The sequence below is a fragment of the Dasypus novemcinctus genome, chromosome 28 (genome assembly GCF_030445035.2).
Source record: "Dasypus novemcinctus isolate mDasNov1 chromosome 28, mDasNov1.1.hap2, whole genome shotgun sequence".
NCBI classification, from domain to species: Eukaryota; Metazoa; Chordata; class Mammalia; order Cingulata; family Dasypodidae; genus Dasypus; species Dasypus novemcinctus.
In genome coordinates, this window is record NC_080700.1 from 44,047,052 (window position 1) to 44,118,322 (window position 71,271).

A 71,271-nucleotide genomic window follows, 5' to 3' on the forward strand; every position below is an offset into this window, starting at 1 on the left:
AAAGAAGACACAGCAAATAGACTTCCTTTCTCTGAGCCCGAGTCTGTATCCCTCGGTGTTTCCATTTACATCAGACTCAGCGAGGGGCACAGACTCTACCCGAGTTACCCCTCATGACAAGTCACCCCTCGCTGATGCAGCCAAATAAAGCCCGAAAAACATCTCATCAAGGAATCTAACCAAGGGGTATCACACCCAGAGGAATCGCTGAGTTTACAAACGTAATCTTTCTCTTTTGGGGATTCATAAAATAATTACAGACTGCCACAATGACCATCATTCAGAGCCCTTCACCTTTACCAAGAGCGTGATAATGCACATCTCGGGCCGACAGTCCGCCTGTTGATACGGTGCTGGTGACGCTGAGGCTGGAACATGAAGAATGAGCAGACCTGTGAACACGCCCTGGGGCTTGTGCTTGGATTTGAAACTTGATGTCAGTGTTAATTGAGAAAATTCCCACGGTGGCTGCTGGGGGTGGGGAGTGGGAAGAAGAGATGTGATGTGGGGCATTTTCAGGACTTGGAGTTGTCCTGGGTGATGCTGCAGGGACAGTTGCTGAACAGTGTATGTCCTGCCGTGGCCCACTGGGTGGACCGGGGGAGAGTGTAGACTATAATGTGGACCATTGACCATGTGGTGCAGCAGTGCTCAGAGATGTGAACACCGAGTGCAGTGAGTGTCCCATGATGTTGGAGGAGGTTGTTGTCGTGGGAGGAGTGGGGTGAGAGGGGTGGGGGTATATGGGGACCTCTTATTTTTTTAATGTAACATTAAAAAAAATAAAGACAAAAAAAAACACAAAAAAAATGCGCTATGACCAGGGGAACCATGAGAAGTCATTTAAAATTTAAATTGTCAATATACATGAACAGAGATCGCTACCACCTGGACTCACTGACAATTTCAGGAGACACGTGCCTAAGCAAGGTGCTGATGGGGATGGAGTCGGGCGAGAAGGCAGCGCCCGTGGACTCCCTGCTTGACGCTCCCGCTGGCCTCTCGCCACCAGCCCCCGGCCGATGCCGCTAGCCTGCGACTTGTCCTGGGGGCCCAGTGGAGCCTGGGGTGCTACGTCCCCTTAGCTGGCGCCGTCTGCCCGGCCGCTAACGGAGGTCGAGTCTGCCAAACGCTTCGCTTTAGGCCCAGTGCTGCCTGGTGGCAGGACGGGCTTCCTCAGGGAGCACGTGTCCCTCCACGGTGCTCGCGACACAAGAACGGCTTCTCCTTCCCTGGAAGCAGCTGGCCTCCTGCACAGGTGACAACCGGAACCTTCCAGCCACATCGGGGCTGTGTTCTCTTGGCCTGCAAGAGGAGGTTGACCTGGCAGGAGCTAGAAGAGGCCCCAAGTTTCGAGATCTGATGGTGGGGCTGCCACTGGCAGGTGTGGTGGATGGCGTCACGTATCCCAGCAAAGACGTTCGTACTCTTAGTCCACGTGCCCCTGGGGCTGAGCTCGTTTGCAAGTCGGGCCCTTGGAAACTGTGTATCAGTTAAGGTGTGGGCATCATTCTTGAACAGGGTTTTTGACGATCCTGTTCAGGGAAGAGCCAACGGGGTTAGGATGGGCTTTAAGCCACATCACTGGAAGCTGGTAGAGAGAAGCCACAGGGAGAAGAGCCCGAAGCAGAAGCCAGTGAAAGCTGGAGGAGCAGACTCGAGGAGGAGGGGAGGCAGCTGCTTGGCGGGAGATGGCGCGAGCCCAGGAGCCCAAGGAGAGCTGCCAGCCCGGGACACCGCCGAGCCAGCCCCGGGCACCGCAGCGCCAGCCCCAGGCACCGCAGCGCCAGCCCCGGGCACCGCGCACTCAGGGAAAGCACTGCCTTCCCAGGGCCGGGACCTTGCACTTCCAGCCTCAGCTCCGTGAGCCAATCAACCCTTCTTGGATAAGCCAGTCCACTGTGTGGTATTTGTCGTAAGACAGTGGGGGTCGTGGTTAGCCCAAGTGTGTGGAGAGCTTCTCGGACTTTCCTTCCCAAGAAAGTTCAGCTGCTCAGAATGGGAGAGAGTGCAGTTGTGAATGTCATCAGATAGTTATCAGGAAGACTGATGGAGCCAGCAAGGTAAAAAATGCTGTCCAGAGATCTTGGGAGACTAGAAGAATATTCCGTCACATTTTTTGTGATGTATGTATCTTCAAAAAAATACGATTTACAAAAATGATGGCGGTGGGGGCTGGGGAGTGGGTTATATGGGAACCTCATGTTTTTTTTTAACGTAATGTTCAGGGTGCTCTATTAACTTTAATTTTTTAAAAATGTGTTAAATAAAAAAAGGTTTTAAAGTCAAACAATTTGACCGCAAATTGTAATCAGAATTTTAAGACCATTAAAACAAAATTTAACGTAGAAAATAAAGTCAAGAGAAAGACTGTAGCATAAAGGTAAGAAAATCTCCCAGGAAGTGGAACAAAAGGACAAAGAAATAGAAAACAAGAGGAAAAAACAAAACAAGTAAAGGATCAGTCCACGAGGTCCGAGTTTCTACTAGATGGAGTTCTAGAGGAGGAAGGGGAGAGGGGAAGGGGGTATTTATCAAAGAAGTAAGTTAGGTAAAAACTCCGGACCTGACACGAGTCGTTGAGACGGAAAGGGTCTGCCACGTGCCCAGCACAGGATGAATGAAAAATCATCCTCACCGAGGCACGTCGTCGGGTATTTTCAAAGCCTAGAGGTAAAGAGAAGACCCTAAAACTTTCATTGTGGAAAAAAACCCTCGGTCACATACAAAGAATGAGAATGGCAGTGGCCTTTTCAATAGTCACATTGGAAGCTAGAAAATCAAGGAGCAACTCTTCAAATTCTGAAGGGAAACCATTTCTGTCCTAGGATTCTATATGCAGGCTCTCTCCAGGGCATAGCCTGAAGATATTATAAAGACAGTTCAGACACGTAAGATTCCAAAATTCTTATTCCTCACGTGCCCTTTCTTAAGAAATGTAATCAAAACTATGAAATAAACAAAGAAATTATTTGGGATTCAGGAAACAGGATTCAACACAGGAGAGAGTCAAAGGGAATTCCCAGGTTTGTGTTGAAAGGAAGACACAGTTTGTGGAGCAGACCTAAAAAAAGCAGTCCAGGTTAGACCAGTAGCTGGAAGGCTTCTGAACGGTTGTTTCCAAGGGGAAGAGAAACAACAGATACATTACCTGAAGCCTTTGTCTATACTGACAGGAACTTTGTAGCTTTGTTTGGAGAAATTTGGTGAAGAATAAGTGATAGATACATGGAAAACTATGCAAACAAAAAGAATGCACTTGTTACCTCTAGAAAAATAATATGTTGTCTTACAGATAAAATCTCATCATACTATATTATATGGCTCAGCCTTGAACCACATTTACATGGTTGTTAATAATGTAAAAATTATTGGGCCAAAAATTGTGTGATACAATTATACAAAGAGGCTGGAGGCTGAGGAAGTAGTGGGGGTGGGGGAAGGAGATGTTGGCATGAAAGCTGGATTCCGATCTCGTGTGATAGGAAGTCAATAGACGATGGTTACAACTGTTAAAAAATTTTGAAAAGCCACATAAGGATGTCATTTAAAAATATGGAGGTAAATCACAGAAGAAAGGTGGAGAGTTGCCTCTGGGTTGGGACTCAGTGGGGAGGAAACGAGCATCAGGAGACTTATATTTTTCATTACAAAATTTGTGGTGCCACTTGACTAAAAATCCCTTGCTTTTCTTGCTTTGATAAATATACAAATTTAAACATGTTAGAAGAGAACGCCAAGAAGTCGTGCCGTCGCAGAAGCCGTGTTCCAATACCGCAGCGCAGGCTGGACTCGCGCGGCCCAGAAGTGCTGCCACCAGGGCACAGTGGCCAGGTCAGGCTCGCGGGGAAGTTGCAGGTAAGGCCACATGCAAGGCCGGGACCCCTTCCTCCCCCGGCGCCCTTTGACTTCCTGTGTCCCCTTAGTTCTTCCCCCACAGCTGTGGCATCGCTGGACGAGCGTGCGAGGGGACCCGCGGCCCAAGGTGGCGACGCGGGGCGGGGGTCATCAGCACAATAATCTAGGGCGATTCTCTGGATAATTTTGAGTAATCGATGCTAAAACAAAAGCCGCTCTATTTTTCCGGCAGGGACGGTCGTTCTGGATTGAGCCACTTGTCACGCTTGCCAGCCCTCCCAGAGCCTGGGGACGGCGCCAACGTCCGGCCCCGGCCTCGGTGCAGCGCTGGGCAGGATGGACCGGCCCTGGCGCGGGTCTCAGGACTCCTGGCGAGGCTCGACAGCGTCCACGTTCTGTCTGCCCGATGGCGCGGAGCCCGGGTGAACTTCTTGGAGACGCGCTTGTCCCCGCCGCGCCCGCTGTGTGCCCTGCGCTGGCGCTGCCGGCCGTCGGGGCGCTGGGCGGTGGACGGCAGGGCTGCCCACCAGCTGCCCCCTCCTCGGGCTTCCTTGTTCGTGTTCGCAGGGGGTGGCGGCCCTGGAGGGGCACCTTCTCCCGTGGCTCGGCCTGCCCCTCATCCGGCCTTACCAGGGGCCCTGTGTCCCCGAAACCGGCCGGTGTCTACTCGGGGACTGGGCGGCCATGCCTTTTGTCTGGGCGCTTCTGCCCAGTAATGTAGCCGCACCGGACGAGACGAGTCGGCTGAGAGCCTCTGCGGTGCCCCCCGAGGAGGAACTTGCTGGTTCTCCACCCAGGTCAAAACAAAGACGGACGGCTGATGTGTCCAGGGGCTCCTTCTCACCTCCAGTCCCTAGAAACACGGGGCGGGGGCCCTGGGCCCTGCGCTCGCGATGCCACCGCCCGCCCCGAGCCAGGGTGCGGTCGGCCTGGACTCCGCCCTTGGCTCTTTGAAAACCCCTCGGTGACTGTGCTGTGGGATTTCACAGCAAGCGTGGGAGTTCTTCACGGAGTGGGCGTGAGAGCAGGCGTGGCGCTCGCCGCGCTCTCCATGAGTGGCTCCGCGTGCTGGCACGGGCCCTCGAGGCAAGCGTGTGCCACAGGCGTCACCGGCCCCATGCAGATGCGAGGTGACCGAGGCACGGCCGGCTCGGGTGGCTCGCCCAACCTGAGAACTGGCAAGGCCTGATTCGAACTCAGGTTCCAAGTCACCGCCCAAACTCTTACCACTACTGCCCGCTCGAGGAAGCAGGTAGGCCAGTCTGTTTCTAGGAGGTTTGTGACCAGTGGCCAGACAGTTTAGGGGCTGGACTTGGGGAGTTTTTTCTCTGTACGATGAGATGTTTAGAAAAGAGAAAGCCTGGGGCCCTTTTCTGCTCCAGTTTTCCATGATTTCCAGCTTCCGAGAAGGAGCTAGTCGCCTGCTTAGGTAGGTGATTTTCTTGGGACCAAGAATTATTTCCCCATACACCTTCATTCACTCATCTCAAGATTTACTAGGGGTCTGTTGCCAAAAATCCACTCTCCAGTATCATCATCAGTGCCTTGGCTCTCAGTCAGTTTTTAAAACTGTGTCACACATCACAGTTTGGCTAAGCAGACTGTAGGAAAAATCACCTGCTCTCTTCCTCCTAATTCTCACCCAAATAGTTTCATCAAATATGCACTTCAGGATTATGGAATGCTATCAGAATGCAAATCTAAATTACAGCGCTCTTCTTCACTTGCCCTTTCTATTAAAACCAACCCTTTTGAACAAGATATTCTTTCTAGCAAAAGAGTCCCATCTCAGCATCCCAGTAAGTTCTTGTGACCTTTTTTAAGTGCCAGTTACCTCCTCAGATCACAATTTCTAATATACTTGGCTTATTTTCTTTTTTGTTTTGTTTTGTTGGTTTTTTGCTCTTTGGATTATTTATTTATTGTGTTTTTTAAATAACAAATCAGTTTCATTGACACATATTATTAAACCATACAATCCATCCAAAGTGTATAGTCAATGGTATTTCTTATAATCACATAGTTGTGCATTCATCACTTCAGTCATTATTAGAGCACTTTTATTATTTCAATAATAATAATAAACGAAAAGCTCTTCTTGGCTTATTTCTAAACTCTAGGCTGTGAGTACCTCCTGCTCGGGTCATGAAGAGGGGATGGGCTTCTCCCCTAGATGAGGAGGCTGAGCGCACCCAAACAGACCCACAGACTTGTAGAGATTTCCCAGAGCCAAGGAATCTACGCTCTCTCCGGATTTCTTCCTTACTTTTTCATTCTCATAGTGTCCTTGGTAAAGCTTTGGCCGAATCATTCTGCGTCTCTGGAAGACAGCCGCGAAAGTCGTGAACGAGGCCCGTGAGGAAAAGCCCTTGGGAACCCGTGAACCGCTTCCACACCGGGATTATTATTCAGTAAAGAAAAGCGAGCTTGTTACTTCACAGGCATGCTTTAGCAAAGCCTCATCTAAGAAAGTAGAGTGCAGACCCACTTTTTCTATTCACCCCCGGGATGGCTCCCTCATCCGTCTGCTCGTTGTCTGCTCGTCTTCTTCAGGAGACACTGGGAGCAGAACCCAGGACCTCCCATGTGGGAGGCGAGTACCCAACTGCTTGAGCCACTTCTGCTCCCTGCTGGTTGTGGCATCTGTTCATTGCAGTGTCTACTTGTAGCGGTGCAGCATCTGCTGGTTGTGACATCTGCTGGTTGCGGCATCTGCTGGTTGTGGCGTCTGCTATTTGTACATCTGCTGGTTGCAGTGGCTGCTTGTTGCTGTGTCTTACTGGTTGCATCTGCTGTTTGCAGTGTCTGCTAGTTGTGGTGTCTGCTGGTTGTAGCATCTGCTGATTTTAGCACCTGCTGGTTGTGGTATGTGCTGATTGTAGTATCTACTGGTTGCTGTGTCTGCTGGTTGCAGTATCTGCTTGTTGCAGTGTCTTGCTGGTTGCAGCATCTGCTGGTTGTGGCATCTGCTGGTTGTAGTATCCGATGGCTGTGGCGTCTGCTGTTTGTAGCATCTGCTGGTTGCAGTGGCTGCTTGTTGCTGTGTCTTGCTGGTTGCATCTGCTGTTTGCAGTGTCTGCTAGTTGTGGTGTCTGCTGGTTGTGGCGTCTGCTGGTTGCGCTGGTTGCAATGACTGCTGGTTGTGGTGTCTTGCTGGTTGCAGCATCTGCTAGTTGCGGCGTCTGCTCATCTTCTTTAGGAGGCACCAGGAACTGAACTCAGGACCTTCCACGTGGGAGAAGAGCACTCAGTTGCTTGAGCCACATCTGCTCCCTGGAGCGCCACTTTCAATGAACGAATAAGAATGTTCTGTAATTTACAAAGTAAAAACTTCAAGTATTTACACTACAAGGTTTTTTCCTGTTACAAGAGGTGCTTCAAATTTTTGTCTTGTTTCTTAGAATTGGCCACACAAGATGCTCTCTTTCCCCCAAGCTGGACCTTGGTGTGTTTTCTTAAGTAAATATCTTCCTCCAAAATCATGTTTCTATCCCAATTTTGTACAACTCACAATTCCCCACCCACCGCGGGTCCCTCCAGTGGGTTTTGGAGGTGGAGGGACCAGGTTTGGATAGTAACTCCTCCACTCACGAGGGTGTGACCATGGCAAGTCATTATAATAATATCCTTATTGTAAGGAATGAGTTGTCATCTGTCAAGTGAATATGAAATAATGCCTTTGCTGGGTGCTCATTGGGAAGATTGGATTCTGGGTTTAACCCGGCTTATTAACTGCTCAAAACTTACCAGCTCCTCTGAGATGAGATGAGCTAGAGCAAGCGCCCTCCGCAGTGCTGAGCACAGGGTCTTCCCTGGAGCACAGCTTTGCTGGTGTTCTTAAAACCCACCCTCTAGGGCCACGGTTGGCCACGTGGCTGCTGATGGTCGGGAGAGGGAAGAAGAGAGATGGTGTGGGGGCATTTTCAGGACTTGGAGTTGTCCTGGGTGGTGCTGCAGGGACGGATGCGGGACATTGTGTGTCCTGCCATGGCCCACTGGGTGGACCGAGGGAGAGTGTGGACTGCGATGTGGACCACTGCCCATGTGGTGCAGCAGTGCTCCAGAATGTACTCGCCAGGCGCAGTGGATGTGCCGCGATGACGGAAGAGGTTGTTGATGTGGGAGGGGTGGGGTGAGGGGGTGGGGGGTATTTGGGGACCTCATATTTTTTAATGTAACATTTAAAAGAATATAAAGAAGAAAAAAAACCACTCTCTAAAACCTAGTGTTTCTCAGGTTTAAGAAACACCTGGGCAGGTGGTAAACATGCAAATTCCTGGGCCCCCACCTCCCAGGATTCTGACTGAGTAAGGGAAATCCCCATGTTTGCTCCATGGTCCGCACTATGGAACATTCTGCCTCAGGAAAACTCCCCCCAAAATCTGGTACTAGATGAAATCAGGTGTTTCTACAGCTCCCTCCACTGGTGGGTGGAGGAGTGGGGGGAGTCTAGTTTGGGAGTCCTGCTAAGTACCAGTGGAAGCTGTGTCCCGAGGGGCAAAGACTCGAATGGGGTGGGCAACCCAAAGAGCAGGACCCAAAGGGCAGGACCCAAAGGGCAGGACCCGGGCAAGCTGGGTGGTGAGGAGTATGACAACGAGAAGAGAGGCAGCGCGTCCTGTGAAGTGGGTGCCGTGCTTGCCCCAGGGGCGTATCAGGTGACTGTGTAATTAAAAGACGACACAAAGGGGACCCTGTAAATGTCAGGCGTCCCTAACTCGCGACAGGAGAAGGCACAAAGTGGGAAGAAGTGAGCTTCCCCTGCCCGGGGAGGCCGCTGGCTAGGCCGCTGGCTTCTGCCAGTAACCCAAGTGCCATTTTGAAGCTGTCTTTTAAAATGGGAGGAGGATTCTCCAAGGTAAAAAAATAAAGAAGCTGAACTTTGTAAGATGGACCTGTCCAAAAGTCAGTTCTCCCAGAAGGCTGTTGGTAGAATTAAGAAGAGAAAAAAAAAACTAACGGAATTACAGAACCAACACAAAAAGCCCATTGTCTCAGCCGAAGGATTCCATGACTCAGCAGTGTCCTTTCTCCTCTGGGTGGAATTATCTAATCACCAGGTTTCGGGAGAGCTGCTCTGCGCGTTCAGAATGGAAACTCGCCAGGGGCCAGGCCTGGCGAGGGGGGAGGGGCAGGCTCTGTGAATTAGCCGGAGCCCCCTCCTGCCTCTGCAGCGGTCGTGGTAAGAGTAAGCTGGCTTAATTAGAGAGGGTGACATAGAATGACGTCACTGGTGATAGCAGTGAGGTTCTAAGTATTTAGGTGTTGTGGGTTAAGCAGTACAGACTGGGAGGAAGGGCAGTTTATAGGTTTTACCATCTTTGTTCTGACAGGCCTACAGCTCGCAGGTCCACCTGCACCTGACGCTGGTTATTCCAGGAGCTCGGAGCTCTCGCCACGGGCTTTAGTTCAACCATCTAAATGTTTGTGCGTCACTGTGGTGGCAGGGGACAGTTGTTTTAAGAGGTAGGTGCAGCTCATTGGAAAATTGCCTAATGACCCCAAAACAGGGGACTTGTTACAAATCCTGAACCCAAGCTCATATTTCAGAACTAAAGGCTCAATCCCAGAGACAAAGTGTCTTCTCTGCTTATTACGCCCAGAATCCTTCTAGAGGTGTGTGTATGTGCATGCAGTGCACGTGCACGTGTGCATGCAGTGCGTATGTGTGCGTGCATGCAGTGCGTGTGTGTGCATGCGGGTGTGCATGTGTGTGCGTGCAGTGCATGTGTGTGCATGCATGTGTGCGCGTGCAGTGCGTGTGTGTGCATGCAGTGTGTGCACATGCAGTGCATGTGTGTGCATGCAGTGCGTTTGTGTGTGTGCATGCAGTGTGTGTGTGCGTGCGCACACCTGTGTGCTTGCAGAGGGGGGATGGGATCTGGAAGGTCGTTCCCGTGGGACGCGGGACGATGGGTCCATGTTGTTCTGTTTTAACCTCACAAGTTCCAGGAATCAATATTCAACAGCCAGGACTTTGCACTGACTGTAGAACCAGATGAGTCATCGAGGATAAGAACTCAGAAACGCGTCCAAGTTTCGGGACCCCTGAGAATCTCCTTCTGCTCCTGCCGTGGAGATGGAGCAGGAGAGACTCACATTTCCTCCCCCCGTCCCCCCTCGCGGGGGGCACCACGCGTCTGCTTCCTTCCCCCAGGGCAGGGTCTGCCCTCTTCGTCGTTCCTGATGCTGGACAGACCCGCAGGCCAGCTCCCGCCTGTCCACTTGGAGCTGGGGGGCGCCAGGGGCGGCCTGGTGGGAGGCAGCCTGCTCTCAGGTGCCAGTTCTGCTGTCCATCAGCTGGACGAGCTGACCTCTGGGTCCTCCGAGGACCTGTGCATCGGCAGATCCTTCCAGACTCGGTGGAGGTCATGGGAGTGCCGCGGCCAGGGGGTGAGTGGGGCACAAGGGAGCCCTGCTGCTGGCCACGACTTCCCCAGCTGCCGGCTGGACATTCGATCCCAAATCCAACATGCTCTGAGGCTGTTGCGCCAGGGCGGCGCTGAGCTGACCACAGACGCCCGGAAGCCAGGTCTTGGCTCCCCATCCAGTCCAGCAAAGAGGAGTGTCCCCGGGCCTCATTGTTCAAATGCGCCCCCACTTGGATGTCATCCTCTCCCCCCTCCCACGCAGCCACTTCCCAAGCTGAGGACCTTGTACCCTACCCAAACCCACCTCCCTGCTGACCCCCCGTCCCGTCACCAGGACCACCGTTCTTCAGGTCCCTCACGTCCCTGACTTCGTGTCGTGACCCCCCTGCCCTGCTCGCCCCCGTGGGCCTGTGATAACCCCGGGTGCCCAGCCCCAGGACCCCGCCTTCGGCTGTGCCTCTTCATGCTGCCCTAGCCGGCTGCAGGCCAGCCTCAGCCCGGGGACGGCCTGAGCTGCCTCCTCGGAGCAGGAGAACCGTGTCAGGTAGTCCTTTCGCCACACCCCTTACCTGCTCAGAGCCACCCACGGGCTCTCCCAGGTCCACGGGCCAAAGCCACACCTCCACCACCTCATCTCTAACTGCTCCTCGAGTTGGGTGCCCGCAGCACCCAGCACGGCCCTTCCTCCCTTGTCCCCCACTCTCGTCCTCGTCATTCTCCGAGGTTTGTCGCCAACCTGATTCTCTTCCCTGAATCCTTCCTTCCCAGCCTGCAGCCTTGGGCACACCCCAGTCATGTTTTTTATTCTGTAGGAATTAAAAGTTCCCTCTCGGGGAAGTGGATGTGACTCAACTGATTGAGCTCCCGCCTACCACATGGGGGGGGGGTCCTGGGTTCGGTTTCTGGTTCCTCCAAAAGAAGAGGGCGCGCTGGCCCAGCGGGCAGGGGTGGTGAGCTGACACAACAAGATGATGCAAGACAAAAACACAATGAGAGATACAACACAGCAGGGAACGGAGGTGGCTCAAGTGATTGGGCACCTCCCTCCCATATCGGAGGTCCTGGGTTCGGTTCCTGATACCTCCCAAAGAAACAAGGAAGACAAACAGACATAGCGTATGCAAACCACGAGGGGGTGGGGGGAGAAAATAAATAAAACATACGCTCTCCCGTCCCCTCCTCGGCATTCTTCTCTGAATCACCGAAGCAGCCTCGACCTCCCCCGGTGCCCCAAGGAGCTCGCCTCTCAGCCGCCCGCCCCCCGCTTGGCCAGCCTCTGGATAACATCCCAAGCGAGCCTTCCAGCCGCCCACCTCGGCACCACCTCTGCTTCCAGCCGTCGAGGGGCGGCCGCCGACCCGTGGGCAGCCCCCAGGCCTCCTCCCATTTGCATATGAAGAGCTTCTGCGCCCAGATGTCCAAATGACCTCACCCAGCCAGGGCCAGGCCCTCACCTCCTGGCTCCTGTTAACAAGCACGAGAACCCCCCAGGCCCTCTCCCCCCATGGCTCAAGGGTCCGCAATGCCCAGGCTGGGATCAGCCCTCCTCGGGGCCCCGGGCTCAGGGGTCGTCACCCAGCTGTGAGCACGAGCCTGGGGGACGTCACGGGCACCAAGCAAGCCAGGCGCAGAGGGGCAGACACGGCACGAATCTCACCTACGGGGCAACTGAAGTGTGCAAACGCCTCGAGACAGAAAAGGGGTTGAGGGCACTGCGGGCGCGGTGGGGAGTGGGGAGCTGTTTAATGGGTGTGGCGTTTCTGCCTGCCCAGGACTGGCACCGCACACACGGAGAGCTGACACAGCAAGATGATGCAACAAAAAGAGACACAGATTCCCAGTTCCGCTAGATAATGCCAAGTGGACACAGAAGATAACACAGCAAAGATAACACAGAGAGCAGATAATGGAGGGGGGACGGGGAGAGAAATAAAAAAAGATCTTTAAAAATAAAAAAAAAAGAAAGCACCTTTAGGCCCTTTTAGTCTCAACATCCTCCCACAGCGCGCTCTGCCTTCTCTGCCCGTGGGGAGCCGCTGCCCGCCAGGCCGAGCCACCAGGAGAGCTCCAGGCAGACGACGAGCCGCCGGGGCCCTGGCTGTGGGCGCTCTCTGCCGCTGGCCCCCATCTGTTTTAGGAAGCGTTCTCTCAATTCTCAGCTCTCGCTCTGCACCCCTCCCGCAGGATGGTGGACAGACACTCACGGAGCACGGCGTGGCCAAGGCTACCAGCTGTGACGCTCTTGTTCGCTTAGGCGGATGGAGACGTGTCCTTGTTCTAAGGCAATGTTGGGGGACTTGAGAGCAAGCACGGGTGGAGGAAGGAGAAACGTGCTTCCGAATGAGAACTACTAAATGGGTGAAAGGGCATAGAAAATTGGTCATGCAAAATTGGTGAGTAGAACTAGAAATGGAAGAGGAATAAGAAAAATCCTGTGAATCGTCTTATAAATACGTTACCCCAAATGGGCAATGGTGATAGTTTTCCCCAAGTCTTCATCATGCGCTTGGGCCAGTGGGACTGGGTGTGACGTGATGGAGCACAGAGATGAGAGCCGAAAGAACAGGGGATTGCGACCCCTTCCTCTAAAGCTCCTAATCTAGTGGAGAGACAGATGGTGGCTTGTTCGTGGCTGTGCAGATGACAAAGGCTCCTTGTTAAGCAGGATGCATGCATGTTTAATACATGTAGAAATGAGGAATGGATATGCTGGGGACAGGAAAGGGGCTCTAGTGCTTTGGATTTGCCTAAAATCCTGCTTTCTGTTCTGTCGCTTGCCTTGTGACAAAACACATCTGTCATTTCCTTGGGTAAGTGACACTGCCCCAAATGACCTCAGTCTCCTACCTATAATTTCAGGGGTGAAGAGTAGATGCGAACTAAGCATGTCTGAGCTCTGAAGTTCTGAGATCCACACTGATATTCTCCACGGACCCCTTGTCAGTCTCTCTGGCCTCTTCCCTGGTGTCCACCTCTGGACAAAGCTCGGAATTATTCACTCCCTGACATCACGACGAACTATGACACTTCCACTTGAGAGTGGATGTCTCCGTAGAGCCAATGCGGCGTGCCTTGCAATGCACATTTTCTTCCTTTTGGGTCTTATTTGTAGCCTTTGCTTACAGCTTATTCATTCACTCAACAAGTTCTGGTTGAAGTGTCCACCATGTGCCAGTTTCCCAGTTAGATTCCAAGTAAAGTTCCAGGAGCCTGAAGATTTATAAGAAGCTCTCACTGTATTCAAGAAGCCTGCTGTTTAGTGGAGTGTATGGATGTGGAAACAAATATTCCAGAATAGTGCAGTAATTGATTACACCTAATGGGAGGACAGAAAATAGAGACGAGTAAGAATGGGCCTTATGAGGGATAGCAAGAGATTTTTATAAAGGTGACATTGAAGGAGAATTCTGAAAGGGGAGCAAGAATTTGCAGGTGAAAGGCAATGGAATGCGACTGAGAGAAGAGGGACTGCTCCAAGGAGTCAAGTAACATGGGTGGTATGTTCAGGGCGGGTGGAAGGTAAGGCAGGGACAAGCAGCAGATGAGGCTGGAGAGATGAGAGAAGGCTGGAGCGTGTGAGGACTTTGGGGGCCCCGTTTAGGAGTTCAGATTTCATCGTTAGGGCAATGGGAGACCACCAGGGAATCTAGAGAAGACTTGAATTTTGGCAGATAAATCTGGCAACAGCGTTGAAATTGATTGATGAGGGAAGAGGTTGTAGGTGGGGGCCTCCTTTGGAGGTCCCCTCAGTGCTCTGAGCAGGAGACAGGAAGAGGAAGTGGGAGCGCAGTAAAGGAGCAGAGGGGGCTGCTGAGCAGCTCAAGTCAAGGGAGCCTGGTAACTGATAATTATGTGGATTAAAGGCGAGGTAAGAAGAATGAAGATGACTTTGGGGTTCTCACTTGTACAGCCAAATGGAGAGAAAAAGGAAAGCAGGAGCAGACGTTAACCAAAAGTACATCTCAACGGCTTGCTTCTTATCTGAAGCACCCCGTACACCCCAAGTCTTTGTTTCTCCAGAGTGTTTCCATCCTCTTCCTCTTACCTGGATGCACCCCCCTCCCTGGCTTGTTTTGGGGTCTTGGTGGTGGCCTCAGACTTGTTTCTGCGTCTCTGCTGAGCCCTTTGGAAGAGAAGCTTCATTGGAACTTTCTCATGGACATCAGCCTTGGATGTCCTGGATTGCAAGGCCTCCAGGTACTGCCCAGGCCTGTCCTGCTCTCTCTGTGTCCCCCAGAATCCCAGCCTAAGGTCCCTGCTTGTCTGACTTGATATGCAGGGGAAGAAAAGAAGGAAATTGGATTTGACATGCTAGATTTGAAGTGCCTGTAGGGCAGCTGTGCAGAGGTTTCCAATGGGCAGGCAAAAAAGAGTTCAGATGAGAAGGGAGGACTGGAAGGGTGGAAACCAACAGCATACAAGAGCAGGAAGAAACAAGAGAAGAAAGAGTGACGACTGGTATCTGAGCTGCCATATGAGGTAGGCAGGAATAAAAGCTAGTGAAGGAGGTTAAGGAAAGACCATCACAGAGGTCAGAGTGAACCAGGAGGACCTGGTATGCCAGAAGCCAGAGGAGAAAAGTTCAGGAGGAGGCAAGGAGCAACAGTGCAAAGCTGTTTCACAGTAGTAACTTTATTTATTCAGCAAGCAGTTGTTTTACCTCCACGATGTGACAAGCACTATGCCAGGAACAAGTATGTTTTAGTTTCTTGGCTACTAAAACAAATACCATACAATGGGTTGGTTTAACAACAGGAATTTATTGGCTCATGGTTTTGAGGCTGGGAGCAGTCCAAACCTGAGCCATCAGCAAGCAAGTGTTTTCTCCTCAAAAAGTGTGGCGTTCTGGGGTTGGCAGACAGCCACCCTTGGGTCCTTGGCTTTTTTTTTGGTCACAAGGTAATGCACATGGCAGTGTCCTCTCCTTTCTCTTTTAGGTTCCACTGGCTTCCAGCTTCTGGCTCCTTTTCCATGATTTTCTCTCTGTGACTTTCTTTATAAGACCTCCAGATCTAAGACTAAGACCCTTTCTGACTCAGTTGTCCACACTTTAACTAAAAATAACATCTTCAAAAAGCCCTTTCCACAAAGGGTTCACATCCGCAAGATGGATTAAGATTAAGAACATGTTTTTCTGCGGTGCACAGTTCAATTTAACACAGAGATATTTGGAAATAAATAAGACTCAGTTCTTTCTTTCAGTGATCTTGCAGTTTTGTAAAAGCAGTAGGCATGATAGACAAATGGAATAAATTCCAGATACAAAGGGAACTCAAAAAGCATGATCAAATATATTGAACAGGTGAAGCAGATTATTAAAGCTATAGAAAGGAGATCGTTTTTAAGGCCAGGCAGAAAATAAGAATAAATATTCTCCAGGTGGTTAGAGAAAGTAGAGGGAGCTTCCATAGAGCTTCAGTACATGTATGGCAGGGGGTGAAGTATAAAGTGAGGGCACACAGAGAAGAATTGGAAGAGCATTCAGGGTCCAGCCTAGTGAGGGCTTTGTGGTTTGGAGCAACATGGCTGTGGTCAGTGTATTAGTTTTCTGTGGCTACTGTAACAAATCACCACACTTGGTGACTTAAAACAATAGAAATTTATTCTCTCACGGTTTTGAAGACCAGAAGTCTGAAGTCAGTATCACTGGGTTGAAATCAAGGTGCGGGTTGCCCCCGCTCCTTCTAAGGCTGGGGAGAATCCACTCCTTGCATCTTCCAACAGGCTACCGGCATTGCTTGGTTTGTGGCCACATCCCTCCATCTCCTCCTCTGTGGCCACATGGCCTTCTCTTTTATACACCTAATCTTCTATTTCTTGGTTATAAGGATACTTGTGATTGCATTCATGGCCAACCCAGATAATCCAAGATAAACTTCCCATCTCAACACCTTTAACTTAATCACATTTGCAAAGCCCTTGGTAGCATTTAGAGGTTTTAGGGATTAGGCCTGATATCTTTGGGGCCATTATTCAGTCTACTACAGTCAGGAAAATAAAATGGCAGGTTTGGCATTTTGGTATATCTTTTGGGAAGTAGAGAAAAAATGGATTGGAAAGACCTGCATAGAGTCAAGGATATTTCTTTGGAGATTACTGGAGAAGAATAGGTATGAGATTGTGAAGACCTGAACTAAGTGTGGCAGTTGCAGCTGCAATGGACTTAAGATCTGAGTGGAGGTGACTTGGTGGCCCTTGGTGTCTTGGTGTCAGTGTTCTTAGCAGGTTTCTGGAGAGGGGCCCACCTTCGAGGCTTCACAGCAAATGGAGATTTCACTTACCTCAACCATCCGTTGGAACTAAGCTTTCAAAGGGCTAGGCTGGGCCTGTCGACCTGTCCACCACCTGAGACTGACCCCATGCTTTGTCTTCAGTGACATGGGATGGGGTTCAGGAAAGGAGAAGGAGATGGAGAAACAGACTCTCTGCCTTTGAACATTCTTAAAAACATCAGCTATATGTTGAAATTCTTAATGTTACTGGAAATTGAGAACCATTGATATGTATTTACTAAGAATCCTTTAGACTTTTCATTTTGTGTCTTAGAAACAAATACCGTCTAATCTATTTCTTTAGAAATAGACCTCTAAGTGATTTAGATATCAAACAAAATTACTCCTATGGGAAAATGGGGAGGAAATCTTTAAGTCTTGCTTCTTTCTATAGTCAAGGTAACAAACGCATCGAGGGCCCTTCCACCCATCAGTAATTCAACCCCAGGCAATGCAACTGGCCAGGATACCTCCCCTCAAGGTCTCATGGTGTCCCTGAACTCCTACAGAGGGTGGAAACTTGAAGTAGGAATACTGGCCCTCTGGACTCCAGGGGGTCTAAGCACTGACCTCTGGACACTGACCAGGACATGCCATTGGCACCTAAAATTGGTAGAATTATATCTCAGTCACTTCCTCTCCATCCCGGCCTCCCACTTGCCTTGGGGTAAACATTCCTTCTCCCACCCACCTGTCCAAGCCCTCTGTTTTACTTTCCTTGGCTGCTCAAGCAAGTACCCTGCAGTGGGTCAGCGTCAGCAGTGGGAATGGACTGGCTCCCGGTGTGGGGAGGAGGAGAAATCCAGGTCAGTCATCGCGAAGGCGAGTCTGTCCTCCTGAAGACGGGCCGTCTGGGGCTGGCCACTGGTGACCTGGTCCTCGGCTCCCCTCCCCATGGTGGCCTCCAGCCTCCCCTTGTCTTCTGGGCTTCATCGTATCCAGCTTCTGACTTTCTCTGTGGCTTTCCGTCCCTCCGTCTGAGTTTTATTCCACTAATAAAGGACTTCGGTGGTACGTTAAGACCCCTCGTGACCGGGCTGGGCCACGCCTTCCCTGAAGGGGCCTCGTCGGGAGTCCTGCCCTCTCCGGCTCACGCCACAGGAACGGACTGAGGTTAGGAACATGCTGTCGTGAGGGGCCACGGCTCCAGCCACCACACCCGCCTCCCTCCATGCCCCTCACCAGGAAAAACACACAAATCGCTTCCTGCACGACCGTCCTCAGGTTAGGTGGATTCTGAGGCCAACAGGATGCGTACACGTTCTAAGTAGTTGCTGCGCTCTTCTTATTTGTCGGGCAGTGCACTCGGGGCTGGGTATATATTGGTTGACAGACTTGAAGCATAAGAAACATGCCTTTGATTTCCAGTGTGTATGTGCTTGCACCGATGAGCGTATAAATGCATTTCCATGTGCATGACTATGCCAGGCACAGGAGATTTTCTTTTTTGTACGCAGGCTTTTATTTGCACATGAGCTGTTATTCATTAAAAAGACAGATCTAGAAAAAAGAAACTGTCCTTATTTCTCCCTGTAGCTCTTTGCTTAGCAACCAGAGTGCCTGACTAATGTCTCTGCTTTCAGAATCACTGTTCTTTTTGAAGGTACAGAGGGGCACACACCCTGCCAACAAATCAGGAAGGGAGCTTTGCTGCAATATCACTTTTAAGATGTTGTAATTACTATTACAGAGATGTAAAACTATGAGGTAATTTTTAAGGTGTCTCTCTGCCATAAGTAAATGCACCCATACACATAGACACGTTAAAATCAATTGTCAGTCTCTCTCTGGATAGTGGGAACTAGTGATTGCCTCACCCGACATCCTAGATGATGTAGCTGCAGCCAGATGCACTGTTGTGAGCAGACTCACAGGCACCTGTTAGCATGTAGACCCACAGGCACCTGTTGGCATGTAGACCCACAGGTACCTGTGAACATATAGACTCACGGGCACCTGTTAGCATGTAGACCCACAGGCACCTGTGAACATATAGACTCACGGGCACCTGTTAGCCTGTAGATCCACTTGTACCTGTTAGCATGTAGACCCACGGGCACTTGTTAGCATGTAGACCCACAGGCACCTGTGAACTGTAGACCCACAGAACCTGTGACATATAGACTCACGGGCACCTGTTAGCATGTAGACCCACAGGTACCTGTTGGCATTTGACTCACAGTCACCTGTTGACATGTAGACCCACAGGCACCTGTTGACATGTAGACCCATATGCACCTATTAGCATGTAGACCCACGGGCACCTGTTAGCATAACCCACGGACACCTGTTGGCATGTGGACCCACAGGAACCTTTTGGCATGTAGACCCATGGGCCCCTTGTGAACACAGACGCACAGGTCTTGGTGGGCGTCGCACACTGCCTATCAGCCCCACATCTCTCCGTGTGCACACACCCACTTGGCATCCGTGCAGGATCTGACCACCCCAGCCGTGTGCCAGCCCAGAGCGGAAGGCAAGGCTCATTTTCTAAAACCGTCTTTATGGCCTCAGCTCCAGGAGGAGGGGAAGGCATAAATTAGAAAGTGCTGTGCGAGCCTGTGGCTGCAGGGGGCCACCGGGGAGGGAGCGGAGCAGGCCGGGAAGAGGGCAGCTCCAGGGTCATCCACCCGGGGGGAGATGAGCGGGGAGCCCAGGGGCTGCGTGGCCAGCCGTGCCATGTGGCACCCCCTCCACAAGCAGAGGCCAGCCCAGCGCAGGGGCACGAGGCGGCGCCGGCCTTCTCTCCCCCAGAGGACTAGGGGGGTCAAAGGGTGAGGAGACGTGACTCAGAGCCGGGCCTGCCTGGTACGTGGGGCCAAGGGTCGGGGCAGCCCCTGGCCCTGATTGGACGGCCTAGGACAGGCCAGCCACCGTCACCATCACCACCGGGCAGGAGCCTCAGGCCAGCAGCGGCCCCGCCGCGCTCCCAGCAACGTCCCGGGAAGAGCAGACCTTCTGGAAGCAGGAGGCACAGATGCTCAGCTTTCCCTGCAGGAATGATTAGAGATTACCAACGTTTGTAAGGGAGAGGAAAACGATGGAGGGTTTTATAGATCGGCGCCCAGATCGCCGTGCCTCCGGAGGTGCTCCTTCATTTTCTGGCTATGGGTGTTTTTTGTTTTTATTTGTGTTTTGTTTTTATCCCCCCACCCCCTTGCGGCTTGCTAGCTGTCTGCTCTCTGTATCTATTTGCTGTGTGTTCTCTTGTGTGTCTGTATTTATTTTTATTTACTTGCCCTCCCTTGTGACTTGCTTTTGCCTGCTCTCTGTGTTCATTCCCTGCATGCTCTTCTGTATTTTTACTTGTCTCCTTTTCTGCTGTGCCACCTTGCTGAGTCGGCTCTCCATGGCGTGCGGGTGAGCCCTCCTTCACAAGGAGCCCCGGGACGTGAACCCAGGGCCTCCCACATGGCAGACGGGAGCCCACCTGATGGAGCCACAGCCGCCTCCCCTGGCTGTGGGTTTTTTGTTTTGTTTTGTTTTGTTTTGTTGAGATTTATTTTTTATTTATTTCTCTCCCCTTCCCCTACCCGCCCCCCCTCCAGTTGTCTGCTCTCTGTGTCCATTTGCTGTGTGTTCTTCTGTGGCCGCTTCTATCCTTATCAGCAGCACCGGGAATCTGTGTTTCTTTTTGCTGTGTCATCTTGCTGTGTCAGCTCTCTGTGTGTGCGGTGCCACTCCTGGGCAGGCTGCACTTTCTTTCGCGCCTGGTGGCTCTCCTAACGGGGCGCACTCCTTGCGCATGGGGCTCCCCTGCGCGGGGACACCCCTGTGTGTCACGGCACTCCTTGTGCGCATCAGCACTGCACGTGGGCCAGCTCCACACGGGTCAAGGAGGCCCTGGGTTTGAACCGTGGACCACCCATGTGGTAGGTGGACGCCCTATCCTTTGGGCCAAGTCTGCTTCCCTGGCTATGGGTTTTTAAATGAAATTTGGCTGTGATATGCCCAAGACACATCAAGTCAGTGTCAGCTTTGCTGCTGTCCCCTGAGGAATCCCAGGAAGTCTCAAGGCTGGACTGGACTGGGCCTTTCCACCCCCAGTGGGGTGCCTGAAACGTGTCCTGAGAATACTCTATTTTAGGGGTTGCAAACTTTTCCTGCAAAGGCCAGATAATGACGCTTTTCAGCTTCCAGGGCCATATGGCGTCTGGTGCAGCTACTGAGCTCTGCCGCCGTGGCTCAGAAGTGGCCACCCAGCCCAGCAAGGAACGAGAGAGGCCATGTTCCAACAGAACTTGAGAGATGCTAAAATTTAAATTTCATATGGTTTTCATGTGTCACTGACTATTCTTCCTTTGACTTCCTCTGTCAAACTTTCTTACTGATAGATATTCCAAAAACCAAACACTGGCCAGACTTGGCTGGGGGGCCCCAGTTTGCAACCCCACCTTATTCTATCAGTGGGAGGAATTTCATGGTGATGAGCTGAATGTGGGTGAATGGCTTCAGGTACGTGGCAGGGCGATGCCCCTCCACCGGCACGTTTGAATTCTCCTTTCTTCTCCTTCTTCTCCTGTCTTCCCTCCTCCCTTTGCTTTATGCTCACCTCCAGAATCCACCTTCCAGGCTCAGCCTCTGCCAGATTCCACCGGATGCCGGCCTGGCTGGAGGGTTCCGGTGTTCTCGGGCTTCTCAGCAGTCTTCTGCACACTCCTGTCACCTTTCCCCTCTGTTACCTCATTGTCCCCTTAGTCACTGGTGAGCTCTTGGCACATCATGAGCCTCTATCTGCAAATCGCCCACTGGTTAGGCAGTCTCCTGACAGTTGATATCCTTTTGAGTAGGGGAATTAAGCTGGGGAGGTCAGACCCATGGACGCCATGGAAATGATGACTGCAGATACTGAGCCGAGCAAAGCACCCTGGGTGGCCTCTTGTTTGCTTGATATCGTGTCACAGGCTCGATCCAGCTACACTCCAGCGGACAGGGTTGGGACCTGTCCAGTTATGGAGGTGCTCGTGACTCGACAGCACCCAGGAGTGCCGGGGAGGAGGGGAACGTCAGGATTTTATAACGTCCTCTGCCCAGTAGCCTTGTCCTCCCTGGATGAGCCTTAGTCCAGCAAAGGGAGCCACCGTCCACCCCGCTGTGCAAACCAGATCTCTAACTGGGAGTTGTATGTGACTGCACGCCCGGTCACCCCGTCCTGTTAGTGTTCCAGCCTTCACGTCTTCAAAACCCGCCCACTTCTCTCCACCTCCACCTTCTTCACCTCCTCGTCCGTCTCAGCGAACCACTTCCCCTTGCTTACACTGTTGCAGCTGCTGCTGAGCCAGTTCCCCACATCGACTCTCCAACCTACTTTTCATTGCAGGGAAAGGGGAGGCTGGAGAAGAGGTCTTGGAAAGGGAGAAAGGAGATGGAACCTTTGTTGGGGAGAGAGGAAATTTAGGCTACAGAGGATTTAGAGGAAGTAGCAGGAAGCGGATTTGGCTCAATGATAGAGAGTCCATCTACCACATGGGAGGTCCATGGTTCAAACCCAGGGCCTCCTGACCCATGTGGTGAGCTGGCCCACGTGCAGTGCTGATGCGCCCAAGGAGTGCCGTGCCACGCAGGGGTGTCCCCACATGGGGGAGCCCCATGCGCAAAGGGTGTACCCCTTAAGGAGAGCCGCCCAGCGCGAAAAAAGTGCAGCCAGCCCAGGAGTGGCGCCGCCCACACAGAGAGCTGACGCAGCAAGATGACGCAGCAAAAAGAGACACAGATACCTGGTGCCGCTGACAAGAATAGAAGCAGACACACAAGAACACACAGCGAATGGACACAGAGAGCAGACAACAGGGGCGGGGGGGGGGGGGGGGAAGGGGAGCGAAATAAATATTAAAAAATAAAAATAAAAAATAAAGGAAGTAGCCTCCTTTTCTCTTGTGTGAGTGTGTGTGTGTCTTCTTTGTCTATGAGCATGTCTTCTCTGTCTTTTGAGGTAGGTTGCAAGGAGAAGAAAAACGAGAAGGGGCCCGATTACCTGTTACGTTATTCCATTTCATTTTCCCCACCCCCTTTATGCAGTTACTTAGGACCATCATCCCTTTTTCCAAATGAAGAACTTTAGACTTAGAGAGCTCAGTACCTGGCTCAGCGTCATGTCCGAGAACAGAAAAAGGGGCAGAAGCCAAATTTAAAATGAGGTCCTACGCTCAGACCTCCCCTGCTTTAGTCCACGGCCACGTCCAGCGGGTGGGGGCTCCGGTCTGACCCAAACCTCCTCCGCGCAGCCTTTGGGCTTCTATCCAGGGCCCCCCCGAACGTCATGGAAACCGGGTGTTGCGGAGAACGCGCTTCTCTGTGATCTTCGAGGCTCAGGACGACCCTCTTCCCGCTGCTCCCCACTCGGGCTTCCGCTTCAGATGGCGCCAAGTCCAGAGACAACCGGAGCGCAGTGCGGTGACCTGGGCAGGATGGCGGGAGCCGGGGGCCCCCGGCCCGTGAAGCACCGCGCGCCTTCCTGTTCAGTGAAGGAAGACTTCAGATTTCACTCATTAGAGAACATCTGTTTCCTTATCTCCAACTTGTGACTCAGTCTCAAAATATGTTATTCTGTTCGCTTATTGGAGTAAATACCACATCTGCTGATGGAACGTGGACCGGTGTTTTGAAAGGTCACTTGGGCTGTGTGGCCCTCCGCAGATGGGAGCCGGCCCCTTGGCCGGTTCAGTCCCCAGAGAGGGTTTTGCGACTATTTTGAGACAGAGTATTCTCCCTGCAGTGGGACAGAGAAATCCCTGCGACCTCATGTGCCCTGAGGAAGTAAAGCAGATTGGGCTCTACAGCTCGGCTTCTGGCCTCCAGAATTCCAGCAGGAAACGCTGGGACGTTTTCTCTATCAGTGCTGGGTGGCCTTGCTGGGGCTGTTATCATCACAGTGACAGCCAAGCCGCTCCCCCCGTTCCCCCCCACACAGCGGAGAACACTTTGAACTGTGCTGGTGGCCCGTCTGCTCACTCAGCTGGGGGTCCCTCCTGCTGGAACCAGGCCAGGTTCTCTGATAAGGGAGACGGACCTGCCTTCCCTGCTGCAACAAACACAGCGCTGTGTGGCCGGGCCGGAGGGAACGCAAGGCGGCCGAAAACAGGCTTGATCTCTGCTCTGCTGGGAGGAGCACAAGCCACCGCTTTCTGCAGGGGAGAAACACTTCGTGTCCTGAGCAGCGCCTTCCCCGCTCTTCATCTTTTCCTTTCTTCCCCCAGATCTTGGTGATGCCTCAGTAGATGCCGAGCTGGGGATGAAGGAGCGGAGCGCCCGTGACAGCCACGGTGTGCAGAGCTGGCCGCCTGGTGAGGCCAGGCCCGCGGTGGCCGCTCCCTCTGTGGCTTGGCTGGGGTTGGTGGCCACGTACTGTCTCTTTTTTTTTTTACAACTTGTGCCGGTCTCCAGAGAGCTCCGGAGAGCTTTAGAACTTGCGTTCTTTTCAAAAGCAGGATCAACGTCTCCATCACAGCAAGCGGGTGCCTGTGCCAGCTGCCGAAGCAGTGATGGCCTTGAGATATGAACGCTCCAGATGGACACCAGTGGGTAGAGGTAACGACACTGATTCCTGGACGGGGCAGTGTGAACTGTTAAGATGCTAAATGGTCAGGTCAGATGGCAAAGTCTCCTTTATGCATTTTACTGTAATACTCAGAAGTGAATTGTTCCCTGAAACAGTAAAAAGATCATTTATTTAGCCTGCTTTGGCTTCCTCTATGACTTTACTCTTTGTGCTTTATCACCACTTTGTCCATTCCCAGAACTGTGGGTGCCTTTTCCCCTCTTTTAGTTTATATTTTCTTGGCTGATTCATCTATGGTACTCATTGTGTCCTTTTCCTTTTTTTTAAGTCTTTATAACAGAAAGTTTTATTGTTAATTACTTCCCTGAATAGTTTCAGAAGGCTTCTTAAAAGGGAACAAATCTAGAGAAGACCCTTCCTTATTTTCCTTTTTCACAAAGGTAGACTTGATGCCTGGAGCCCCAGCAGCTATCGTGGACCTTGCAGTGACTTTGAGAGAGGAAGCCACGTGCTGAGGATGATAGAAAAGAAAGAGAAATGCCTGAGGACTGCTTCGAACCACCCTGAGCCCGGGCTGCCTCCTCCAGAATTCTTACATGGTAGAATATGTCCTTGTGTGTTTAAGCTTCTATATCTCAGGTTTCCTACTTTCTACAGCCATATCTAACCCTAACAGATGGTAAAAATGAACATTTTTCTAGAAAAGCGTGTGGTAGAGAGTTCTAGCCTGCATTGGACAGACAATTTCTAAGGTACAGGCTGGGCAAATCCCCCAAACCCCAAGGAGGAAATGGAATAACGAGTTTACCCCTGCTCATCTTGTTACTGGATTTTATCTAGGCTCTTGGCCACGCTGCAGAAGTGAATTTCAAGAGCACACCAGGTGAGTTAGGCCAGTAATTTATTCAGGTAGGGAGGGAAGAGAAATGGGAGAAAATAACAGAGCAGGGATCCCAGGTAGGGAGGAAAGGGCTGAAAAGTGAAAAGAGGGCTGATTTACAGATTACAGTTCCCCATTATAAATTATAAATGCCCAGGTTTGCTTGCATGGCCACGTGGCGGAGGAAAAATAGTGAGAGCAGCACACAGAGGGCAGGGACGGGTCCAGAGGCAGGAGAGCTCAGCGCCAGAGCTTGTCCAGGCCCCGCCTGGCTTTTTAAAGTGTTCATTATTCCACCCCTCTGCCAATGGCAGGGGAGGCACTCCAGCTGTTGGCTGTTTTGGTTGATTACCCACCCATCAATCCCCCATGAGGGCCCAATGATAAAGCCCTAGGGAACATCCGGGGCTTCTCCTCATCTCCAGAAGAAGCCTTTGTTCTGGGTAGCAGGATCCTGGGGGTGGGGGTCCTCCAGCAGCCCTCTTGGGGGTTACTGAGGTCCACGTGGACTCTCTGCCAGGTTCCAGAACCATCTACTGATTTCCTGTCTCACTAGCCGGCTTCAATCTCACTTACCTCTTCCTGGAAGTGTCACCGTTGTTCTGCTGGCAGTTAGCTGAGGTGGCACAGGGTCCTAGATGAATTAAAGGATGTGTCCCTTCCCCTGCCCCTTCTACTTGCTGAAAGAATATCTAAAATAATGGATGGACCGTCCAAGCTCATCGATTGGAAGACTAAATAGTGTTAAGATGTAAATGCTACCCAAAGGGATTTACAAATTCAGTGCAATCCCAGTCAAAATCTCAGCAGCATTCTTTGCAGAAATAGAGAAGCCAATCAAAGGGTAAGGGGCCCTGAATAGCCAAAGCCATATTGAAAAAAGAACAAAGTTGGAGGTTTTACACATTCTGATTTTTAAAACTTATTACAAAGATACTGTGGTCAAAACAGCATAGTTAGTGCAAGGCAGATATTCAAATCAACAGAATTGAATTGAAAGTTAAAAAATAAACCTTCAGATCTATGGTCATTTGGCTTTTGACAAGGGTGCCAAGTCCACTCAGTTGGGACAGAGTAGTAGATGCCAAAATGTAAGAGAATTGAAGCGAGATCTCCATCTCACACTTCACATAAAAATGAACTCGGTAGGGATCAAAGAACTAAATGTAAGAACTCAAACTACGAAAACCCTAGAAGAAAACATAAGAAAGCATCCACAGGACACTGTACTAGGCAAGGGCCTTAGGCTTTGCACCAACAGCCCAAACAAGAGAAAAAGTAGAGAAATGGGATCTCTACTTCTGTGAAAATTAAAAATTTTCTGTGAAAATTAAAAACTTCTGTGCATCAAAGTCTTCATCATGAAAGTAAAGGGAACACCTATGAAATGGGAGGAAATATTCTGAAAACAAAAATATGATAAGGGTTTAACACACAGAATTTATAAAGAAATCCTAATCTCTTATACAAATGGCCAAAAGCACATGAAGAGATGTTCAACATCATTAGCCATTAGGGAAATGCAAATCAAAACCACAATGAGATAGCTTTCACACCCACCAGAATGACAACTATTAACAAAACAGAAAAAAGAGGAGTGTTGGAGAGGATGCGGAGATATAGAAACACTCATTCATCGTTGGTGGGCATGTGAGATGGTGCAGCCATTGTGGAAGATAGTTTGGTGGTTCCTCAGAAAGTTAAGTATAGAATTAACATATGACCTGGCAATCACACACCTAGGTGTATATCCCAAAGAATTGAAAGCAGGAACTTGAACAGATATTTGCACGCTGATGTTCATGGCAGCATTATTCACAATTGCCAAAAGATGGGAGCAACCCAAGTGTCCATAAACAGATGAAAAGATAAACAAAATGTGATAGCTATGTGCAAGGGCATCTTATGAAGGTGTGAAAAGGAATGGCAGTCTTGCACATGCAGTGACGTGGCTGAACCTTGAAGACATCATGCTGAGTGGAATAAGCCAGACACAAATGGACAAGTAACATATGTTCTCAATGATATGAAAAAATTAGAGGAAGCGAATTCAGAATCAGAAACTAGAATATAGGTTTCCAGGGGCTAAATCAGGGGTAGGGAATGGGGAGCTAGTGATTAACTGGAACAGAATTTCTGTTTGGGATGATGGAAAAGTGTTAGCAATGAATTGTAATGATGGTACCAAAACATCGTGAATGTAATTAACAATACTGAATTAGATGTCTGAATGTATTTTAAGGGGAAATTTAAGTTTACATATATGTTACTAAAATAAAAATTAAAAAAAGAAAAGATACCAACTAAAGCGATAATGCCAATGAAATGCAACACATGATCCTGAACTGGATCTTATAATGGAGAAGAAAGGACTTAAAATGATATTATTGGATCATGTGAAAAAATTGGAGTACAGACTGTAAACTTTATATCAATGTTAAAGTTCTTGAACTTGATAACTGTTCTTCAAGTGGTTACATAAGTGAATATCCTTGTTCTTAGGACATATACATGGTGGTATTACATGTTTAAGGATGAAGATGTATACAATCTCCTCTAAAATGTTTAAAAGATAGATAGATAGATAGATAGATAGATAGATAGATAGATAGATAGATTGAATGATACAGCAAATGTGGGAAAATGTTGAAATTGGTGGATCTGAGCACCTGGGAGGGGGATGTGGTAGGTGGGGTTCTCTTTATGGATTTCATATTATTTTTGCAACTACCCTGTACATTTGAAATCATTTCAAAGTGAAAAATAAAAAAGACACAAAACTTAGAAAAACAGCAACAGTGGAGGCAGGTTTTATTTTTGTTTCAGAGGGCCAGTGGTATCAAGCTTGGTATTTGTGCCCATCTGTGTTGGTCAAAAGCTGGCTGCCGCAGGTGCAGGCAGCACATCTGTTTTCAGGTAGGAAGGGGTGGAGGCAGGTGAGCAAGAACGGGATCAGGGCAAACGTTAGCTTTGCCACTGTGCACCAGAGGCCACGAGCTTGGGGCTGTGTGCTGACTCCGGCAGCGTGCGGCAGCCCCAGCGCAAGCACTGGAAAGGCTGGCAAATCACCTCCAGCTGAATGCCAGTGAAGGACAGTGGGCACAAAGGGGTTGAAGCTATCCATCAAGAATGACTGAAGAAACGGGCCATGCGGTCCGAGCTGGTGCAGAAGGGAGAGGGAGACAGTGGGGGCTGGGGGCCAGGGAGAAAACAGCAGCCAGAAGTGACATACAAGCAGTGAATGAGGATGCGGCTGGGGAAGAGGCCTCTGGAGTTGTGCGGTTGGAGGTGAAGTTTCACATGACAACAAGGTCGATCGTGGATGGGTGGCTGTGGTCTATAGTGGAAGGGTGGCAGGAAAAGTCATTTGAGATGAGAAGATGGAGAATCTGAGTGACCAGGCTTGGGTGGTCATTCACACAAACGGGGACACCAGCGAGGATTGTGAGGGATGATGGGGGGGGTTGAGAATGGGGTCGAGGGAGAGGGTGACGATGGCCGTGAGTCTGGTCCCGATGTTCTGGGTGGACGGCGGGGGCTGAAGGTTGGGAGGTGGTGGTGGTGGGTCGACCAGAAGATCCACAGAAAACAGCAGGAGGTGGCTCCACAGCCTCAGCCTCAAGGAGCAGGAAAAACCGTGGAAGTGACGGGAAGACAGAGGTGAGTCTCCCAGTGAGCTCCCTGGACACGGGGTTCACAGTAAATCCCCGCCGTCCCTGTCCTGGTGGGGGCAGGACCGGGGGCTGGCCAAGTGGAAAGGCCAGTGCAGCTCTGTGGAGAGGGGGCATGCAGTGTCTCAGAATGTAGCCATGGATAGGACTCTTGGGACGCAGGTTGGGGGTCATTTTCATTTCTGAAGGCCTGGTGGTTCCTTTTCCAAGGGGCAGCCCTGCGCCTTCTCCTTGTGGCCCTGCCTCCCAGCTCTGTCAGCAATTGTATTCTAACGCGATAGAGTACACTGAAGAAGATTGTAGAGTCTCTGGTTTAAATTTCCCTTGTGTTCCCACATTTTCTCAGTGTTTGGTTAAAACAATGAGGAGAGATAGGCTCACTGAGGGGCAAACTGCAAAAGAAGAAACCAGTCAACCCCGCCCCGCTTTGCTAAGAGACTCTCGGCTGAAAATCCCACGTCTCTAGACTCTGTAAATCAAAACCAATCGTACTTCTCATCTCTGGGCCTCAGAAAAGCGTGTTTGACGTTAACGGGCTTGTTGCGGCTCCTTGGGTGATGGCACCCGGTTTATAACTCACCCTTTAGGTGGCGTGTGCTGGACGTCACTCTAGAAAGTGACCTGCCTGGTCGGTCAGCAGCGCACCCTAATATTGTCCTTTTCCTGAGCAGCGTTACCCCTTCCTGTGGGATGGGCTGCTCCAAGGAGACCAAAGTAGTGGGAATGGGAAAATGTCCAAAGGTGCTGGATTCGAGAGCAAGATGAGATCTGGACGGCAGGTGCGGGGCTAAGGATTCTCCAGGTGGGCTGTAGCTGGGGTGTTGGAATTGTTAGCCATTGCCTCCCAGGGTTTTGTTTGTTCTTTCTTTCGGGAAGAATGACAGCAGGACACCCAGACAGGGTGGGGGGGGTGGCAGAGACTCCCCTCAGGCTGTCGCTGATTGATCTGCACCTGCCGGAGGAGGGGACGGGGAGATGGGGGGATGCCACTTCTAGGCTTTGAGCACCTTCTCCTCTAAACAGCTCCCTAAAAGGTGGGGTCAAAGCAGCGGTTTCCAGGAACCGAGGGCCAGCGCTGGATGTCAGGATGTGGGGGTGAGCTGTCCCCCAAGGTTTATACCTGGAGGTAGTTCATACAAGGCAGAGCATATCAGGACAGTGTAGGAACCCGTTTGGAGGATCAGGGGCAGCAAACTAGCGACTGGGCACCTCCCTCAGGCTCTAACTGAGTCGGCCCTTTCCACACAACACTTCGGCCCCTCCTCTCTCCACCCACACGCGAATTGTCTCACCTGAGGTCAGTTGCTTTGCAGGCAGAGAGCACCAAACACTACTAAAGAGCCCTAACCTGGTGCTAAAGTTGTGTGCGCTCAAAAGACAATGGAAAAGTCTTTAAGTAATAATTATTTAGCCCAAGATACACACACAAAAAGTGGAGTTTGAAAGCATATGCATGAATGATTGCATTTTCACAATTGTACAACCATTTAAAATATTAATAGTAAAGTGACATGTACCAGCAGAATTCAAGGGTCCTTCCTATTTGGGTTGCTTGAGACTGGCCCCTGAGTAACTGAGCTTGCAGCACATCAAGAATTTTAATGTCACTGTTGTTTTGTCACATTGAGAAACTGCAATGGATATGTGCTCTTTTTTACTCGCATATGCCATTTGTGATGGTTTGAACTGTATGGACCCCAGAAAGTCATGTTTATAAAGTCCATCCATTTGTTTGGGTGTAAATCTGTTGTAAGTAGGGCCTTCTGATTAGGTTACTTCAGTGAGGCATGGCCCAGGGTGGGTCTCAGTCCTGCTAGGGGAGTCCCTAGGAAGAGAATGAAATTCAGATGGAGAGAGAAAGAAAGAAGGCCACGGAAGCCTGAAGCTGAAGCAGAGGCTGCCACGTGCCCTGCCATGTGGCAGGGGGCCAGGACACCAGCAACTGGTCTTCAGGGAGCAGCATCACCCGTGAGGCCTTGACTCTGACACCCTCGTGGCCCTGGCGCTGCGAGCTTGTGAGCTCACAAATCCCCGCTGCAAAAGCCAAAGCGTTTCTGGTGTTTTGCTTTCAGCAGCCCAGCAGACTAAAACACCACTGTTTAAAAGCATGGCTGATGTGCTGCTGTTGCCAGATTAGTTTATCTGTTTGTTATCAATAACAAAATACTAAAATTGTATCTTGGGAAGTTTGGAAAATAGAGGAAAAAATCATTCACAACTTTAGTACCCTATTACAACTTTATAGATGATTTTTCTTTTTTTCTTTAAGATTTATTTTATTTATCCTCACTTCCCCCTCCCATCTCCCCCATTTTCTGCTCTCTGTGTCCATTCTCTGTGTGCTCTTCTGTGTCTGCCTCTATTCTCATTAGGCAGCTCTGGGAACTGATCCTGGGACCTTCTGGAGTGGGAGAGAGGCAATTACTCTCTTGAGCCTTCTCAACTCCCTGATGTTCTGCTGCGTCTTCCTATTTTCTCTCCTCTGTGTCTCTTGTTGCGTCATCTTGCTGTGCCAGCTCTCTGTGTCAGCTGGCACTCCTGCACAGGGCAGCTTTCCCGTGCTGGGCGGCATTCCCACATGGGGCAGCACTACTGCACAGGGCAACATTCCCGTGTGGGCCGGCACTCTGTATGGGCCAGCTCACTGTGTGGGCAAGTGTGCCCTCACCAAGAGGCCCTGGGCATCAAACCCTGGACCTCCTATATGGTAGACGGGAACCCAATTGGTTGAGCCACATCTGTTTCCCTGATTTTTCATTTTTTTAAATTTGGTGTTCAAATGTCCGAATGTGAACAGGGTCCCAGTAGGTCCTTTAACATTCAAGTCCATTTGATCCTCAAATTGACTTGCTTTAGAGCAATGCAAATCTGTTATTCATTATTCTCTTGGGGAAAGTGTCACTTACAGCTATTTTTGCTCATTGAACAGTTGGTTGTCAGTGAACCTCACAGTTTTCGACACGTTTATAATTTCCTCATCTCGGTTTCCTCGTTTCTTTAAATGTGCAGTCTCCTTAACGGGAGTCAGCCCCGGCCATCTCAGAGAGCCTGGTTCTGAACCCACAGGCCGAAACGGGGCAGGCGCTAGGTTTCAAGACGTACAGACCCGAACAAGAGGCTGTGAAGACTCTTACGACCCTCTCGTTTGCGTTCTGGTACTTTCTGGGTGAAGAAGGCAACTACTCAGTCTCATTCGTCTTTAAACAAAAGCAGTGCGCCAACGGTCCACCATATTGGCCTCAGGTTGCTGGAGCTTAGCATACCCCTCTTCTGGCAACAGGCTCCTGGAGGTTTCACTCCTAATCCTAAGCCACAAGGCCAGCCTGGAAGATACCTTAGCCCACGGCAGCCACCCTGCTGGGGGCAGGGAGGGAGGGCGGAGAGAGGGCTAGGGGCAGTGCAGCCGCCGGCAGCTTTCGGTTGTGTGAAGCTAATATTGGATGACACTAGGGAAGCAGGTTCAATCCTGGCCATGCCGGGTGGGGCTGGCCTGGCCAATGGTGATTTGTCCATATCGCCTTTATATTTGTTTGAGTATAGAGTCAACCCTTAAAAAGGTGTGACGGTTCCCTCTTCCTTTCTTCTTCTCTTCTCCAGCCCCTCTTCAACCGTTTATCCTACCTGGGACGCTGAGCAGTTAAAGAGCTAAATTGAATGGCTGACTCTTCAGACAGGAGGGCCAACTGGAAGTGAAGAGGCTTCAGGGCTGTGACATTAACTAAATTAATTTGGGAGACACACTGTAGATGATTAAATCCTCAGCAACTCCTATAATTTTAATCGAAATGATCAATTATATGTTCTACCTTCATCCTTAGCTTTCAGAAGCTGCTCAAGCTGCGTGAAGGTCATCAGCTAAGCTAGGAACGAGTCCCTTTAAAAAGCTGCCCGGCCTTGTCAGAGCCCTTCTGTGCACCCTGAGAATATTCCCACGTGCCCTGGGGGACGCTGGCAGTCCTGGGGGGGGGGCCCATAGTGATCATTTGCCCCCTGGATTTATGGCGGTCTTTCACACAATTTTGGTCAAAAAGAATCACTCCAGTTTTGTTTCTGACTGCTGAAGCAAAGGGCAGATACTTCCAGCCCAGCCAGACGCTGGAAGTTCGAAGTTTTGGTTTAAACCAGGGTCATTCGTTGAAGAAAAATCCTAGGAAGTGCCGGCTGTCGCTGGGAGAGGGCGAGGCCCGAAGGGGTGGAGAAGCTCTGGCTCTGGAAGCCTCCACCAGGAGGAGAGCAGGAGACGTGGAATGTGCTGCAGAAAGGGGGACAGCAAGCCCCTGTCCAGGGCTGCAGGGAACTCTTCCACCTTCACTGACATCGGCGTTGTGCCCTAAAGAGAGGAACTCCCCCGAGAAGAGGCGGGAATTCTAGCAGCAGGAACAGCTCTGACCGGGCGCCCTCCAGGAGCGGGCCCGGGGTGTGACAAGTCTGTGTCCAGCTGTGTGAGGAAGCAGAGCTGGAGAGCGCAGGGCGGCCAGGCGCGCATGACCCGTCCTTGCTAATGGGCCACTTGCTATGGCTCCCAGGCAATAAAAGCAAATAAATGACCTTGGGGACTGGACAATAAATTATTGGCCGGCGCTGCGCGGTTCCACAACTTTGTAGCATTGATGCAGAAAATCCTATTTCATTCTCCCGCGTCTAGCAGCTATTTCCCTACCCTGACTACTCCTAAACATTAAACAGTCAAAAGAAAAGAGGAAGAAAAACACAATGCTGGGTGATCAAGAAGGCAAATGCATTCACAAAGAGATCTTAACTGAACTAGGAGCCAGGAGGTAGAGGGAGCTCATCCAGATGGCAGGAAGGGTGTCTATTAATTAATCATCATTGTAGTTAATGAAACATTTGAATTAACAAAGTACAAGAACATTGGAGAACCTCGGTTGAAAGGGTTGGTTTTTTCCATGTAATGCATTATAGTTAGAGAAAGCGACATGATACTTTTCACCTCTCAGTATGACTGATTGCTATTTTGGGGAAGCTGACAAAGAAAAATAAGTTCATCAGGCAAACCTATTGCTTTGTTTCTCAACTATAAACATTTCTGTCCTGACAATTCATAAAAGAAGAATTACAATTAGTAAATCTGTGAAGGAATGCGCAACCTCACATCTAATCACAGACGTGCAAATGACCCTATCAGGAAAGAGTCATTTTACATCTATTGATTTTGCCCAAGAAGTTTGGTAAGATTGAAGGTGGCAAGTAATAGAAAGTGTTCATTCAGCAAACTCTGACCAAATTCTGTGTATTAGACAGTGTGAAAGACATTAGCATACAGAGTAATAGAAACCATCATTCCCTTTCACCCAGTAATACAACTTCCAGAAGCATGGTAAGAAAATAATCTTCATCGCTACTCTGCTCCAGAGAAAAGCCTATGTGAAAATATTCATTGCAGCCTAAATTACAAATATAAGCTCAAGTAATTGTGAAACACTGAAAGTAATTACCCAATAATACAGAAATGTGTATGGAATTATTACATTAGAGTTTGCCCACTGCATTGGCTAGATGGAATAGGTTATGGCTGCAGTGCCAGGCATTCCAATCCCTGAGTGCGCCGAAGGCTTATCTCCTGCTCGTGTAATGTCTGATTACATTGAGCAGCTCGTCAGAGCATCTCTCCTCCATGAAATGAATCTAGGCCCCGGGCCACTCCGCTTTGTGATGCCACCATCTCAACACATGGCTTCCAGGTAGGGCAAGAGAAGACACGAAGAAAACCACGCTCGCTCTGAACCGCCCTGCTGCAAGTGGCTCGTCACCTCTGCTCAGGCTCTAAGGAGCTAGACATGAGGCCCCAACCAAAGGGGAGGTCCAGGGAGAAGAGAGCCTGGTGTGCGGGGCACAGCCCTCTGCCCCGGCGATTCAGGGAGTTGTTAAACTCCGTAACTAAAGTTTATTTTCAGAAAGCTTAAAGTATGACTCATAAAAATGAAATGAATACATGTCAAAGATTTTATTCACATCATTTAATTAATGAGGGAACTGGAAAGATGTTAAGACCGATTCAACCAAAAATTTGGCTTACAGAGATATATATTCTCTACCAGACAATTTTACTTCTATTGCTACGGACAGGAATCATTTTCATTTGCATTGCCATTAGTGTTGGGTTTTTTTTAAAACAACTAAACAGCTGCCCCTACAGAGCTGTTTTAAAAATCTAGTTAATCTAGTGCCAGTCAAGGTGCAGACATCTATAGATTCAGATAATTTCTGAAGGATCCGCACGATGACGCCACGTGGTCCATAGAAATTCTAGGACACCCGGGAATCTCTTTTTGCCCATTTCCAAGCCTTGGATGATTTTTTACGACTGCTTTCCCCCCCTTGATTTGATAAATAGTCTCCAGATATAATTCTTAATCGCAAAAACGTCTACCTCGTAAGGTTTAGCCTGATTATTTCTTTACATACGTACATGAGAAGTGCTAACAACCTGGAGGCCTCATTGGGTTTTGCTTTGCAATTCTAGAGCCGTGTAGCATTGAGCAACTACCGAGGCCTTAGAATGACTCTCTTTCTGGAAGTTTTCATAGGGGTTCTCAGGTTGAACTCTTAAAGTCTCTGTTATTTGCTAGATCAAGAAGAGGAAACAAAGTCCAAGCGACCCTTTCACTAAATTTTACCAAGCATCTGTATATGTGAGTGAATTCCTCCCTTCTCAAGGCCACCGACATTGGGAACGTCCTTGTCACCTGGAAGGTGGACCCTGTAAGCCAGTTCTCCTGGAGGTCTCGCAGGCTTTGTCCCTCTGCATAAAGCCATCCTCTCCTTTAAGAGTTGCTGGCATTCTTGATGACACGGGTCACTCTCAAATATATTCTCGGTGGCAAATTGAAGTCCAGCTCTGCCACAGAGAAAGGAGGAGAGAGGCCCTGGACCAGCACGAACACCTGCTACTATGGAATCAAGGAGAAAGGGACCAGGAAGAGCTCCTCGATTCGGCATGGGAGTCAGGTAAGGAAGATACCCAGAGATTTCCACCTATCATTCTTCTAAATTTAGGACTTGGTTTTGAGCAGGTAAAATCAAAAGTTGCCAGAAATTCGGTAACATGAATACAACAACATATGGATGCCTGAGAAACACCTGGTTACTTGTTTAATCAAAGTGATAATAAAATATTTAAAAATAAACATACAAGAAAGTAGCACAATTAGAAGGAAACAGATTTTTCACAAGTGAGAAATCTTATTTTAAAAAGTAATGAAGGGCATGATAAATCAACGTAAAGCACAGAAATTTCATTCTAGTAACCTAAAGAATCTGCAACCCTGTCAGATTACATAAAAGATAAAGGGAAGCTTCTACTACCCCTTGTTAAGAGCTCTAAGACCAATTTATCATTTTTAAGTCAGGAAGCTAAATTCTAGTTTTGCATTAATATAATACTTGGCAGTAAAATTTTCACAACTTCTACTTCCTACCCATCTGTTAAAAAAAGTAAGCATTATGTGATGAAGCCTATCAGAACTTAGTGAGTCTTGCCAAAATTTTAACATATTTCATAACTTCTTTTTGGGCTCAGGTATTATATACTGAGACAAATAAAATTCATTTCCCTCAAACCCTCTACAAACTGGCATACACGTTCAAATTTTTCCTTCTTTATACTCTCAATATTCTGCAATCAACTGATACTTTACTTTAGGACAAATCTACTCAATTTTCCCCTTGAGAAATTAAACTGTGCAAAGTTCTATCTCTCTGTCACTGTTGCCGCTGGCATAGACTCAATCTCTCATATCCATTGTAAAGTTTAATTAATGTAACTCATCCATGTTTTGTGGAGAAAATTTGGAGGTAGATAATCAACAGATTGTCAGCTTTCTGTCATGTACAAGCATGAGAACAGACCAGCGCAGCTATAAAGACACACAATAGCATACTCTATAGCTACACACATTCACTTTTTACATTTTCTAAGAGTGGCAAAAATGAACACATGCATCACCATGACCCAAAGATGTAACTTTTCTATAGCATATAAAAATGAGAAGCAAATGTGTAAACTTAAAATTATGCCCAGTAACCAGCATTTCAGCGTCCTATCTTACTCAGAAATTGCCTAGACCTTGAAGAATTATCTAGTAATTAATGCAATTTAATATTTAAGTTTTTGAGCTACTTAAAGACCTTGACAATTATTTCTTAAGTTGATACAGTACAAAACATGAAAATTATGATTTACTTTACTGAGCACAAATTTACACTTTTCATAATGTTAAACTTGTAGGAGTAAAGTTAGCTCATTTGATCATTAAATAAATGTAGAAGTTCAGCGGTACAAATTAGTTACTCTTTCATGAGAAACAATACTAAATCTCTTTTAAAGTATAGATTTATTAAACTTAACCCTGATAAATCAGAGAAAATATTTTTCTGTCTTAAGTCAAAATCATTTAGCCAATCTTATTTGTTTAGATTCACCTTAATTATGCAAATTTGAATTTTTATATAAAAAGATTTATAAGCTAGCTTTTTTTAAAAAAAATAAAGGGAGGTCTCACAAGTATTGTGTTACAAACTCACTATTTTATTTAATTTTCTTGGAATTTGGGGGATGTCTGATATATATAAGCACTTTATCTTGATAAACTAATCTTTTCTTAATTTTTTAAAAATTTATTTCTCTCCCCTTCCCCCCTTCCATTATCTGTTCTCTGTCTATTTGCTGCGTGTTCTTCTTTGTCTGCTTCTGTTGTTGTCAGTGGCACAGGAATCTGTGTTTCTTTCTGTTGCATCATCTTGCTGTGTCAGCTCTCCATGTGTGCAGCACCATTCCTGGGCAGGCTGCACTTTCTTTCACGCTGGGCGGCTCTCCTTACAGGGCAAACTCCTTGCACATGGGGATCCCCTAAGCGGGGGACACCCCTGCATGGCATGGCACTCCTTGTGCGCATCAGCACCGCGCATGGGCCAGCTCCACACAGGTCAAGGAGGCCTGCAGTTTGAACTGCAGACCTCCCACGTGGTAGGCAGACACCCTATCCACTGGGCCAAGTCCGCTTCCCTATATATTTTTAAAAATACATTATAATATAATGTAGTCAGGAAAATATTTTATACAATGAGAGGCAAAGACCCTTCTCAATTACAGACCCACAGACACAAAGAGAACTTATAGCTTTAGTTCTATAATTCAACCACCAGTCAAAAATAAACACAAAAGCCAAAACTCACTGGCCCACATATCAAAATGTGCTCTTCTTCCCAAGAAGCATGAAATACTTGATTGATTTATACTCACAGACAGAAAAACAAACCAACCAACCAAAAGGACTGATCAGGACTCTCTTTCATCTCTCAGCTGATAGAAACTAGCTCTCCGTTATCTATTTCCAGAGATCACCAAATGGTTAGACCCAAAACTAAATTTCCAATATGGCCGCCATCCATAGGGGTTAACGTATGTGCTGTGTACGAACTAAGCAAAAAATATGAAATCAGTAGAGAGGAAAAAATAAACAACTAGAAGAGCAGAGTCGCAAAGCTGAAGCTCAGCTACCACCTGGGATTCGCTCTGAGAGCCAAATCCTTCATGAACCAGGGCAGGGGCCCTTCCCTGGGATGGCAGTTTAATCGGCTCCGGTAGTGAGTCTACTTGGTAAGTCCCAAACCGCTAAAGTATAACTTTGAAAAAGTTGAAAACATGACACACACATATGAACATGGACATGTATCAAATATTGGATCTGGCTCATTAATTAATGAGGTAACCAGTAAGATATTAAGATATTAAGGCAAGCTGAAGCGAGCTTTTGAGCTGCAGAGGTTTGCATTCACTACTTGACAGGAGTCGTGTGCTTCGATGCAGTCATTTGCATTGCTGTTTTCTAAGTTAGCAGCTACTTCGATAGAGTTGTAAAATAGCCTAGCCAATAGAAAGTCCATTGAAGAATCAGGTGCTTTTTGAAGGAGCCCCTACACTGTCCACCCCTTCACTGAAATGATACCCTGTAATCTCTTGTTATCCATTTCTAAGACTTGGACGATTTTTTTCTCTCACAGCCAATAAAAATTAAAATTTTAAAGACGAAAAAACCAACAAACATGCAGGTGTGCCGAAATTTATTGAGTATAGTAAGTGCTACTGATTAAAAAGATTTCTGGGGAAGCGGCTGTGGCTCAATCAGGTGGGCTCCCGCCTACCACATGGGAGGCCCTCGGTTCACGTGCCCGGCTCTCGTTAAGAAGGCAGGCTCACTCACAAGCGCCACGGACACCACCCAGCCTGCAGACGCCGCGGAGAGCCAACTCAGTAAGGTGATGCAACAAAAAGAAGGGAGACAAGCGAGAACACAGAAGAGCCCGCAGTGAATGGACACAGAGAGCAGACAGTAAGCAAGCCACAAGGCGGGAGGGGAAATAAAAATAAGTGAATACAGACACAGAGAACATACAGCAAATGGACACAGAGAGCAGACAGCGCACAAAAAGCCCCGGGGATGGGGTGGGGTGGATAAAACAAAAAACAAAACAAAAAAGGATTTCTGTCACTTACATAGTTATTCAAATTATTATAGTTTTTTAAAAAGATTTATTTTATTTCTCTCCCCTCCCCCCCCCGCCCCAGTTGTCTGTTCCCTCTGTGTCTATTTGCTGCATGTTTTTCCTTGTCCGCTTCTGTTGTTGTCAGTGGCACGGGAATCTGTGTTTCTTTTTGTTGCGTCATCCCGCTGTGTCAGCTCTCTGTGTGTGCAGCGCATGGGGCAGGCTGCACTTTCTTTCCTACTGGGCGGCTTTCCTACCAGGCACACTCCTTGTGCGTGGGGCTCCCCCACACGGGGACACCCCTGCGTGGCAGGGCACTCCTTGCGCGCATCAGCACTGCGCATGGGCCAGCGGCACACGGGTCGAGTAGGCCCGGGGTTTGAACCGCGGATGCCCTAACCACTGGGCCAAGTCCGCTTCCCAAATTATTATAGTTTTGGTAATGATCTGCTGATGACAAATTCTCTTAGTTTTCCTTCATCTGAGAATGTTTTGTTTCCCCTTCAATCCCGAAGGTTATTTTTATTGGGTATGGACTCTGGGTTAATAGCTCTTTTCTTCCAGCATTTGAAAATTATTGCCCTCCATGGCTTCTGATGAGAAATTCATTGCCGTTTGTGGGTTTTTTCCCTCTAGGCAAGTGTTCTCTCTCTCTCGCTCTTACTCTCTCTCCCTCCCCATTGTTATGTTGTGGTCTGAGCCTCTGCGTCTTCTTTAAAGCTGGTGTGAACCGGTTTTCTCTGGCGCTGGAAAGGGAAGAACAGGGGCTCCGGGTGGACCTGGAGTCTAAGTCCCCCATGTGGCTTGTTGACACCAAGATGGGGTCCTCGCCCTGCTGGCAGGCCTGGAAGCCCAGTCTCCTCACACGGGGGGACGGCCTTGCTTCCACCCTCCACGAGGCTGCCTCTGACACCCCATCACCGAGGGGGAGGCGCGCCGCGTGACTGCCAGGCAGGGGCACAAGCCCAGCCTCCCCGTGCTCTCGGGGACCAGTCCCCGCCAGCCGGGATGGAGCAGGAGCCACGCTCGTCCTCCTCCGCCCGCTCCACGGTAGGGTGCTGGGGTGCATCGTGGCAATCCTGCAGGGGTGCGGGCCCAGGCTCCCCCTCAACCTTTGCATGTGGGGGTAAGGGAGTGGCAGATTTTCTGGGGTGTTTGGCTGGAGTAGAGCAGGTATTATTTTAACGTCTTCTGTCTTGCTTGGCTGTTCTCTTCCTTGCCCTTTGTCTACTGAGAGCAGGCTTTTGTAGGGGCTTATTTTTTTTGGACTCTGCCTCTTGTTTCTGAGATTCTATCTTTTCCACTTTCAATTCTAGATCATAAAAGGCAAAAGGGAAACCCAGGCTTTGAAATTTCTGCTTACTTATACCCTCTTGCTCTGCCCAGCTTCAGATTCTTGAGAAATTTCTTGGGGAAACTCTGGTGGTGTGACAAGCTCGTTTCTCATTGCAGTGTCGGCCTCTCTCGTGTGCACAGAGAGCTCCTAAGATCTGCTGGTTGCTCTGTGCCCCAGCACAGCCCCTGCCCGGGAGGGTCCAGCATCTCAGCCCTTAGCCCCCCGCCCCCTCCCCCAGGCTAGGCAAGTCACCTGAGGGTGAGTGTAGCTGCAGAAATTCAGCTCGCTTTGTGGTTCTCCCCTCTTCGGAATACTGGACCCTTTAGACTCTTCATGTCATGGCTCTCTGATGCATATGAAGTGATTTTTTTAAAAAAGAAGTATCCAACTTTTCAAGTTATTTTTGGCAGGAGCAAGACTCTGCCCCAAGGTACTCCATCCTAACTGGAAGAGGAAATCCATTTCTCAGATGTCATATGTACATAGTGCTGTACAGGAATGGGCTCCTCTCAAAGCCCTTTTCAGTTGACTTATTATTCCAAGGCACACGGGGATGGTGTAACAGTGGTTAAAAGTGGGGGCCCTGGTGTCAGTGGGAGCTGACTTTGAACGGGTTCTGCCTCTCACTGAACTCATGTAACTTTTAAGACTTCCTAAGCCTTGGTTTTCTTATCCATAAAATGGGAGTAATAGAATATCCATCTTAAAGGGTTATTTAGATGAGATAATGCAGGTAAAAGACTTAGCATGGTACTTAAAACAAGGGGAATGAAGAAAAGGAGTTAGCTATAATTTAACACCAATGTTCTAAAGGATGAATTTATAGCTAGTCCACAAAATTTCATTTATGCAGAAATATTTTAATTGTTTCACTATTTATCTGTGACTCATATTTGTGATTTTATTTTATTTTTTTTAGATTTAAAAAATATATATTTCTCTCCACCCCCTCATTGTTCGTATTTGCTGTGTCTGTTCATCTTCCTTGTTTCTTTAGGAGGCACCAGGAATTGAACCCAGGACCTCCAGTGTGGGAGGGAGGCATCTAGTATCTTGAGCTGCCACCGTTCCCTGCTTTGTGGTGTCTCTTATTATGTTCTTCTTCTTGTGTCTCTTGCGTCAGCTTTCCATGCCTGCCTGTTGCACCAGCTTGCTGTCTTCTTTAGGGGGCACCGTGAAGCAAACCAGGGGCCTCCCGTGAGGTAGGTGGGAGCTCAACTGCTTGAGCCCCTCTGCTTCCCTGGGATTTTATTTCAACATTTAAGTTCATCTTCAAATATCAGGCCCACCTCTTTCCTTACCCTTGAACTGGACGCAATCCATCTTAGGGTCAATATAAACAGACACTCAAGCAGACAGAGTGAAGTAAGCAGAATAGTGTCATCAGATGAAGCAAATAGACTACTATGTGGAAGAACATTCCACTTTAAATTAAAGCACTGAGATGAGAGGATGAACTCTGTAGGCAAGAAATCTACAAACCACTGGAGTAATTGTAGCGGAAGATACTTGGATAAGGATAACAGGAGAAAGGAAGAGATTATTTATTTCATCTGAATGTTCTCTTAGGACCTTGGATTGTATTCGCTGGTCAGAGCAAAAAGATGAACGAGATGCGGTAGGTCACGGATTGGAAAAGAATATAATGTTACAAAAAGCAGAGTCTCTTGTTTTCTGTTTGGCTTCTATCTTCTTTATCAAGGAGAATAATCTTGAAAACAGGAAAGGGTAGGTGATTAAGAGTAAATTAAATCCCAAGATAGGCAGCCATCCCCAAGGCTGGATCAAATCAAGTGTTAATGTCCATGACTAACCAAATGAGCTCAAGATTTCGTCCTTTCAAAACCATTGTTTGGAAAAAAAAAAAAAACTTATGCCCTAGCGAACAATATAGTGTAATGGTCTGTGAGCGCGTTCCAGCTCTCTGCTAACCACCAGCTACTTATCTTTAGGAAAATAAACTATCTCTGAGCTTCATCTTCATCTCTAAAATGGGAGACATCCACAAGTTCATAATGATCATCATTAAAAAAGAGAGAGAGAGAAAAACCTCCCTTTCTCACGATTTGTTCTAGCTAATAGCCAACTTCTAGCAGAAGGTCATTAAAGGAAAAGCAGTTGTTTTCTTTTGCTTTTCCAATGTGAACTATATTTCATGTAACCAAATAGCTGACAAAGGGAAGCTCTACTTTACAGAAGAATGTCAGCCAATTAATGTGGAGTGAAATATAGCATTGGTAAATCATTGATTTGCTGTGTCTAGTGAAATTATTGAATATCAGGTAGTGTTAAAAGGGGGAAGTCAGAATGGGGTAGCTCGGTTGTCTTGGCATTGGTTTCCTTCTAAACTCTAAGCTGGTATAAGAACAAAGTTCCTCATTTCAAGGGATGCTGATAAACCAAAGTGTCCAGAAGTAGGTGAACAAAATGGTGACACTTTCATATGTGAAATGGTCACAGGAGATGGAGCTTGTTGGAGAGGAGAAGGCAACCGAGGACATGTCTTCAGCCCTCCACGGGCTCTCCTGTGGTGGCCAGAATAAAGCCACAAGCAGGATAAGGTCAAATGACGGGCATTTCAGGGAGTCAGAAGGAGAAGGTTTCTGTTAGTTTGGGAGCAGAGAGAACTGGAGGGGGATGGAGATATGGTGCGAAGTGAAAATGAGAGGACTACGTCAAGGCCACAAGGTCTTGGGACTGTGCCCCGAGATGAGAGGAGGGACCCTGAGGGCTCTGGGTCAGCATGTCCTGCTGGACTGCGGTTCTGTGGTCCTGAGCAGGCGGCTCCTGAAGCACCAGGTGTTGTTGGTCTTGGGCAAGTGGCTCCTGAAGCACCAGAAGTTCATCTTGGGCAGGCAGCTCCTGAAGCACGAGGTTTTGGTTTTGAGCAGGTGGCTCCTGAAGCACCAGGTGTGGGGACCCTTCTCCAGACTTCTTCCTCTGGTGAGTTCGTTGTGGGCAGGGCTGGCTGCTGTGTCTCTTTCCCGCTCCTGTGGAATCACACGGGGCTTGTTTGTGCTGACACCATGGTTGCTGAGTCCCCTCTCTTCTCGCCTCTCAGGATCCTGGGGCTCAGGGCTGGCTCTGTACCCCGTTTCTGATGACTTCACAGGGAGCGCTGTCCAGGTGGGCTGCAATAAATCCCCTAGACTTGAACCTCGGCTCTCCTCTCTGCAGCGGAAAGAACTCTGCAGTTTCTTGGTGGATTTGAGTAATAAGAAAGCAAGTAAAAGTAAGAAGCAAGGGTCTGATCTGGAGGTGGAACAAGTGTGGGTCACTCCTTAGGGGACGGCCGTGGGAAGGCAGCCCCCTCAGAGGGCTGGTGGCTGGGGGGCTTCTGCTGCTCGTCTGCACTGCTGCCCCCTGAACTCGGCACCTGGTGGAGGTGAACAGGAGCTCCAAGGGGCTTGTGCGTGATGTGTCACATCCAAGTATATACGGAGGCACACTCGCCATGGTTGTATCTCAGGACCCACAGAACTTTCCAATGAGCTTGAAAGAACCCTGCTTTGCCTCCATTTTCCAAATAAAGAAACTTAAATAGTCACAGCCAGTCCCAGAGGGTTTCCGTGGCACCCTCTATTTCAGGTTCCCTGAGGCTTCGCAGTGCCGTGCTCTCCACCCGGGGCCAGGGTAGGGTGATGACTGGCAGGAAGAACTGGGGGAGCCAGGCCTGGGTGTCGGCGCAGCTCAGTCCTGCCTGTGTGCCTGCATGCCCGTGGCCACCTGCTACGCCAGCAGCCACCTGCGTGCCCGTGTTCACCTGCATGCCTGTGGCCGCCTACGTGCCCGTGGCCGCCTACGTGCCCGTGGCTACCTGCTGTGCCTGTGGCCACCTGCTGTGCCCATGGCCGCCTGCATGTCCGTGGCCACCTGCATGTCCGTGGCCACCTGCCGTGCCCATGGCCGCCTGCTGTGCCCATGGCCGCCTGCTGTGCCCGTGGCCGCCTACGTGCCCGTGGCCACCTGCTGTGCCCGTGTTCACCTGCGTGCCTGTGGCCGCCTACGTGCCCGTGGCCACCTGCTGTGCCTGGCCGCCTGCTGTGCCCATGGCCGCCTGCATGTCCGTGGCCACCTGCCGTGCCCGTGGCCGCCTGCATGTCCGTGGCCACCTGCCGTGCCCATGGCTGCCTGCATGCGCGTGGCCGCCTGCATGTCCGTGGCCACCTGCCGTGCCCATGGCCGCCTGGACCTCAAGGCTGGCAGGGACGTTCTGGCTGAACCCACCGAGTAGGCAGGGGCTTCTGGAGCTTCCCGGGCCACAGAGGAGCAGGGGGTCCCCCGGGGGGAGGCCACGTGGCCCTGCTTCTGACGCCTGGCGCTGGCTCTGGGGAGCCCTTCCAGCTCCGAGCCCCCTGGCCCTGGTACACGAGCACCTTCTTCTCTGGTGGCACACGGAGCCTCCCTTCACCGAAGGCCGCGCTCTCGCCAGCTGCCCCGGGCTGCCCCTTGTAGGGGGTTTAGAAACCAGTCTCGGCTCAGGTTGCTCTGACCTGTGATGCCTTTAGGACACATTTTCATCCCTTTTCCTGATTCTGATCTTACTGTCCCGGTGAGACCCATTCTAAGGTCTTGTGCCAAAATGGCTGAAAAGATCCACCTGCTGTGGGCCCTCTGGTAGCCACTGGGGCTTCTAGACCCAGGCTTTGTGGGTCCACCCCAGCGGCCCAGCCCCAGGAGACGGCAGGCCGGGGCCTCGGCTGGGCAGGGTGCGGGGGGAACGCCGTCCCATCCTGTGTCCATCCAAAGTGCGTCGCTTCAAGTGTGCCTTGAGGAGCCCGTTGGCGCGGGATCCCGGCTCGCCGGAGCCCCCCTCACTCCCAACGCCCCCGGGCACGTGAGGACAGTTTGCACCGCACAGCCTCGTCTTACTCAGGGGCTCAGACTGCCCACAACTATCCATTCGGCTTCCCAGCCAGGCTGGGAGGCCCTTAGCATCAAGGACCAGCTTTTTATCTCCTTTATGCCCTTACAGTAGCTTATTATTTTATAGATTGGGCATGTGGGGAGGGAAGACAAAGTGGCTTGGCGAAGGCTGCACAGAAAACCAAACATGATGATAAAAAGGGATTCACTTAATTTACCAGGGCTGGAATCAGGGTGAGGCAAGCAAGGCACACACCTCGGGTGCAAAATGTAAAGGGGTGCCAAAGAACTCGGTAATGAAGCTAAATTATACTCTAATGCAACACTAAAAATAGTTAGTGCAAAAAATCCTTGATGAACAAAATATCAAATTTTAAATAAAGACAGGCTATTGTTTGCTTGTTTTAGAACAGAGTTACTATCCAGTGGAAACCGCCACTTCTAATGGGTCCCCGATCCGGGCCTGTGCCACCCTCGCGTCCCCTGCCAGGTGGATTGTAAGAGTTGCCAACGGCTCGCAAACAGATGGAGCAAATAGTCGTTTGTCGACTTGTAGAGCTTTTATTACGTTTTCCCGCTTGGCGCACAGTGTGTGCGGCTATTTCAGGCAGCGCTCAGGCTTCTGGATGACTCCCTGTGGCTCTGCAGTTACCCAAGAGCTCAGCAGGTGCTACCTCTCTTAATCCTCAAAAGCCCTGTGACTAGACGGCGTCGTCCTCGTTTCTGAGGCGGAGAAGCTGGGCCCCGGGCGGCTGACGAGCACCCCCGAGCTGGCAAGGGCGGGGCTGGGGTCCCGTAACTTTCTCGCCCAAACACTTGACGTGGGCCGAGCAGCAGCTTTGGCGCAACCCGGAGCGTCTACGCCCTCTGCCCCGCACGCTCGTTTACGCTCTCGTCTGCCCCACCCGGGCCCCCAGGTGTGTGTAGGTGTGTGCGTCCAGGGTACAAGAAGGAGCAGGGGAGGCAGAGGGACGTGCCAGGCCGCACTTTGGGGAGCCGGATCTCCCCTGCCCTGGTCACCGCCCTGCGTGCCGGCCAGGACCCGTGCTGCCCCATCCCACACCCCGTCCCGCTCTCAGGCTTTAGCGCCTGACGCAGAGGTGGCCAACACCGCGGCCACGCGACAAAAGCCACGTGTTCTTTTGGGGCGTCTCCACCTGCCCTTTCCCAAGGGGAGGCCTGGGCCCCGTGTGCGGCCAGCTCGAGGCCGCTGCCCACCCCGCGACGGCTTCCCCTGGTGTGTGCCCTGGTCAGGGTTCTCTAGCGGACGGAACCAGCAGGAGACGTGTGTCAGTAGTAAGAGATTTTAAAAGAGCCTCTCACGTGGCCGTGGGGACACACAAGTCCACGTGCCACAGGTGGGCAGCAAACCAGGGCTCCGGTGAGAGTCCAGTGAGGGTCCTCGATGAGTCCCAGGAGACGCTGGCTGTGCAAAGACGAGCTGAAATTCTCTCGCAATGCCGAAATCACCTCTCTTTTTTTTTTTGTCTTTATTTTTTTAATGTTACATTCAAAAAATATGAGGTCCCCATATACCCCCCACCCCCCTCCCCCCACTCCTCCCCCCATAACAACAACCTCCTCCGTCATCATGGGACCTTCATTGCATTTGGTGAATACATCTCAGAGCACCACTGCACCTCATGGTCAATGGTCCACACCATAGCCCCCACTCTCCCACATTCCACCCAGTGGGCCATGGGAGGACACACAATGTCCAGTAACTGTCCCTGCAGCACCATCCAGGATAACTCCAAGTCCCGAAAACGCCCCCACATCACATCTCTTCCTCCCACTCCCTACCCCCAGCAGCCACCTTGGCCACTTTCTCCACACCATCACCTCCCCTTTTAAGGCATTCTGATTGGATAAAGCGCCACTCCCTGCTGACGGCAGTCTCCCTGGTTGCTGCAGATGTCATCAGCCATCTGTGCAGTAAAGTCACTGGTGACTAAAGCCCGTAAACGTCCTTCTGTTTCAGCTAGCTCAGTGCTTGCTTGACTAGACAACTGGGCACAACCACCTGTCCCCCTAGTGTGTGTCAGGAATTGCTCCACGGAAGGTGAAACTCTCTCTGCAACGCCGTCTCCCCACACCGAGCCCAGCACGATCGCCCGACAAGTCCTGTCATCCCTCGGTCCGAGGGCGGTGGACGGGGCCACCCAGAGGCGGCTGCCAGCGGTCTCTCGGCCCAAGCACGGACACAGCCCACGATCATTCCAACGGGACAACTCGCAGAGCCCTCCTAGATGAGTCCCAGGACCCCTGGTGGCTGGGCTGCCTGTGAAAATATCTTTATCTCCTTGCAGTTTGCAGGTCGACGGGGCCCTGCGAGACCTTTAAAGTATGTCGCGTCTTGGCCAACCCGAAGCTCAGCCGTGCCGGGGGCCCTGCTGCACCAGCGGAGGACACCGTCAGGGTTCAAGGAACGCCTTCGCGAACGTGGAGCAGGGGCCGCCCCTCGAGGATGGACAGGCCATGGGACGGGCCCCGGGGCGGGGCTGGGTGTGGCCGCCGGGAGCCCTCCAGCTGTGGGGGCTTCGAGCAGCTCAGGTGACCAGAAGCCCCGCTCCCCTGGTGAGCGCAGTCTGCGTGCTCGGGGTGCAGGCGGCTGGAGCTCCCTGCCTGGGGCCGGCTCCACCCCGGAGCAGAGCTGGCTCTTCCGTGGCCAGCAGCGACTGGCTCCGCCCGGTTTGGCCTCAGCCTCTGTCCCGAGGGCTCTGACATGCAGCTGTGGGTGACGGGGGAGCCTGTGGCATCTGGGCCCATTTGGGGGGAATTCCATTTGATTCCAGTTCTATGATGTTCAGGTTGAAGTGCGTTTTTTTTTTTTAATTTGATGGAAAAATAATGGCATCGGTCAACTAGTATTAACGAATACCCATGTCTAACTTTTTAGGCTGTATTTAAACGATCACAAGATAATGAGGTCCAAATTCTCCACGATTTTTGTATCATTTAAAGTGGCTATACTAAAAACAAAAAAATAAAAGATTTTTTAAAAATGCTGACACTGGTACTGGGTTAGCCAGGCTTGGAGTTGTCCTGAATGATATTGCAGGGTCAGATGCTGGACATTGTATATCCTGCTATGACCCACTGAATGGACTGGGGGAGAGTGTGAACTACAATGTAAACTATTATCCATGTGGTGCAGCAGTGCTCCAAGATGTATTCACCAAACGCAATGAATGTGCCACAATGATGAAAGAGGTTGTTGATGTGGGAGGAGTGGGGTGAGGGGGTGGGGTATATGGAACCCTCTTATATTTTTTAATGTAACATTTTTTGTGATCTATGTATCTTTTAAAAAAAGACCAAAAAAATTAAAAAAAAAAAAAAGCGCAAAGCCCTCCTAAGTCTTCTGCCTCGGGCTGTTCTCACTGGTAGCCCCCGCAGTGTCTCGCACACCTGTCAGATGCCGCTCCTCTCCGCTCCGGTCGCCGCTTGGGTCCTGGGCCGCCTCACCGCGGCCGTGACCTTGTACGTGGACGCACGCGGGCCTGAGCGCCCCACGCCAGCACACGGCCCCCACGCCCGCCGGGCCTTGGGGTTCCCGCACGCGGCGCTTCGGCCCCGGCATCCAGACCAGACACGAGGCCGTGCCTGCCGGGCAGAGGGGCCAGGATCCGACCCCCAGCCCTTGGGCCCCGACGGACGCGTCGCCCGGAGCTGGCCCTGCATGGCCGGGTCCAGGGCGCAGCACCGGCATGCGCAGCCCGTGCTGGGTGAGCTCGCGTTCCTCTGCGGAGGCTCGGGCGTAGTCTTGCAGGGGCATCTCCTCTCTTCCTTGGCAGGTAGATCCCCCAGGAGCAGGAATTCCGTCTTTTATTTCTCTGTAGCTCACGGGTCCCTGATGAACACAAATGACAGGCATTTTAACAAACTGAACTGCAGACTGAGGGTAGTGGTGTGCTGAGAAGAAGGCTCCCATCCACAGCCCGGGCCTCAGCGTCCTTACGTGGTGGGAAGAGTCTTGGTGGCGCAGGTAGCTCTGCTCCCGTGACCCGGGTTTAGCAAATCCAGCAGCGACAGCTGTCCCGCGCCAGCTCAGATGAGCTGCTCTGGCCAGTGGAGACAAACAGGCCCGGGCGGGTGTCTTGTTTTCATTTGCTTTTCACTGGGGTGGGGTGCAGGGACCTCCAGCAACAGGGAGAAGTTCCCACCTGATTGGAACAAAAATAACTCGCCTGTGTTTCCAGGATGGTGTTAACTTTACGTATTGCATAAGAGGCTCTAAGAGGAAAAGTGGTTAAAGATTGGTCCAAATACCTGACAATTTAACCCCAAGTGACTGCTGTCTAACTTGCTTGGTTTTGCATTTTCATTTGCTATCCTGAATTAAAATGTATTTGGAGCCCAGATTATTTGCTTAAGCTACAAACACCTGGTGCTAAGTGACTCCTCTGGGTAAAAAGGATGGAAGTTTGAGTTTCTGAATTACGTGTCGTTTCGGAATGGCTTTTACATTGGTGTCAAGGATATATGTTAAAACATCGGAATTCCCATAAAGCCTCTCATTAAAAAAAGAAAGCAAACAAAACAGAATATAAAGCCACTTTTTATGCCAAGCTCAACTTGCATTCAGTCAAGTTCGCTGTGCTTTCCTCTTGGCATTGCAGCTTGTGATTCTTCTTCAAAGAGGATTTGGCTCAATGGATAGAGCGTCCACCTACCACATGGGAGGTCCACGGTTCAAACCCCGGGCCTCCTGACCCATGTGGTGAGCTGGCCCACGCACAGTGCTGATGCGCACAAGGAGTGCCGTGCCACACAAGGGTGCCCCCCGCATAGGGGAGCCCCACGCGCAAGGAGTGCGCCCCGTAAGGAGAGCTGCCCAGCGCGAAAGAAAGTGCAGCCTGCCCAGGAATGGCGCCGCCCACATGGAGAGCTGACACAGCAAGATGACGCAACAAAAGGAGACACAGATTCCTGTGCTGCTGATAAAGATAGAAGTGGACACAGAAGAACAAATAGTGAATGGGCACAGAGAGAGGACAAGGGGGAGTGGCAGTAAATAAATAAAAAATAAATATTAAAAAAACGTTTTCCAACCAGGTGCTCCAGGAGGAACCCGGAACCTTCCCTCAGCAGGGCCATCCTTCCCTTGGGCAGGGGCTCAGGGCTGGGCAGGAGCCCTGGGTGAGCCCTGCTCTGGCAGAAGCTGCTCCAGGGCCACGGGACCCGCAGGGGGGAGCGCGACGAGGGCCCTGCCCGCCCGGCTGGCTCCGATGCCCGCCCTGGGCGCTCCGCGCATGCCTGGTTCTCCCTGGAGGAGCAAAGGGCAGCGAGGGGCAGCGGGGACCGGGCTGGGCTAACCCGGACTGAGCCGGGCGCCTCAGGCCTGAGCGGCTCGATGTTCGGGGCGGGACACACTTCTCCAAGTCAGGGAGGCTTGTGAGGGACGGTCCTGACCTCTGGTCAGAGCCGCGTTTAGGTGATGAAAGGCTCAGTGCCAGGCGGAGAGGGGCCGCAGGGAAGGGTCAGCTTCCACACTGGTCCTCGCGTGCGTCCGTGGCCTCCCCGCATCCTCTCGGCCAGCGTGCTGCCCCACCGCAGCCGTGACGTCACGCCCGGGAGAGCCCAAAATCCCTCGATCGGCTGGACGGGGGCCGGGGGCCGACCAGGCCCTGCTGCTCCGCGACAACCGGAGTGCGTGGCCACCTGCCCGCCCCCCCGCCGGGCGCTCGGCCGCCCGCTGCTGGTTTCCCCGCTGCCCCTCGGCATCTCACCTGCAGGGCCCTGCACACCCTGAGCGGGAGCCGGGCTCACCTGAGGCCAGGCCGGCCAGGCTGCGGTGCAGTGACCCTGACGGATGTCCAGCCCCCCCTGCCCGGTCACGTCCGTTTCTCTAAGGGCATTTTGAGTCTCATGCCCACAGTCCTTTCAGAGCCTACGGGGTGGGCTCAGTGTCCCAGAACCCTAGAGACGAAAGTAGAACAGCTGTTTCGTTCGGCGCTTTAAACCTCTGAGCAGAACTGAGCCCGACTGGACCAGCGAGACCCCCGCCCCGCGGCGGCCAGGCCTGGACCCGCCCCTGCGCCAGCTCGGGCCGGCTGCTCACAAGGCTTCATTTTATTTTAGTTTTTCCCCACGATCGCTTTTTTTTTTTAATGTTATATTCAAAAAATATAGGAGGTTCCCATATACCCCCCACCCCCCTCGCTCTACTCCTCCCACATCAACACAGCACACGCATTGCACGTGGCAAACACACCAGCTCTGCCGCACCACGTGGATAATAGTTTACCTTGTAGTTTACACTTTCCCCCAGTCCACCCCGTGGGCCATAGCAGGACATACAATGTCCAGCATCTGTCCCTGCAACACCACCCAGGACAACTCCAAGTCCTGAAAATGCCCCCACATCGTATCTCTTTTTCCCTCTCCCTGCCCTCAGCAACTAGTGTGGCCACTTTCTCCACCTCGATGCTAAAATTCCTTCTATTGTTTGTCACAATAGTTTTATAGTAGAATATCAGTAAGTCCATTGTAATCCATACTCTATTCCTCCATCCTGTGGACCCTGGGATGGTGATGTCCACTCCACCTCTATATTGAGAGGGGGCTTAGATCCCACATGGTTGATGGATGCGATTCTCCTGCTTGCAGTTGTAGGCGCTCTCAGCTCCCTGGTGTGGGGGTTGACCTTCTTCACCTCCCTCGTAGCTGACCTGGGTAAGTCCAATAAACCAGGGGGTCAGCTCGGGCCAGCTGCTCACGAGACTTTATTTATTTAACCCATTCACATTTAGAGTCGCCACACGCGTGGCCACTTCCTAGGGAAGGGCCTTGAGAAATTAGGGGTCTCAGCTTTCATCGGGCCGTTTGTAGGGCGGGCGGGCCAGAGCCCAGTGCGGGGGGAGACGCCGGGGTCGGGGAGAGGCTGGGAGGAGGAGCAGGCTCTGGAGGCGGGAGGACGGAGGCTCGGGCACATCCCAGCGACTTAACCTACAGGCGAGGCAGCCGAGCGCGGGGCAGGTGCTTGCTGGGGGCTCCGCAGTAGCAGGGACCGGGCGGGGGTCATCAACGCCGGGCCCCAGGCCCACACGGCTTCCCTGGGAGAGCCGCGCCCGTCCCCGCGCGGACACGGCGGCGCGCACACGCGGCTTCGCCTTGTATTTCCTTTTGCCCCCGGCAGGGATTTATTCCTCATCAAATAAGTCTACGACACATGGAACTGTCTATTTATAGCTACAATTCTACTCAAGACTTATGCTAATTTTTAAATGTTTTTTTTCCCCTACATCAAAAACAAGAAGATTCTAAAAGGGAAAACTCACTCAAGGAACATTCTTTTAAAGTTTTCCAAAATACATGCAGGTTCATCCGGAACATTTTCTTCGTAATCCTTCTCACAGTCAGAATGCATTATTTGTGTGATCGTTTGCTAGAAGTTTTCCTCTCCCGTTAGACCTTAAGCTTCCGTGATGGCTGGGGCCAAGCCTGTCATTCATTCAACAGATATTTTTCTGGAGCCTTGGGGTTACGTGAGTGAACAAAACAACATTATATGTTGAGCGAAACAAGACACAAAGGGACAAATATTGTATACACTTACAAAGTTTCTAAAGTAAGCAAATTCGCAGAGACAAAAACTGAGCTCGCCAGGGACTGGATGGAGAGGAAATGGGGAGTTACTGTTTAATGGGCACAGAGTTTCCGTGGGGTGAGGAAACATTTTGGAAATAGATGGTGGTGATGCTAGCACAACATTTCGAATGAAATCAATGCCTCTGCATTGTACGCTGAAAAATGGTAAATTTCATGATATGTGTGTGTTACCACAATTAAGAGAAGAAAGAGTGAACCCAACAAAAGACGGTGGGTGCCCTGGCTTGCTCTGTAGCCAGCTCCTTGGAGAACCAACTCGGGCTAGGCGCCCGGTGAGGATGTGTTGGGTCAAGTGACAGGGAACCTCTCTCCACATCAGAGGTCTCCAGGATCGAATCCTGGTGAATCCTAGAGGAGAAAATGAGAAGACAACACAGAGAGCAAAAACAGCAGGGCAGGAGGAGGGGAAGGGGGAAATTAAATAAATATTTTAAAAAAAGAGAGATGAACACGCCTCACCCCACCCCCCTGCCCCAGCCTTTTCCTCAGCTGGGGCCTCGGGCCACGCCGTGCTGCTGGCCAAGTCCCCAGAGCCAGGCCCTGCACTGCGCCCTCACGCGCCGTGCCCAGGGCTGTGGCCCGGCCCTCCCAGAGGGAGGAAGGCCTGGAAGACAAACGCTCTTGAGACCCACTGGGGCCCGGCCTGGCCACCCGGGAGCTTGGGGACCGGCTCGCAAGTGCCGGCCCTCTGCAGAGACAGTGAGGAGGACACGGGCTTTCGATGGGCACAGCTGTCCATGCCAGCCGGGAGCTGCCCTCTTGGGCAAGTCGCTTCGGGTCTCAAAACCCAGTTTCTGACCTGGAAACGGGTATGGTAGTATCCACACCACAAATGCCTTCGGTGCAGCCCCTGGCACTTGGCAAATGGCGCCCCAATCCCACGCCCCTGGTAACTGCACATCATGATTCCAGTCTCATTCCCAGCTCTCCAGGCACGGCATGCCCGGGTGGACGGGAATGGTCTGCCCTTGCAGAGAGGAAGGCGTGGCGCATCCATCCGGCCCCGAAGGCCTGCAGGTTGCCTCCGCTGAGAAGTCTCACGGGCTGACCGTGGCAGATTTATGCCCCTCCACGGTCATCTCTCTCAGTTCCTAGGAAAACACATGCGCACGCATAGAGGGAATTCCTTTGTGGTTTTTTCTTTTTTAATGGGACCATGCTGTATAAATTACTCTGCAAATTGATTTCCTTGTGTGTCAATACATCCTGGAGACCCGGCGAGCTCACTAGATCGAGGGTCAGCTCATCTTCTTTAGTAGCCACCTGATGTTTGTGCGCAGATGGACACAGCTGGTGAGGCTAAAACCATTCTTCCAGCGATGGGCATCAAGGCTGATTACGATCTACGTTTGCTCATTTGGCACCACGAGCAAGGCTGCATTTAGCATAGAGAGTATATGCTTAGATTGGTGCTTTGATTTCTGTAGAATACATTCATAAAAATGGGGTGGCTCTGTAACTTTTTAACAGACATCGATGCATTACTATCCCTAACGAGAGCAATTCCCTCCCTCTCTAGCAATGTCTGCTACTATTTCTCGCATGCTTGAAAGTCTTCAGTGTTGTCCTTCTCCCTTTTTTTTTTTAAAGATTTATTTATTTAATTAATCCCCCCCCCCCCCCGGTTGTCTGTTCTTGGTGTCTGTTTGCTGCGTCTTGTTTCTTTGTCCGCTTCTGTTGTCGTCAGCGGCACGGGAAGTGTGTGCGGCTCCACTCCTGGGCAGGCTGCTCCCTCCTTCGCGCTGGGCGGCTTTCCTCAGGGGCGCACTCCTTGCGCGTGGGGCTCCCCCACGCGGGGGACACCCTTGCGTGGCAGGGCACTCCTTGCGCGCATCAGCACTGCGCATGGGCCAGATCCACACGGGTCAAGGAGGCCCGGGGTTTGAACCGCGGACCTCCCATATGGTAGACGGACGCCCTAACCACTGGGCCAAAGTCCGTTTCCCTCCTTCTCCCTTTTTTATGTTTGCCAATAAGGGGGTGGCGCCTTGTGTGGCTTTAGTTTGCATTTTCTTGACTTTCAGTGAAGCTGAGCCTCTTTCAGGATGTTTGCTGGCCTTTTGGATTTCTTCATGTGGTACCTGCTCGCATCTTTTACCGCTTTCCTACTGGATGTGCCTTTTCCTTAAGAGTTTGTAGTCGTTCTTTGAATATTAGGTCTACTAATCTTTATAAGTGTTGAAAATATTTTTTTACTGTTATCTTAGTCTACAACTTTGTGTGTGTATTTTCTTTTCTTGCTTTTTTGTTTTTTTTAACCATATGAAAACTTTCCACTTTTGTTTAATCAAATATACCTGTTCTTTCCCTCAGGGTCTCTGGTTTCCTGTTTGGCTTAGAAATAACTCCTATTTTATAAGATGATACAGAAATTCTCCCCAACTTTTAAAATATTTTATTACTTTATTTTATTTTAATGCTTCAATCTTGACTCCATTTGGAATTTATTTGTGTATATGGTGTGACGTAGAGGTTTAGCTACTTCTCCTTCCACATGAAGACTGATTATGCCAGCACCATTTATCATTAAAGCAATTATTTCCTCCCTAGATTGAAATCTACCTTGGCCATACATTACGTCCTGCAGTATCTTAAATTCATTTCTAGGCTTAAATCTCTTTCACCAATCCAATCAACTATCTCTGTGCAGTTTCAGACTTTACTAAATTACAGCAGCTTTATGGTAGTTGTTTTTTAAAGATTTATATCATTTATTTATCTCTCTCCACCTCCTTGTTGTTTGTACCTGCTGTGCGCTGTGTCTTTAGGAGGCACTGGGAAATGAACCCATGACCTCTGATATGGGAGGGAGGTGCCTAATCACTTAGGCCACCTCCGTTCCCTGTTTTGCTGTGTCTCTCATTATGTTTTTCTTTATGTCTCTTGTTGCATCATCTCGTTGTGTCAGCTTCCTGTGCCTGCCCACTGTGCCAGCTCACTCTCTTCTTTAGGATGTAGTGGGAACCGACCCAGGGACCTCTCATGTGGTAGGTGGGAGCTCAGTAGCCTGAGCCATCTCCGCTTCCCTTAAGGCATCTTTATTATCTGGTAAAGCAAGGTGAGAACGTGCATCTTACGCAGGCTCCTCTGGCAAGTCTCGTTTGGGCATGGTTTGGGGTAAGCGCAGCTGATTTCTGCGCTTGGAGCTGGCTTTCCTGGCTCGGTGTGGGATGCTGTGGCTTAGTGCCCAGAATGGCGCCTGCACTTCCTCGCCGTCCCCGGGTGCTGCTTCGCCCTGCTCCCAGCAAGCCCCGGCGTCTTGGCACGGGCTGATTTCAGTCCCCCGTCCATGCTCTCTGCGGTCCTTCGTGTCTTCAGGCTCCTCCTCTCAGCCGTGGCACCCGTGGTCATCTCCACGTGGCTCCCTGCGTGGCTGTCTTATTTGGCTATTATCCCTTTACAGAGTTTCTGCCTTGGTAATTCATGCTAAGGATTTGAAGCGGCTCAGACCTGGCTTTTGAGCTGCCTGCTGGGCACCTCCCCTGGAACCTCTCGCATTTCAAGCTCCGATTATGAGCCAGACCTCCCCCCAGGCTCATGCCTCCTCCGGGGCAGCCTCCTGGGCCCTCGGACTGGAAATGTCACAGGCACAGCCTAGCCCACCTGCCACCACCCGCCCCACAGCACACGCCCTGCGGCTGCGCCCCTGGGTCCACGACCCTGCCTCGGCAACCGCTCCTGCGTCACCGCCGCCGGCTTCTGAGCACCCATGTGCATTCCCTGTCCTTGCACAATTTCCTCCCCTACTACCTACAATCGCCTTCAAAGGTGAGTCTGCGCGTCCCACTCCCCCGAATAGAAAACTTCCATGGTGCCTTCTTGTGTAAATAAAGTCCAAATCTCTTGAAATGGCAAAGGAAGCTCTTTAGGTTCTGTAAAGTTACTTTTCAGTTTTTCTATGTGTAAACCGTTTTATTTAAGCATGTTTAAAATAATCAGAAAAGGAAAGGCCTCAATCTGCAGATGGGATAGTTTCTAAATCTGACGGGAACACGCCAAGGTGAACATGCAGAGGTGCACATGCAAAGGCAAACATGCAAAGGTGTACATGAAAAGTGAACGTACAGGGGCGAACATGCGAAGGTGAACATACAAAGTTGCACACGAAGATGTGCACATACAAAGGTGAGCATGCAAATGTGCACATGCAAAGTGAACATGCACTGGCGCAAGCAGTGAGTGAAGGTGTCCATTCCAGAGAAGAGACGGGGGCCTGGGGTGAGGAAGGTGTGCAGCTTCCCTTGGTGAAGCCAGAGTCTCCGCCAGGCCTCCAGAGAAGGGGGTTCCAGCATGGCTCTTTCTTTTGGGGAGAGCAGAAACCCTTCTCTTTCTGGCTAAAAAAGTGTGTGCACAAAGGGCTCTTGGGTTTAAACAATCAGCACAGGCAGAAGGCAATTAACAGCGCAGTCAGCCTAAGGGGAAGCCGAGTGGCTGAGCTGCCCAGCCGGGGAGGCACCGAGGGTCCGCTGATGCACAGGAAACTTCTTCCCAAGCCTTCCGCAGGCTTGCGCCAAGCAGATAAGAGCATTGCACATCTCCCCTGATCTTTAGCCTGGGGAGGGGGCTCCCACTGAGCCCCCACTTGTCAGATGGGGAGATTCCTCCTAGCGAGAAGTGCTACACCTGCTGCTCTCAGCTACCGGGCAGGGGCCTGTTCCATCCGGGGACTTTTACAAAGCTGGAGAGATGGCACTGCCGTCCCATTGAGGTGAAACCAGCTGGGAGAAGACTCGTTTCTCTAATTGCCCCAAGTTTGCCAGGTGTGGCTGTTTGATATTATTTTTGAATTCCAAAAAGAAATACAAATTATGTTTGTAAACTGGTCTGTCCCTCTGGGTGTGATACCTTTTGATTGTATTTGATTCAGCTGAGATGCCTTTGATTGAATTATGTTAAGATGAGGGCTTTGATTTGACCCTTTGTGGCCTATATAAACAGACACTTGTTCAGGGAGAAGACGAAGTAGATACATAGAAAAAGACACAGCAGAGGAGGAGAGAACTTGGTTTTGGTGCTGGAGTCCCAGGGAGAGTTGAGCCATTTGCCGGATAGTCTACAGCTGACCTTGTGAAGAGACCAGAGCAGCTGAGGCTGGAAAGAAACAAGCCCCAGGAAAAGAGACGAGCCTTATTCCAGGCTACAGCTGAGATGGGAAGAAGCTGGGACCACGGAGTCTCAAGAGGAAGAGGAAGGCTGAGCCCTTGCAGACGTCACCTGCCTTCTTGCATCAACACGTGGCCACAGACTTTGGGTGAGAAAGTACCTCTTATGGTACCTTGAGCTGGCCTCTGTAGGGCCTTGCGACTGTCAGCTTCTACCCCAAATAAATACTTTGTAAAAGCCAGTTGGTGCTTTGCATCAGCACCCCTTTGGCTGATGAACACACCAGGTTGCTGCTTCCAGCTCACTTGACATTATTACATGATCCAGAGCCCGTGATTTTTCCTCCTTCCAACCCCCTTCTCAAATTGTGCCTTCAGGGACTTCCTGCGAGTAAGCAATCCGCTTTTTAAGGAGTCCCACGACTAAGTGCTTTCCCCTCGGCCAGACAAAGACCAGGCAGCCGAAGCTTTGAAATGACCCAATCACCCCTTGCAAAGACCCAATTGCAATTTTAAATGAGAAACATCTTCCTTCAGAATGCGTGTCCAAGAGAGGCCATGGGGAGCATTTCCATTTGTGCCCCCTCTTAAACTTAGACTCGACAGTAGGTACTATATAAATGCAAAAGGTCGACCATTGGAGAATATAAAGGGCCTGAGTTTTTCCTCTTGGAGCTATGAAAACTTTCTAAAATCGCCTGAAGTGGTGACAGCTCAACTCTGTGATAAAATATATGCCAGTACCATGGTGTTTGACCACTGCAGCTTTCTAATATGCTTTATTTTTTTGGCTATTTTTTAATTTTTAAAAAGTTTTAGACTACATAAATACTACATAAAAATATAGGGGATTCCCATATACTCTGCCCCCGCCCCTCCCACACTTTCTCACAGTTACAGCATCCTTCATTTGTGTATTAGCCACACGCATGCTGATGCAAAATGCCAGAAATTGGTTGGTTTTTATAAAGGGTATTTATTTGGGGTATTAAGATACCAGGCCATAAAGCATAAGTTCCTTCCCTCACCAAAGTCTATTTGGAGCAAGCTGGCTGCCGACGTCTGCGAGGGTTCAGGCTTCCTGGGTTCTCACGTTCCTGGGGCTTGCTTTTCTCTGGGTTCAAGGTTCTTTCCTTCCTGGGGCTGGCTTCTCTTTCCTCTGTGAGCTGACTTCCTGGGTCTTCAGCATCAAACTCTAACAACAAAACCCTCAACTCTGTCCTTTGCCTTTTATCTGTGAGTCCCCACCCACCAAGAGGCAGGGACTCAATGCCCTAATGACGTGGCCCAATCAAAGCCCTAATCATAACTCAATCACACCCAGGTACAGACCACTTTACAAATATAATCCAATATCTATTTTTGGAAATTCATAACCATATCAAACTGCTACACTAGCTAAAGGTTTAGATATAAACTCCATGAGCTATACAGGAGAGCCACAAGAAAAAACCTAGAAAATAGGATATCCTGCAGGCAACTGGCTTAGTCCCCTCAACAAATGGATGTCATTTAGAAAGAATAAACGAGTCTTCAAGGACATAAATCCACAGTCACTCATAGTCCTGGGCTGAATAAAGACTGTTTAGACAAAGCAGCAGTAAATTACCTTTTTTCCCCCCACTAATTGGAGAACTGTGAATATTGCCTGGTCACTGTATGAGTTCAAAATCTACTAAAATTGAGGTGTGGAGAGCACTGACTGAAAAAAATTACACTAAAGTATAGTTTGATCTCATTTTGATTAAAAAATATATAATACACATGTGTTCCACATGTACTAGATGTGTGTGTATGGACACAGACATGATAGGTGTAGTCAGGTCTCATGTTGGTCGAAAATACAGAGAGGTAATGTGCATACACGTGTGTGCCTGTGTCCAGCCATCGGCACATGTATGGTCTTATTTTGATTACATATGTTTTGTGTGCACACACACATACACACGCACATACGTTCATGGAAAAGGATCCAGAAGGATATGCTGACTGCTAAAAACGTGGCCTCTGGGTAACGGGACTCTATTATTTCATCACATTTTTATTTTTTAACTTTTAAAAATCTTACTTCTTGCAAAGCACAAGGCTGCTTCTGTAAAAGGTGGCTTTTCAGGAAGAGCTTTGCACACTGGCCACTCGTGGCGTTCTCTTGGGCAGCCCCGCCCAGGCTCTGGCTGCATTGCGCCAACACCGCGCAGGTGACCCCTGTCTCGACCCCAGCGCTCCCGTCCTCCTGTGCAGCCCACCACCCAGACCCCCAGAGGGAGGTGCCGATGGGCCCGTGCTGGCCAGCGCACCGGGGTGCCGCCACCCCGTAGGAGCAGAGCTCCGGCCCCCCGTCCTCCGTCCTCCACGCACCCACCTGGCCCCTCTCTGCCTCGGCGTCTACACCTTCGCCACCGCCCGGCCGTTCTGCCCGCGCCCTGCCCAGCTGGCCTTGGGCCTCTGCCCACAGGCGCCCGGGGCCACGCTGCTGAAGCCCGCCTCGCGCCCATGCCAGCCCGAAGCCCCCTGCCCACGGCAGCCTCCACGACACCCCGTAAGTGCCGCCGCCTCTGACAGCGGCGGTCTGTCTGTCCTGGTCACATTTGACTCGGTTTTGTGTCACTTACCAGACGACTTCTGCTTCTATCATGCAGCTGATCCGTAAAATATCAAATAATGAGCAAATAATGTGCTCCAATTAAGGGACGATTCCAACTCTACATTTTCTCAGGTCTGAAATACACCTTAGGGAGAGCAAATTGTACTTCTTTAAAAGGAGACGCACGCATTCCTGTAACATCACGAGTGTGAACAGTGTTCTTTGGTGCCCCAGGAAGAGTCAGTGTCGAGATCGGATCCGGCTATTCCTTTATTTCTCCGTCTTTGCAGTGCTCTGAATGCCCGATAGATAGGGTAGGATGAGCGGTTCTTGGTCTCTTTGCCTAGCCCCTAACTACAGTACCGCATGCAGCTTTTCTTCAACTTCGCAAATTCCTTCAGCCGTGGGGCAAGAACTTGGAAGAGAAAGGGGTAGCAGCCAAGGCTCCTACAAAGCGGCAGAAAACAGCTTTCTCCTGTGGAGCGAATGGTGGGCTTAAGAGGTGCCGCGGCGACGGCGAGAGGAATAACCGCTAACCTCAAGGAAGCAAACGCAGCCTCGCGCCGTTCCCTCAGGTGAAGAAAGTAAATAGGCCGGACCTGCCTCCCCGATTGCTGTGACTAAACCCAACGTGAGTGACCACAGAGAACTCTCTAGAACATCCTGCCCAAAGAGAAGCACAAAGGGGCAATGGGAGAGGCCGACGGGGTACGTGGAGAGCTGAGAAAGTGCACCAAGGAAGTAGGACAATCGCCAGGAGGAGGCACTGTGCTGTTTCACAGATGAGCACACGGGCTTAGAGAAGGTTCTAGAAACTGGTAGAACTGGGGTTTACACCTAAGAGGTCCGACTGCAACCTGCTGCTGGCCTGTCACTGTACCTTGCCTTTTCCTACCCCCAAAACCCAGCAGGTCACGTGGAGGAGTGGCCTGGGTTCTGTGACTTTAAGAAACCCCCTGTGGATGGGGGCAGGGCCACCCCCGGAGAATGAGCTTAGTGGCCAGGAGGACCCGGGGGGCATCTGCCTGCCGCGTCGCTGCTCGGCTCTGCCCGTTTGCCAAGATGGCAAACATGGCGGGAGCCGCGGGGCGCTCTCCTCCAATGTTGGGGTGTTCTCCTCCGATGTCAGGGCGCTCTCCTCCAATGTCAGGGCACTCTCCTCCAGCGTCGGGGCGCTCTCCTCCAATGTCAGGGCGCTCTCCTCCAGCGTCGGGGCGCTCTCCTCCAATGTCAGGCCGCTCTCCTCCGGCGTCGGGGCGCTCTCCTCTGGCGTCGCCAGCCCTGGTCCTTGGGGTGGCGAGCAGGGACAGGGAGCAGAGCTCTGTCACTCAGCTGGCGTGCGGGACGGCCGCTCAGGTGGAGAGCCAGGCTCGCTGCGGCGAGGCCGACGCCTGCCTGGAGGAGGCCCGGGACCAAGGGACCGTTCGCAGGCGCATTTCCTGCTAACTTTCTTTTTTTCTCTTTTAGAGCAGTTGTAGGTTTACAGAAAAATCATGCAGAAAATACAGAGTTCCCGTAACACCCCCCCACACCCGCTCACACAGGTCTCCTCCTTGTTCACATTTTGTGTGAGTGTGGTGCGTTTGTTACAAGTGTGAGCCAATATTACTGCTACATTATCAGCTAAGGTCCATGGGTTCGCTTTTTGTGTTGTACATTCTAGGATTTATTTTACAATGTTTATTGTGGTAACTTATAGATACAAGTTTCCTGTTTTAACCGCTTTCAAGTATACAACGCAGCGGCGTGAATCGCACCCACGATATCGTGAGGCCATCAAGCCTGCCCGTCGCCCACACTTTTCCATCACCCCCAGAACCTCTGTACCGATGAAGCGTTTCACGCTTGCGTTAAGCCATGTCCTAGAAGTTAACATCCATCGGCAAATAGGCGAGGTTTTGTTCTCCGAACACGCTAGTTTCAGAAAACTAGCTCAGACAACACGCCCCCGAATGCTTGCTCCCTGCTGAGAACCGTTGCCCTGGACAATATTCCTTTTCTTTAATCGCGGCTGATTCTCAACCACTGAGAAAGATTCTAGGCAACAAGGTCCAACAATTAAAGTGCCCCCGGCCCTAAGACTGGCTCAGCCACATCGTCACTCGCCTTGAATTCTTAGCCTCCTTGTTCTCGATTCTAAGTCGAAGGAGCCGGACGTCGTTGGAGAGAGTCCAAGGGCCGAGTGGCCAGCACCGGTGAACACATCCCGAGGAGCAAGGTGTGCAGACGCCGTGTCTGCCCCTGGCCAAAGGCACAGTGCCTGCCCCCACGTGCCTTGTGACTTAACTGGGGAGAAGAAAAAACACGTGCGCAAACACCAGGGCAGGGGTGCGGGGGGCCAGGCGTGAGCTCGGACCACGAGCTGGAGAAGGACAGAGGAGAGGGAGAGGTTCAAGGGCTGGGGTGGCCAAAGGTCAGCCTCCAACAGCCGTCTTCATTAGCCCTGGGGTTCGAGGCCACCGAGGTGGAAAACGGTTCCCACGGCCAGGAGAGAATGAGGGGCTCCTCCTTCCTGGCCACCCCCAACACCTTGAATCACCCACTGCCCTCGGCTTTGGTTTTTCAGGAGAAAACATGGCGCTATGCCCCGAGAAAAGGCTGGAAGTACTTGTTGCCATTATCTCCTGACATTTCTGTAACATCCTTTTCTGTGCTATTTTGCAGGTGCTAGTGCGGCAGGATAAGAAAGAAACATTTTACAAATGGAAGAAACCTACAGTTCAGAGAGAGATGCAGCTCATAAACGCCTGAGCTTGGTCATCAAGCCCGGGCCAGAATTTGGTTCTCCGTCCAACCATCCCTGGTGCCAAGTGGCAGGGTTCACCATGTGGATTAGTCAGCCAAAGGGGTGCTGATGCAAGGACCAGAAATGGTTGGTTTCCATAAAGGGTGTTTATTTGGGGTAGGAGCTTACGGACACCAGGCCATAAAGCATAAGTCACTTCCCTCACCAAAGTCTGTTTCCACGTGTTGGAGCAAGATGGCTGCCGACGTCTGCCAGGGCTCAGGCTTCCTGGGTTCCTCCCTTCCTGGGTCTTGCTTCTTCCTGGGCTCAGCGTTCCTCTCTTCCCAGGCTTACTTCTCTTTCCTCTGTGTGCTGACTTCCCAGGGCTCCAGCTTAAGGCTTCAGCATCAAACTCCAAGATCAAAACCCTCAACTCTGTGCTTTGCCATGCCTTTTATCTGTGGGTCCCCAACCACCAAGGGGTGGGGACTCAACACACTACTGACGTGGCCCAATCAAAGCCCTAATCATAACTTAATCATGCCCAGGAACAGACCAGCTTACAAACATAATCCAATATCTATTTTTGGAATTCATAACCATATCATACTCCTCTACCACGGCACCCAAGGAATCTGGGTTGGGTGGAGATTTCTGTTCCTGCATCACCAACTCCAGTTTTTCCTGGGTGACGTTCCAGAAAGAACAAGCAGCACTCCCTCTGGAGAACACAAACCTGGTCTCCCACACACCTGCCCCTGCAGCATCTCCCTCCTCCAAGGAGAAGGAACGCACCTCTGCAGAAACACTTGCAAGCCCTGGGAGGAGCGGCCGAGAGGAGGAGGCACCGTCAGTCATCATTATCCTTCTTGTTAGCATCGGCACCATCTAGAGAAAAACGTGTTTCATATTTTGTTCCATCTGAATGACAGAACTACTTATAAAACTGTCTAAATAGTATCAGAAGGAAAACGCTCATCTGCTTTCAATAGAATCAGAATAACCAAAACTTCTCAAGTTTAAAATAAGTTGTGCTGCTGATTTTAATATGAAAATTTGGGATTAAGACTGCAGCGAGCTGGTGGGGCTAGCATATGGCGTGCGACTGATAGCTCCCAAATGGGACCCTTCGGAGCTTGCAGCAAGGAAAGAGTGTCTCTTTCTCCTTCGAGCTTTATTCTTATATCCCCAGATGTCTTCGACTTGTCCAGCCTGTCATTTGCACATGAGTGGGGTCTGGGCAGCAGGGACCTAGGACTCTGGAAAATCAGTGCAGCAGAGCCGAGGACAGGGCTTCTGTGAGGAAGAGAAGGGAAGCTTCCAAACAACGCAGTGATGCAAGCCCTTTGTCGCCAACATTCAAACCTCTAAAACGTCCTTCGCAACTTCCCTTCCAGGGTCTGAGGCAGGATCTTCAGAGCTAGGAGAAGTCCCTCAATGAGGAGAGCGAAGGGGGAAGATCGAGCACAGAGAGAGCAGGTGTGCCATCGTCACAATGAAAGGCCCATTTGGGGGGGTCTCACATAGTTTGGGGTCCGCTTTACAACCTTCCCTGCAGGCAGCTCCTTGGATGGTATCGGTCTCTGTTCTTTGTTGCAAACAACAGACACCATTAGAGGCAACCAAGTTGCAGGAGGTTCTCAAGGTTAGCGGGAAGTCCAGGGATGCCCCAGCTGTCCCGAGCATCACGCCGGAAGTCCACGCATCCGGGAACGGTGCCACAAATGCAGCACAGCATTCTTCCCAGGAAGCTTCTTAATGGGGAGGAAAATGGATTTGACCTTGGAGGCAGGAACTTCAGCCTTCAAAATGACTCCCAGCACCAAAAGAGCAAATCGTTGGAAGGAAAGTCCTCCGGTGCCCCCTCCTCAGGCCAGGGCTGCCCATTGGCGCCACATATTTGGGACACAAACTACGGCACACAGATTTGCCTCTCCCCTTCGCCCCACCTGGACTTTGTCCTCTTGATTATGTCCCCTGACATCATCCCGCCACTTGGCCAGGGCCTCATGTGCTCCTCTGAGTTTCTTGTACCACCCTCAGCCTATGTTTTTCTGGCCATTTGTCTGCTCATATTGTCCCTGCCTCTGGACAAAGCCTGAGTGGGACATGAGGACCTCTTTCTTGGGATTATAGGTACTTACTGATATTTCTTTCAAGTAGCAGTTCTCCAAATATAATCTCTGTTGGTATTTTCGAGGTCAGAACTATTTTGCTGAAATAGATGAGCTTGAGATGCCAACTAGAGGCAGGTGCTCAGGTTTCAGGCACAGATACAGTTTCAGGTCCCGTGGCTGGAAGCAGCTTGGCAGAGCATAACTCACCCTCATCCATGAAATGGGGATACCATGAGGACCTAGTGCGTGCGACGGCTGTGAAGATGCAATGTATCACCACCCTGAAGCACTTAGAGGGTTCCTAGCTCTTAGTAAGGAGTTGAGACCTGTTCAACCTGACCCTCTTTTATTAATGTAGACTGAGCCCAAAAGAGGTTTGAATCACAAGCCCCAAATCACGCAGCTAGTGTTAGAATAGGTAGGAAGCAGCTAACTGCAAAGTGAGCATTTTCAACTATAGGAGAGGGCCCAGTATTCTGCATTTAATTACATATACCACAAAATAATTCTTGTTTTGTTTCTTGTCAGCCTTCCCAGTACAATACCAACCATGGCAAAGGTTTGCAGAAGGAAGGAAGGAGGCTTTTCCACAAGGGAAGTGACGTGGGTCAGACAAAGGGTGGAATGCTGGTGGAGTATTTACGGAGTACTGAGTAAAGTGGTGCAGCTGTGTGGCTGGGGAGGCAGAGGGGAAACATGCTGGTTCTTGCATGCTAAACCAACAAGTTTTTGTGAGATCTGTGTGAATGAAACCACAGTCAGCCTGGACTAAAAGGGACAGGGAGGGGAGAGCTTGAAGGAGAAATGTCTTCAAGAGGAAAACTGTGGAAGTGGAGGTCTGGAATTAAGTCATCTCCTCAGGACCCCACCCTTGCTTGTGGAAAGGGTGTTTGCCCTGGCAGTTGAAGAGGGTTGGTGTTCCAGCCCATTGTTCAGGGAGAGTTTGGCTGTCCCACGCTACAGAGAAGGTAGAGGGCATTCTCCAGTGGTGGGATGATGGGGTCACCACCCCACTGCTCTGAGGGGGTGGGCCTGTTTGCCAAAGATTAGGAAGAACGTTCCCTCTACCCCACTGTACTAAGGGAGACGAGATGTCCCCCAGAGATTGGGTGAAGTGTGGCCTTCGCCCCAGTGTTCTTGGAGGGTGAGTCTGGAGCTTGGTTGCCGCCCAGATACGTGAAGAGGGTGGAACTGAAAGTATGGCCGTAGGGCAAGCCCCTGGAAAGGGTGGGACCCCGTGAGCCCATGAGAAGTCACCATCCTTTTAGGGATGACTCTCGGATGATGAAATCTAGAGGAGGGTGCCCTGCAGTTCTGCAGAGCCACTCAGGACTTGTGTGCCTGTTTTCCTGCCAAGTTCTCCCTGTGGTAATGCAGATGTTTAGCCTAAGTCTGTCCCACCTTTGTGTATTGGAAGCAGATGACTTATTTTGTAAGTTTCACAGGTCTACAGCCAGAGGGGAATGTCACCCCAAGACAAACTGCATGCCTACAACAGATTGGTGTGGTTTTGTCCTTAGCATTGCTACTGGAATGATTTAAGGCTTTTGGACTATTGTGACAAGATGAGTGTATTTTGCATATGGAAAGACACGTCTTTTTGGGATTCAGAAGGTGGAGTGTGGCAGTTGGAGATTATTTCATGAATTCCAAAATGAGAAAAATTATGTTTTTAAATCAGTCGATTCCTCTGGGTATGATACCCTTTGGTTGTATTAAATTTGGTTTGGTTGGATTACTTGGTAAGATCAATTTTTGGCTTTTGATTGGACTCTGGCCGTGGGGTGATTCATGCTGAGTCTCTGTCTTTGCTGGGTCTGATAAAAATGGAGACACACAGACAGACGCAGACAGACACAGGAAAAGGAAGTTGCCATGTGTGACCTTGCCATGCGAGAGAGAGGACGAGAGGACCCCTGAAGCATGAAGCCCAAGGGGCTGGGCCCGTGGAGCAGCTCAGGAGGGGCCGGTGGGCCCGGGGGATGCTGGGACCGCAGCAGAGGCCGGCGGCCATCTTGCCTCAGTACGTGGCCTCTGGCTTTGGTGAGAAAGCTCTCTTACGGTGCCTCAGTTTGGACTTTTCACAGCCTTAGAACTGTAAGTTTTTACCCCTAATAAATCCCTTTTATAAAAGCCAACCCATTTCTGGTACTTTGCTTCGGCAATCCTTTGGCAAACGTAAGTACATAACACACATAAAAAACTGAATTGCTCTTTCCTTCCATTTTTTTCCTCAAAATTTAAGGAATCGGTTTTGGCCCAATGGATAGGGTGTCTGTTTACCACATGGGAGGTTCAAAGTTCAAACCCCGGGCCGCCTGACCCTTGTGATGAGCTGGTCCATGCGCAGTGCTGATGCACGCAAGGAGTGCCATGCCACACAGGGCTGTCCCCTGCGTAGGGGGGCCCCAAGTGCGAGGAGTGCGCCCCGTAAGGAGAGCCGCCCCACGTGAAAAAAAGCGCAGCCCGCCCAGGAATGGCGCCACACACATGGAGAGCTGACGCAGCAAGATGACGCAACAAAGAGACACAGGTTCCTATAGAAGAACACACAGCGAATGGACACAGAGACCAGACAACTGGTGGCGGGGAGAGGAGGGTAAGGGGAGAGAAATAAATAAAAAATAAATCTTAAAAAAAAAAATTTAAGCTTTGTAATGAATTCATTTTAAGGTAGAGGTCATGGTGGGATATTGGTTTTAAGAAAATCACAGCCCTACAAGTCGTGGTTCTGAATTGAAGGCCCAATAAAAAAACAGTTTTCCCTCATTCTTAAGCAATTAATGTTGCCTGCTATGACTAACACGAATTCACGAAATCATCAGAATTCACAAGGGGAGTTTTTTGAATAGTCAAAATTGCAGTTTTCCAGAATGTACATGTTACTATTTTTGAACTATAAGCAAACTTAAAGAGAGCAGCTACCCCAACACTTCTTCCTCTCAAAGCCAAAACAGAGAAGGTTCTTGTCACTTGGTCGGTTGACAGAGAAAAAGGGGAGCCAACTTCTGATTGTCAAACCTTTCATCAACTTCTGTCTCTGTAGCAGAAAAATAAAGACTAAAAGAAAGTATAAGATTCATGGAATATTATTTGCTGGTGATCAACTCAAACTCACAATGACAAGAGGATGATGGTGATGATTCATCTGTTCCCTCAAAGCTATTTCTTGGATGCCCTCGGAGTCCGGCCGTTCCAGGAAATGGGGTGACAGCAGTGACAAGCACATTGTTCTCATGAAGCTTACTTTCTAGTGGGCCAGGGAGATTTTATATTCACGTGCACATAAATGTGCACCCCTGCCCAACATGAAACCGTCAAGGGTCAAGTGCTAGGAAGTGCGGAAATACTGGGAAATGTTCTGAAGCTAGAGATGATGATGTTGGTAACAATAATAGCAATAACTCGAAAAAGAATGCCATTTGAGATTAAATTCTTACCATAGTCCCATTAACGCAGCAATGGGCTCTCCCAGCTCACGTCTCCTGAGGTGCCAAGGCTCTCCAGTTCTGTCACCTCCTTACTTCCTAGTGACGTCTTCTCCAAGTGGATCTGCCAAGCACTAGCTGGAGGCCTGGAGCCTCCCAGGGTCCTACTGGGTGCAGGAAGGTTTTATGATTGTCACGTACCCTGAAAGCGCCACCTCCAAACCCAGGCCAGACCACAACCTTCCGGGGTCGATTCCTGCCGGGGGTGGGTGGTCATTACGAGAACTCCCGAGAGGTCAGTCCTGTGGTTCTGTGATTGTGACACAGACGAGAGTGGAAGTTTCCAAACACGGCCCAATATTCTCCACCACTCCTCCCTCCACAGCACGGTCCACGCGCGTTCATCCTGAGTCGGGGGGCTGCGAGTCCCCTCGGCCCACGCAGTGCAGCTGGAGGGGCGCAGCGGGTTTCCACGCTCAGGCCTTAGGAACCGGGGAGCTCCCACTTCCCTCTCTGGAACAGTCTCTTGATCCAGCCATCGTGCTGCGGGGGAGCCAAGCAGCCTCTGAGAGGCCACAGGCAGTTGTTCTGGCCGAAGGGCCCCCAGACTTGGAAGGAATGAGCTTCCGGAAGATTCCAGCCTTGGCATGGAGGATTCTCCAGCCTTTGCTGCATGAAGCCGAGGTAGAAAAGCTGTCCTTGCTGAACCCTGCCCAGATTGTGGCCTGGTGAGCAAAGCAAGGGCTACTTTCTAAGTCACTAAGCTTTGGGTGGTTTGCTGCAATAGACAATCGACGCCCAGCAATCTCTTTGGAGCCTGATCATTTCCAGGGTGGCTGCCCATGGTGTTTGGGTCTCCCGTTGAAATAGTGAACTCGCCCTTCCCACAAAACCTCCCCACCTCCCACCCAGTTTCAGAATGAGAGAAGGATCCATTTGTCCTTTTTTTAAAAAAATTATTTAATTTATTTATGTCTCCCCAGCCCCTTGTTGTTTTTCACTTGCTGTGTCTGTTTGTCCCCCTTGTTTCTTAAGGAGGCACCAGGAGCTGAATCCAGGACCTCTGACGTGGGAGGGAGGTGCCTAATCACTTGAGCCACTCTGGTCCCTGCTTTGTTGTGTCTGTCATTGTGTTTTTCCTCCCAGCCTCTTCTGTTGCATCCTCTTGTTGCATCAGCTCACCGCACCTGCCTGTTGTATCAGCTCTCTGTCTTCTTTAGGAGGCACTGCTCACTGCTTTGTTGTGTCTCTCATTATGTTTTCCTTCCCATGTCTCTTGTGTTCAGCTTGCCACGCCTGCCTGTCACACCAGCTTGCTGTCTTCTTTAGGAGGCACCAGGATCTGAATCAGCGACCTCCCATGTGGTAGGCGGGAGCACGGTCTCCTGAGCCACATTCGCTTCCCCCACTTGTCCTTCGTTATTTGAAAATTAACCAGTAGTGCAGCCCCTCTGAAAAGTAAGCAGCTCTTGCTGCCATGTCAAGGAATGACAAAGGAGGAGGCCCTCTTGCCTCTTGTGGGGCCAGCAGAATCAAGGGGTCCAAGGCCCTCCCCCGCTCACCCGGCAGGTCCTCGGTACAGGTCAGTCTTGTGTGGCCGTGGTGGTCTCCAACAACCTGCTCCATGGTCTTCCTGGAGCTGAGAGGATTTTCCAGTGATGCTCTTTTGGGGTTGGGCTGTCCCATTACCGTCTTCACTAGTGAACCCCAAACCTCGGGGCACTTGAGTGGACGCGCTCCGCCACGTCCCTGCCCATTCCATTCTCCCCTGGCCGCTGAGTCTTTGGGTCCACTCTCCTGTTTGATGTCTTTGGGTCCCCAACGCAGGTGATTGGGCCAGTTCTTTAGCCCATCAGGGCAAAATGGTTTCTACGAACTCCCCCCTCCCCACACTCGTCCCCTCATTGACGGTCATCAGAAAACACCAGAGAAGGAGACACAACAGGCCTAACTTTCCCCAAAGGCTAAAAACAAATTACTTGAGAAGTGTTTGCATCTTTGCCATTGACACAGCAGCCAAAACTAGTGAGGAAGTAGAAACTCCTTGCTTTCCCCTCTCCATTAAAATAGTCTCAACAGAAGAAAGAGGCACTGGGATTTAAAAAAAAACAAAAACAATAAATAACACAAATATGGTCCCTTTAGAATTGTCCAAGCTCCAGGCTGCCCTCAGGCTCTTCTCCCTACGGGAGGCTCTAAGCGTGAGGCTCAACGCTCCAGCAGCGCGTCCCCTCCTCGGCAGGTCCTGGGCCGCTGTCAGTATTCCAACTGCGGAAACAACGTGTGGACGTGCGTCCGTTCTCCTTGCACACACCCGAGTGACCAGAGACAAACGGCCCGGGGCAGGGCAGGGAGGGGCAAGGGCTTTCCAAGAAACAGTCGAGCTGTCCACTAAGAGTAGCAAATAAAATATGTGCCACCCCTGGGCTCAGCAATCAACAAG

At 50.5% G+C, this 71,271-nt stretch overlaps 1 long non-coding RNA gene across 1 annotated transcript; it reads left to right on the top strand.

Annotated features, from left to right (window-relative positions):
* The first annotated feature begins 19,403 nt into the window (after positions 1-19,403).
* On the top strand, positions 19,404-27,675 carry LOC105745881 (uncharacterized). The gene is made up of 4 exons (XR_001118472.3): positions 19,404-19,519; positions 23,698-23,784; positions 23,926-24,028; positions 24,440-27,675. It is a non-coding gene; the product is annotated as an uncharacterized lncRNA (long non-coding RNA).
* Positions 27,676-71,271: the final 43,596 nt, after the last annotated feature.